General features: G+C 43.5%; 4 protein-coding genes, 1 long non-coding RNA gene and 1 pseudogene across 5 annotated transcripts; 1 reads left to right on the top strand and 5 right to left on the bottom strand.

Moving 5' to 3' along the window:
• Positions 1-6749: 6749 nt before the first annotated feature.
• Positions 6750-7851, bottom strand: LOC124654817 (uncharacterized protein At4g22758-like). The gene is made up of 2 exons (XM_047193798.1): positions 7252-7851; positions 6750-7152 (listed from the first exon to the last, which is right to left on the bottom strand). The coding sequence occupies exons 1-2, from the start codon at positions 7526-7528 to the stop codon at positions 6956-6958; spliced, it is 474 nt and encodes a 157-aa protein (XP_047049754.1). The 5' UTR covers positions 7529-7851; the 3' UTR covers positions 6750-6955.
• Positions 7852-25761: 17910 nt separating this feature from the next.
• Positions 25762-27146, top strand: LOC124651281 (annotated as a pseudogene).
• Positions 27147-31215: 4069 nt separating this feature from the next.
• On the bottom strand, positions 31216-33738 carry LOC124655579 (exocyst complex component SEC15A-like). Its single transcript, XM_047194449.1, has one exon. The coding sequence runs from the start codon at positions 33736-33738 to the stop codon at positions 31384-31386; it is 2355 nt and encodes a 784-aa protein (XP_047050405.1). The 3' UTR covers positions 31216-31383.
• Positions 33739-47399: 13661 nt separating this feature from the next.
• Positions 47400-48239, bottom strand: LOC124656469 (inactive protein FON2 SPARE1-like). Its single transcript, XM_047195206.1, has one exon. It carries the CDS (start codon positions 48237-48239, stop codon positions 47859-47861), a length of 381 nt encoding a protein of 126 aa, XP_047051162.1. The 3' UTR covers positions 47400-47858.
• A 1485-nt stretch (positions 48240-49724) lies between these two features.
• Positions 49725-53488, bottom strand: LOC124652509 (probable splicing factor YJU2B). The gene is made up of 7 exons (XM_047191520.1): positions 53328-53488; positions 53075-53137; positions 52879-52958; positions 52217-52325; positions 50672-50831; positions 50426-50589; positions 49725-50338 (listed from the first exon to the last, which is right to left on the bottom strand). Exons 1-7 carry the CDS (start codon positions 53328-53330, stop codon positions 49985-49987), a joined length of 933 nt encoding a protein of 310 aa, XP_047047476.1. The 5' UTR covers positions 53331-53488; the 3' UTR covers positions 49725-49984.
• Positions 53489-70045: 16557 nt separating this feature from the next.
• On the bottom strand, positions 70046-70851 carry LOC124651214. Its single transcript, XR_006987314.1, has 3 exons — positions 70798-70851; positions 70447-70496; positions 70046-70157 (listed from the first exon to the last, which is right to left on the bottom strand). It is a non-coding gene; the product is annotated as an uncharacterized LOC124651214 (long non-coding RNA).
• Positions 70852-72089: the final 1238 nt, after the last annotated feature.

The raw sequence follows: 72089 nt of genomic DNA, 5'->3' as shown, positions 1-72089 counted from the left end.
ATTGGTCAATATCTCTGTGCTATGAAAAAATAGAATGAAAATAACTTGGACATAATAAAATCGAGATAGTCCACATTCTATTCATCCAAGAACCAAACTATCCAGATGAAATCAACGATCCAGATCACATTGTTGCTTTCTCACTAAACCTGGTAGAATACACCACAACCAGTATTATAAGAACTTACATGTAACAACACTTGAAAAATTACTGAACATTACAGCAAAATTGTTTATTCAGGATGCTCATTCTAGAACTGCTTCTCCAGTATTGCATTATTTATCCAAGAAAGAAAATTGGTCACTATGTCATTAATAGATTTTGATCATATCTATGATAGGAGGAAGCCAACTACAAAATCTCCTCATAAACTTGGGGTTTTGTTTTATTGGCGGGTAGCTAAAATCCCAAGCTCATCTGTTGGGACAACCCTTCAAGCTAGGAATAGGATGCGAGTTTTGCATGAGGAACCCTAGAAGAAGAGGAAAACTCCCAGGAAAACTCCTTCTATGATTAGAGATAGGTGGCTGGATGGGTAGTTTTTCTCTGCACACGGAGTGTTCCCTCAGTACAGTAAATATAAACCTTTAGAAATTGCATCCCTCTTGTCCTCCTGCCAGCATCATCCCACCACCATGTTCTGCAATCTGTTAAGTTGTATTCTAAGTTAAAGTAGCATCGTGTAGTCTCTGTAAATAGTAGAACATAACAATTCTTCAAGGAGTTTATTTTTAACCATTCATTTATTTGTTAAACAATTCTTCAGACCATGACAGTTTAGGTCATTCATTAACGATAAGAAGATCCGCTACAACTTTCATGAAAAGTATTCAAACATTCATGTATGCACTTGTAGTCAGTGAATGTATCCTAGAATATTAAAATACTCCCTCCGTTTCTAGTATAGATATAAGGTGTATAGTTTTTTGAGAAAAAAATCCACAATATAAGGTATATTGCGTTGGATAACCTGTGTGGACATTTTTTTAGGGATTTGATTGTGTTTCTTAACTTTTGAAAACCCCTCTATTTTCTCATGTCAATTGTCTAGGATCAGTCCCATCAAAACCTTGTGTAATTTTTCCTCCACATGCGTTTCTTAATTTCCATGGAAAAAATATACACATTATATCTAGGAACGGAGGTTGCCCTTTAGATACATTTGTTAGAACCATAATGGACTTTCAGCAAGTATAAATGCTTGGTCCTAACAAATTCATAAATGATACCTTAGTGAATAAAGGAAGACAGGTATTTTTTAACAAAAAGGAAAAAAAGATCACATCAAATTAAAGATGATTTAATTTGAATCATCTCATTTATTTATTTATTAGGTAAATTTCAGATCTAGCACAATACCCAAATTACAATTATCGAATCACATAAGATTCCATAACAGGACTATGTCTGTATAATTTGGCGTATTGCAAACAAATGCACTTTCTTTTTACAATTGCATATTGATTGTCACCTAGTCTAAAATTATAACCCTCAATTGGAGAACTATTCAGAAGGTAAATAGAGATTATGAGCTTGCAGATCTTCATGCAGATACCAGTGCCACAATTATATTTGTGAAATAGAGAAATCTTATTTGAAATAAAGAGGTTCATGTAAAAGTATGTTAGTCACCTACCTGAACACGCCAGGTGCTGCATCTAATGGCATCTCTAAATTGCCTTCTGGTTTGCTCCAAACGATACCCTTATGATTTATCGTCATCCTCATTCCTTCTACTCTTTTCGATGTTATCTTTGAAACTCCAAAAAAAATCTCCAACACGGTTCTTGTTTCACTTCCTCATTATGAATTTAATTAAATAGAGATGCATTCCATATTGATGAAATGCATGCTCTTAGCAGTACTCAAACCACTGCAATTCATATGTCATTACCCCAAGATCTGAGGTATAACTTCATAGCTCTAACCTCAAATTAACATATATTTGAAGTACTTGCAGACCTGCCATTATCAAGGCATCAATACATGTAGATCATGGCCTATTTCCTACATCTGCATGGAAGATTAGCATATGAGAAACTGTATCCGCCATTGGCAAGGATGAATAAATACAAACATTCCTCTTTCGACTGATCTAGTTATTCTAGGACAACAAAACTGGTTTAGAATTTTTTTTCCCAGGAAAATAGATGCATTGGGAATGTATAAAACTGCAATGCAATATTTATTGTTGTGAACTATTTCTAGGGCCACAGTTCAGAAAAAGGCTATTAATTCAGCAAAAGTAGCTGAATAACTATGTATAAATGCTTGGTCCTAACACATCCAGAAAATAACTGTAAGCAATGCAGAGGTAAATAACACGACATAAGTCAAGTAATGAAACTCTGAAGGATGGGAATAAATTATCGAGAATTCAGATTCAGAGGAAAGCAAGAGGTAATTGCAAGGTTCATCTGGCTATGTGCTTTCTAGGTGTCATACCTCTAACTTGAGTCTTCAATAGACACATGGTACTGAAAAAATTTCGCCAATCTACTTTGGAAAATTTCTGCAAAAAGGAAAACACAAGCACCAATACAATCAGTTATTTTATTAACTAACTTGAATCCTTCCCTATACAAGTGAACACATCGGTTGTCCATTTAACAAAATATATATCTGAGTACGAAACAATCTTTTCTGTATTTCCCGTCAGATCAGAATGGCGTGTAGGGTTTGAAATAAATGCCGTAGAGTACACGCAATGCATTTCCGACCTCTCAAACTATAACTCTTCATATACAGATCTCTGAATCCGTGAATATCTGAAACAAATATCATGATATTTGACCTATGAAACTACACAGATGTTCGCGATTAAGTCCGGAATTGCCCCAGTTTGCTTATTGATTGCAGGTACCAAGCTCAGGCTGGAGTGCAGGCACTTTGGCACTATCAATATCGGACGTGCGGTCTAAGGCGTGACCAATGAGACCGGCACTTAGAAACTTGATCAGTCGTGTGCAGTACATCAGCGAGGGGGTCCTCATCCACGCCCGCCCTAAAAAAGTGCATGAGATCTAGGCGGCGGGAGGCATGTACCTCAAGGATACCAGGAGATCTTCCGGACATTTGCGGAGAAGGCCTGAGCGAGCCTCGCCTTGCCACCCTGCGCGTCTCCGGTGGACTGGGAAGACGCATCGGTGTCGCCGCCCATCCCATGTCCAGTGTGGGTCGAACCCTCCTCGCCAGTTTTGAATCCCGCTACCATCGGAGCAGGGGCGGATAGATTCTCTAAAATGGCTCATTTCATACCATGCCATAAGACCGATGATGCTTCACACATTGCTTCGTTGTTTTTCAGGGAAGTCGTTCGCCTACATGGGATACCGGCAAGCATTGTGTCGGATAGAGACGTCAAGTTTATGAGCTATCTATGGAAGTCGCTCATGGCCAAGTTGGGAGTCAAGATCTTGTTTTCATCATCCTCGCACCTGCAAACGGACGGACAAACGGAAGTGGTGAAACGAACCTTCTCCACTCTACTCCGAGCACTAGTGAAGAAAAAATTGAGTCATGGGAAGAGTGCCTCCCCCACGCGGAGTTTGCTTACAACCGAGCAAAGCACTCAACAACATCAAGGAGTCCATTCATGATCGTCTATGGTTTCAAACCTTCCACGACACTCGACATACTCCCACTACCTCTTCGTGAGAGAACTAACATGGACTTCGACAAGCGCGCCATCACCACGAAGAAACTACATGAAGACACAAGAGCCACCATATAAGAGCATCTACTTCGCCAAGCTACCCGCCTCAATGCCAAGAAGAAGGAAAGGATATTTGAAGAAGGGGACCTCGTTTGGGTACACCTCCGGAAGGAAAGATTCCCACATGAACGCAACTCCAAGCTAAAACCAAGAGGAGATGGTCCCTTCAAGGTACTCAAGCGCATCAACAACAACGCCTACGTCATCGATATACCAACATTCAAGTACTTGGTGAGCAACACATTCAACATCTCGGATCTCTCACCATATCATGAAGATGAGGATGAACTAGAGTCGAGGATGACTCTTTCCCAAGGGGGGGGGGGGGAGATGATGTAGCCCCGCCTAAGGACACTACACCAAGACCAAGTGATCCTCCAAGTGGACCTATGACGCGAGCACGCACCAAAGCACTTCAACAAGAGGTGAACTCGCTCCTCATCATGCTTGATCCTAACCTCCCCTTGAATGGCTTTCTACTTCATCAAAATGCTTTATGTGTCATTAGGTACATCACCGAGGAGGCCCACAAGGAAGCCAAGCCATCAAGGGAGGAGAAGAACGAGGAACCGGGAAGCTGGGGCAAACCGGCGCCAGGACCGGCAGCGCCGGCCCCCACACCGGAACCAAACCGGCTCGCCGGAACGAAACCGGAATAGCCGGAACGGCTTACAGTAGCTCGTTCCGGTAAACCGTAACCCGAGCCGGTGCTGGCGCCGGAACGCCCAAACCATTCCGGCGCACGGGCCAGGACCGTCGATTTTACCGCCGGAAATCATCGAATCTAAGTTATCCCCAACCATTTGCCTTGTAACTTTACCCTTCCACCCTTGGGTACTATATATACTCTTGGTACAGCCAGATCTCGGATTAGACAAGATTAGACTTGAGCTTTGTCTCCCTAGAACCCTAGTTCTTTGTATCAAGGTACTCTTGAGGATCTTTCTCTCTTCATGTATGACTCTAGTGCAAGCACTCTCTCATACAAGTTCTAGAGTGGATTCCTTCACCAATCTCTCACTCCTTGGTCTCTACCCCATGGGTCTCTCCAATGTTTGATTCTATTGGCTTCGTCTAACCTACCAAGGGAGTGAATTTGGTTTGTATTGGATTTGAGTGTGTTTGTGTTTTGGTTTTTGTGTTCTTCCTTCTCCACATCCCCTCCATTCACCAACATGATCAATTTCGTGAGATCGGACCAAACCCTAGGTCTTAGGCCTCATCAAGAGCAGCTGGTGAGGGTAGGCAACGACGCGGCGAACAAGTACCGGTGTCTTCTCGTCACGCTCCGTAGGGGAACTACGGCGGAGGGTAGGCGACGATGGGACAGGGCCATCGAACGCACCGCCGAGCGGTTCAAACTTGTAAAATATAATCAAATTAAAATAAAAACATTTATTTTTGTGATTTCTATTGATTTGGGGCCTCATTTAGGGGATACGGCTGTGGAGCAACATTCTCCAAGCACGGCATGAAGAAAAGACGTTGCTACACAGTGCCCTAGCACCGGTTAGTCTTAGGGAGTGCCCCACCTAAAAATAGAAATAAATTAGTCTAACATCCTTCACTTTCTAAAAGAAGAAAGTTCTAATCCCGTACGCTTTGTACGCTTTCTTCTGCCGCTGCACGTGACTCATTTCCCGGCTCCGTCCCAAGTTCATGGTAAGAAAAAAGTACATTGTAAAGTATATACATCATGTGATAACAAAATTCATGCCAAAAAATGCATCTGTCATCTACTTCTTTTCTGCCTCGATTTCAGAAAAGTTAGATCAGCGGATGTAGAAAAAGATAGAAAAAACATCAAGTCTGCCATCATTCGGGATGTAAAAAATCTCGGCTGAACCTTCCATTCTTACATCCAAAACTGAGATTAACCTACTATTTTAAGATTCTGGATGTCAAAAAGGAAGAAAAATTACATCAACCACTGCCATATTCGGGATGTAAAAAATCGAAAAAAGATAGATCGAACTTCAAAAAATTACAACCAGAGCTATGAGGACCATACTTTTAGTTACATCCATGGATGTTTCTGGATGTACAAATTGAGGCAGCCTGGGAGGAGCGGGAGTTAACGGGAAGAGGAGTGGTGCCCGGGACCATGGAGCGAGGCCCCAGCAGCTCGCGGTGGGGCGAGGCCCTTCCCGACGGTGCTAGGTGAGGAGGGGATCGTCGGCGAGCCTGACGGCAAGGCGAAGGCCCTTCCATTGCCGACAGCCGACGACGCAAGGTGAGGAGGGGATCGTCGGCGAGCCCGACGGCAAGGCGAAGGCCCTTCCATTGCCGACAGCCGACGACGCAAGGTGAGGAGGGGATCATCGGCGCGCCCGACGATGAGGCGACGGCCCTTCCCTTCCCGACGGGCGACGGCGTACGCGAAGGTGGTGGCCGGCGGCGGCGCGCTCGCGGAGGTGGCGACTGGCGGCGGCGTGCTCGTGCAGAGGGGCTGTGCCGGTAGTACTCTCGAGAAGGAAGAGGAGAACAAATCTCGTGGAGAAGATAAGGTTCCCTCGTGGTGGGCCCCAACCCACTGTCTCCCACCAACAGTCCCACACGCCAGGGAGATAAGCTGGGTTTTAATCTGATGACGTGTTGTTGGATTGAACGGAAGAAAAGGGGGCACCGGCTAAGACTAAACCGTGCCCCGGCACCTAATAGATATTGGGTTCCCAAATGGTCGATCTAGCGCCGTTTAGCCTCGCCGTGTAGCATGTGCCATGCATCAATCGATCTCTACTAGATACCATGGACCATGGGCGCCGCTCGTTTTAAAGTTTGGCAACCAATGCCGTACACGCTACATCGTCTTTGATTCGATCCCTGCTGTCCTCGAGGCAGGCAGGTAGCTGTATTCGATTAGGTGGATAGTTAAACGTACTGTCGTCATTCAATGTAGATTGTATTCTTCTGCTAGAATTCCTTTTATCTACTGTACATTCGTTTTCTTTTAGAAAACGGTTTGAAGACAAAATGAGAGAATGCACGAAGGAGCGAGAGCGATGTATGGTTCCAACGATAATCCAATTCAAATACAGAAGTTAATAAAACCTTAACTGAACCGAACAAAAACAACGAAGCAACAGACTTGACTCGAATGCAGAAAAGCCTAAAAGGCCGATTACAACGAAGAAGCTCGTTCGACGATGATGGAATACACAAGATTGTAACAGCTTGAGCTCAACGCGTTTTATTCGTTCCGGTGGCAGCCTGGCAGGACCAAGAAGCTAATCGATGGCTCAGACCTTGAAACTGAAGTTGAGGAGGATCTTGTTGAGCCCGAATTTCCAGCCGCCGCTGCCCTTCCTGCCGGGGCTCAAATTCGCCAGCGCCGATTCCGAGCCGGTGTCATCGGCGACGGCGTTGGACACGGTCTTCTGCCAGAGCATGAAGCTCCTGCATCCGTTGAAGCTAATCGTCTCGTCCGACTTCAGAGCTGCAAGGAACGGAGACAAGTTCAGCCACGGAATTGCAGTAAAGGATGTATTAGGATTTAGGATGATTTGAGGAAAAACAGGTTGGGGTTGGGCCGTACCGTCGGATCTGCCATTGGCGGTGTAGAGCAGGAAGTTGGCAGCGTCAGCGCCGAGCAGCGGCATGCGGCCCTCGCGAGCGTAGCAGCGGAGCGCGGCGCGGATGAGTCCGGTGACTGACTCGCCCTCATCGACCAGGAACCGGAGCGGGCCCGCGCTCCCGAGGACGGTGACCGTGACCAGCACGCGCGCCCGGCCGCCGATCCCCGGCGCCGCCTTGCCGCGGGGCTCGACCTTCCTCAGCTTCATCGGCAGCGTCGAGGGCATCGCAACAGCCATGACGATCAACCAATCAATGAATCAAATCAAACCAGACGAAATCTCCTTTTCTTTCTCTCACTTGTCTCGGCAAAGAAAAAAACTCAGGGTGGGAAGGAAAATCAGAAGGATTGATTGCCGGCGGCGTAGGATGCTCAGGGGTCGAGGCCGATGCAGCGGTGGTACCAGCCCTGCATGCAGGCGCCGAAGCAGCGGAAGGAGGAGGCGGAGGAGTCCCTCCCCGGCAGCGGCGGCGAGGAGAGGGAGGCGGAGATCGTGCGGGCTCCCACCATTCACGAGCGGCTGAGTCTTCCTCGCGCGGCGAGGCGAACGGCGGGGGATCTGACTGCGGGGGGAGGCAAGCGGTTCTTGGCTCCCGGCGGCCGAGAGGGAGGAAGGAGGGAGGAGAGGCTGGGTCCGTGGCTCGATCGACGCGTCAAGAGTCAGAATATATGGCAGGCTGAGGCGGCGGGCGCGTCGAGAGCGGGGTGATCTGGGCCGGTCGGCGGAGGCGGATGGACGGGTGGATGCTGCTCTAGGGCGTCCACGCGGTGGGGTGGTTCGGACGGTCGTAGGGTTTCGTTTTGGCTTCTCTTTTGTTTTCTAATTTTGGAGGGGCGTGCGCGTTTCAATTTGTGCTTTTTCCGGGTGGGATTTTGCTTGGGGGCTACGGAGAAACTGCCGGATTTCACAACGTGCTTGTCTCTCCGTCATTGGATTACTATTATTTAATTAATTTAATTAATGGCCCTATGCCAGAGGCGAGCAATAGCAGGGATTTATTGTACCAATCAATGGTTTTGAATGTGCCTGCCGCGTCTTCAAAGAGTTGGTGGTTTCTACAATTTGCAAAAAGGGACGTTGAGTGTACTCCCAATTTTACGCGTATTTTTTAGTGTATAGGAGTAATATAAATTATATAATATTAAAACAATATTATTAAAAGTTATAACACCTACGTATACCGGTTTATTATTGCTGGTTTTGGCTTCTCTTTTGTTTCTCTTTTTGAGATGGAAGCGGTCAAGCACGTGTGTTGTGTTTTTTCGGGTGGGATTTTGCTCGGGGCCTACATAGAAACCATTGGATTTTTCCAAACATGCATGTTTCTCCATCAATTGCTTTTGATGAGCGCATATGCCTCTCTAATGCTAATTTCTTAACGCGGTATCATATGCAAAATGCTAAAGTGGTAACATAATTAGGGTTGACGAGTACAACACTTGCAAGCGGTCGTAGACAAAATACATTTCAAACACAATCACATGTATACATGAGCTCAAGTTTAACTACAACACCGTCTCCAATGTGAAATAAGTCTACTTCCTCCGTCCATAAATAAGTGGATGTGTGGATTTTTCAAGAGATATTATCAAGTGGAGAGATAATTGCATTGGAAAGATACAAATCAACATCCCTCTCCTCTTTAATTCTTACACCTTCGATGAGCTAATTGTATGTAGAAAATAAAGATAACATGTGGTCAATCTTACTAGGTTTAATTTTCATGCAATGAGAGAGAAACAATTTTTGCTACTCCTTTAAAGTGCATAAAAACATAAAAGTACACTCTATTATGGACAAAGTTTAAAGATAAACGTATACTTATTTGAGAACGAATGAAGTAGGCCATAAGCTATCAGGTCAACCATAGAGGGAATTAAACATTGTGACAGTCTGTCATAAGGAACAAATGGTTGTGGTCAACGGCACCACTATGGCTCGGCCGTAAAGAATAAAATAGATTTTTTCACACTGCTCTCAATCCAAAGTGTGTGTGGCCCTGGCGTGAAGAGATGGAGCAGTAGGAGAAAGAACTGATTTATGGCCCGACTTAAGGCTTAATTTTGCATTGTGGGCTTTCAGTTCATTATAGCAATGACACCATGACCTGCATATGACCTCTACACACAATAAGTATGAGGGACACCCTAAGAGCATCTCCAACAGGCGCCCTATATCGGCCGCGCTGCAAAAAAACGGCTGGTATACCGCGCGCGGGTGGGAATCAGGCGCTCCAGCAGGCGCGGTAAACGGCGCGGTGCTGTAAAAAATTTAGAGCGCGTAGCGTTTTGCACAAATCGGAGCGGCATATCTGACGCGTCGGCTACAGCGCGCGGCATCGCTCGTCCAAGCGCGAAAAAACCCCGCGCTGAAACTTCCTCTTCCGCGTCGCCGCCCGAGCGCGCAATCCGCCGTCTTCGCGCGTCGCCGGCGAAATCCCGACGATGGACGACCCCTCCGGCAACCCACCGACCCCTCCCTACTCCGTCCCACCCTCCGCGGCCGCCGCCACTTCCGCCGCGCCGCCGCCAAACCCTAGCGGCGGCGCCGACGACGGCAATGCCACGGCTGCTGCGCGCGCGCTCTTCGTCCCGCCGCGCGGGGTGCTGCACGCAGGCGCAGCCGCCGCGCACATGGCAGCCGCGCAGGGCGCCGGTAACGCGCGGCCCGCGCCGAGGAGGGGGGAGGCGCCCTCGACCAAACGGCCGCACATCGGTGCCGCCTCCGTCGCGCCGCCGAAGAAAGCGAAGGCGTCCGCCACCCGCCGGCCGCATCCTCCTCCTCCTCCTCCTCCTCCTGCGAACCAGACGCCTCCTCCTCCTCCTCCGCCGACCCAGCCGGCGCCTCCGTCCGGCAACCGTGCGGGCGCACATATGGTGGATGATGAAATGCCCGAGAGGTACAAAACACTACTTTTCGTCGAATTGTAGTTTAGATGCATACCTAGCTGTATAGTAATGAATTTCATTGCAATGTAGAGTGGATGATGTGGCATTCATGGAGACAAGAATGTTGGATCCTCGTTCTTGCATGATGAAGCCGCCGATGGAGAGGAGGAATATGAGGATGTAGATGAGGAAGGAGAAGGGTTGATTGAACCTCGCCATCCCGGTCGGTCCGCCAACTACACCATAGCGGAGGACAAGTTGCTTTGCAAGACGTGGTTGACAATTGGAATGGATCCAACAACCGGTACCGATCAAACAAGAGAAACATATTGGATGAGGATGACGGAGTACTTCAACACAAACAACACAAGTGGGCACGAGCGAACCATGCACTCACTTCGGTCCCGTTGGTCCGGCATCAACACCGATTGCCAAAAATGGGCGGGCGTGCAAGCCAACATCGATGTTCTCAATCCAAGTGGCACAAATGAGAATGATAGGGTGATACGTCTCCGACGTATCGATAATTTCTTATGATCCATGCCATATTATTGATGATACCTACATGTTTTATGCACACTTTATGTCATATTCGTGCATTTTCTGGAACTAACCTATTAACAAGATGCCGAAATGCGATTCTGTCGTTTTGTGCTGTTTTTGGTTTCGAAATCCTAGTAACGAAATATTCTCGGAATTGGACGAAATCAACGCCCGGGGTCCTATTTTGCCACGAAGCTTCCGAAGACCGAAAGGGATACGAAGTGGGGCGACGAGGCGCCGCCACCATAGGGCCGCGCGGCCGGAGGGGGCTCGCGCCGCCCTATGGTGTGGGCCCCTCGTCGGCCCTCCGACTCGCCCTTCCGCCTACTTATAGCCTCCGTCGCGAAACCCCCGGTGCGAAAAACCACGATACGGAAAACCTTCCGGAGACGCCGCCGCCGCCAATCCCATCTCCGGGATTCGGAGGTCTCCTCCGGCACCCTGCCGGAGAGGGGATTCATCTCCCGGAGGACTCTACACCGCCATGGTCGCCTCCGGAGTGATGAGTGAGTAGTTCACCCCTGGACTATGGGTCCATAGCAGTAGCTAGATGGTTGTCTTCTCCTCATTGTGCTTCATTGTTGGATCTTGTGAGCTGCCTAACATGATCAAGATCATCTATCTGTAATACTCTATGTTGTGTTTGTCGGGATCCGATGGATAGAGAATACCATGTTATGTTAATTATCAAGTTATTACATATGTGTTCTTTATAATCTTGCATGCTCTCCGTTATTAGTAGAGGCTCTGGCCAAGTTGATGCTAGTAACTCCAAGAGGGAGTATTTATGCTCGATAGTGGGTTCATGCCTGCATTGACACCTGGACAGTGATGAGAAAGTTCTAAGGTTGTGTTGTGCTCGTTGCCACTAGGGATAAAACATTGATGCTATGTCCGAGGATGTAGTTATTGATTACATTACGCACCATACTTAATGCAATTGTCTCGTTGCTTTGCAACTTAATACTGGAGGGGTTCGGACGATAACTCTGAAGGTGGACTTTTAGGCATAGATGCAGTTGGATGGCGGTCTATGTACTTTGTCGTAATGCCCAATTAAATCTCACTATACTTATCATGACATGTATGTGCATTGTTATGCTCTCTCTATTTGTCAATTGCCCGACTGTAATTTGTTCACCCAACATGCTTTTATCTTATGGGAGAGACACCTCTAGTGAACTGTGGACCCCGGTCCATTCTTTTATACTCGAAATACAAATCTGCTTGCAATACTTGTTTTACTCGTTTTCTCCGCAAACAATCATCTTCCACACAATACGGTTAATCCTTTGTTACAGCAAGCCGGTGAGATTGACAACCTCCACTGTTTCGTTGGGGCAAAGTACTTTGGTTGTGTTGTGCAGGTTCCACGTTGGCGCCGGAATTCCTGGTGTTGCGCCGCACTACATCCCGCCGCCATCAACCTTCAACGTGCTTCTTGGCTCCTCCTGGTTCGATAAACCTTGGTTTCTTTCTGAGGGAAAACTTGCTGGTGTGGCATCATACCTTCCTCTTGGAGTTCCCTACGAACGTGTGAAATACACGCCATCAAGCATATTTTCTAGCGCCGTTGCCGGGGAGATCAAGACACGCTGCAAGGGGAGTCTCCACTTCTCAATCTCTTTACTTTGTTTTTGTCTTGCTTTATTTTATTTACTACTTTGTTTGCTGCATTATATCAAAACACAAAAAAATTAGTTGCTAGCTTTACTTCATTTACTGTCTTGTTTGCTATATCAAAAACACAAAAAAATTAGTTTACTTGCATTTACTTTATCTAGTTTGTTTTATTTACTACTGTTAAAATGGCCACCCCTGAAAATACTAAGTTGTGTGACTTCACTAGCACAAATAATAATGATTTCCTATGCACACCTATTGCTCCACCTGCTACTACAGCAGAATTCTTTGAAATTAAACCTGCTTTACTTAATCTTGTTATGCGAGAGCAATTTTCCAGTGTTAGTTACGATGATGCTCGCTGCCCATCTCAATAATTTTGTTGAATTGTGTGAAATGCAAAAGTATAAAGATGTAGATGGTGACATTATAAAATTAAAATTGTTTCCTTTCTCATTAAGAGGAAGAGCTAAAGGTTGGTTGCTATCTCTCGCCTAAGAATAGTATTGATTCCTGGACTAAATGCAAGGATGCTTTTATTGGTAGATATTATCCCCCTGCTAAAATTATATCTTTGAGGAGTAGCATAATGAATTTTAAACAATTGGATAATGAACATGTTGCTCAAGCTTGGGAAAGAATGAAATCTTTGGTTAAAAATTGCCCAACCCATGGATCGACTACTTGGATGATCATCCAAACCTTCTATGCGGGACTAAATTTTTCTTCGCGGAATTTATTGGATTCAGCTGCTGGAGGTACCTTTATGTCCATCACTCTTGGTGAAGCAACAAAGCTCCTTGATAATATGATGGTTAATTACTCTGAATGGCACACGAAAAGAGCTCCACAAGGTAAGAAGGTAAATTCAGTTGAAGAATCCTCTTCCTTGAATGATAAGATTGATGCTATTATGTCTATGCTTGTGAATGATAGGACTAATGTTGATCCTAATAATGTTCCATTAGCTTCATTGGTTGCCCAAGAAGAACATGTTGATGTAAACTTCATTAAAAATAGTAATTTCAACAACAATGCTTATCGGAACAATTCTAGTAATAACTATAGGCCATATCCTTATAATAATGGTAACGGTTATGCTAATTCTTATGGGAATTCTTACAACAATAATAGGAATACACCCCCTGGACTTGAAGCTATGCTTAAAGAATTTATTAGTACACAAACCGCCTTTAACAAATCTGTTGAGGAAAAGCTCAATAAAATTGATATTCTTGCTTCTAAGGTTGATAGTCTTGCTTCTGATGTTGATCTTTTGAAATCGAAAGTTATGCCTAATAGGGATATTGAAAATAAAATTGTTACTACAGCAAATGCCATCCAAGTTAGAATTAATGAGAATATAAGATTAATGGCTGAAGCTGCGTGCTAGGTGGGATAGAGAAGAAAATGAAAAACTAGCTAAAGAGAAAAATGTAGCTAAAGTTTGGACTATTACCACCACTAGCAATGCTAATGATTCACATGTTGCTGCACCTCCTACTATCAATGGTAAAATAATTGGTGTTGGTAATGTTTCTACTCCTAGTGCAAAGCGCGCAAAATTACTCGAAACTGCTAAAGCTATCTGAAACCGCTCGTGATAAAACTGCTGAAATTTTTTCCAACCTTGGGGATGATAATCCCATTGCTTTAGATTGTAATGATTTAGATTTTGATGATTGCCACATCTCTGAAGTTATAAAGTTCTTACAAAAACTTGCTAAAAGTCCCAATGCTAGCGCTGTAAACTTGGCTTTCACAAAACATATTACAAATGCTCTCATAAAAGCTAGAGAAGAGAAACTAAAACTTGAAACTTCTATTCCTAGAAAGCTAGAGGATGGTTGGGAGCCCATCATTAAAATGAGAGTCAAAGATTTTGATTGTAATGCTTTATGTGATCTTGGTGCGAGTATTTCTGTTATGCCTAAGAAAGTCTATGATATGCTTGACTTGCCACCATTGAAAAACTGTTATCTGGATGTTAATCTCGCTGATAATGCTAAAAAGAAACCTTTGGGGAGAGTTGATAATGTGCATATTATGGTTAACAATAACCTTGTCCCCGTTGATTTTGTTGTCTTGGATATTGAATGCAATGCATCTTGCCCCATTATATTGGGAAGACCTTTTCTTCGAACCGTTGGTGCTACTATTGATATGAAGGAAGGTAATATTAAATATCAATTTCCTCTCAAGAAAGGTATGGAACACTTCCCTAGAAAGAGAATGAAGTTACCTTATGATTCTATTATTAGAACAAATTATGATGTTGATGCTTCATCTTTTGATGTTACTTGAGTCACACTTTTCGCGCCTAGCTGAAAGGCGTTAAAGAAAAGCGCTTATGGGAGACAACCCATGTTTTTACTACAGTATTTTTGTTTTATATTTGAGTCTTGGAAGTTGTTTACTACTGTAGCAACCTCTCCTTATCTTAGTATTGAGTTTTGTTGTTCCAAGTAAAGTCTTTGATAGTAAAGTAAGTACTAGATTTGGATTACTGCGCAGTTCCAGATTTCTTTGCTATCACGAATCTGGGTCTACCTCCCTGTAGGTAGCTCAGAAAATTAAGCCAGATATGTACGCAACTTTCATTCAATTTGAGCATTTTCATTTGAGCAAGTCCGGTGGCCTAATAAAATCCATCTTTACGGACTGTTCTGTTTTGACAGATTCTGCCTTTTATTTTGCATTGCCTCTTTTGCTATGTTGGATGAATTTCTTTGATCCATTAATGTCCAGTAGCTTTATGCAATGTCCGAAGTGTTAAGAATGATTGTGTCACCTCTGAACATGTTAATTTTTATTGTGCACTAACCCTCTAATGAGTTGTTTCGAGTTTGGTGTGGAGGAAGTTTTCAAGGATCAAGAGAGGAGTATGATGCAATATGATCAAGGAGAGTGAAAGCTCTAAGCTTGGGGATGCCCCGGTGGTTCACCCCTGCATATTCTAAGAAGACTCAAGCGTCTAAGCTTGGGGATGCCCAAGGCATCCCCTTCTTCATCGACAACATTATCAGGTTCCTCCCCTGAAACTATATTTTTATTCCGTCACATCTTATGCACTTTGCTTGGAGCGTCGGTTTGTTTTTGTTTTTGTTTTGTTTGAATAAAATGGATCCTAGCATTCACTTTATGGGAGAGAGACACGCTCCGCTGTAGCATATGGACAAGTATGTCCTTAGGCTCTACTCATAGTATTCATGGCGAAGTTTCTTCTTCGTTAAATTGTTATATGGTTGGAATTGGAAAATACTACATGTAGTAACTCTAAAAATGTCTTGGATAATTTGATACTTGGCAATTGTTGTGCTCATGTTTAAGCTCTTGCATCATATACTTTGCACCCATTAATGAAGAAACACTTAGAGCTTGCTAATTTGGTTTGCATATTTAGTTTCTCTAGAGTCTAGATAATATCTAGTATTGAGTTCGAACAACAAGGAAGACGGTGTAGAGTCTTATAATGTTTACAATATTTCTTTTATGTGAGTTTTGCTGCACCGTTCATCCTTGTGTTTGTTTCAAATAACCTTGCTAGCCTAAACCTTGTATCGAGAGGGAATACTTCTCATGCATCCAAAATACTTGAGCCAACCACTATGCCATTTGTGTCCACCATACCTACCTACTACATTGTATTTATCCGCCATTCCAAAGTAAATTGCTTGAGTGCTACCTTTAAAATTCCATCATTCACCTTTGCAATATATAGCTCATGGGACAAATAGCTTAAAAACTACTGTGGTATTGAATATGTACTTATGCACTTTATCTCTTATTAAGTTGCTTGTTGTGCGATAACCATGCTTCTGGGGACGCCATCAACTATTCTTTGTTGAATATCATGTGAGTTGCTATGCATGTCCGTCTTGTCCAAGTAAGAGAGATCTACCACCTTAATGGTTGGAGCATGCATATTGTTAGAGAAGAACTTTGGGCCGCTAACTAAAGCCATGAATCATGGTGGAAGTTTCAGTTTTGGACATATATCTTCAATCTCATATGAGAATAATAATTGTTGTCACATGCTTACGCATTTAAGAGGAGTCCATTATCTGTTGTCCATGTTGTCCCGGTATGGATGTCTAAGTTGAGAATAATCAAAAGCGAGAAATCCAAAATGCGAGCTTTCTCCTTAGACCTTTGTACAGGCGGCATGGAGGTACCCCATTGTGACACTTGGTTAAAACATGTGTATTGCAAAGATCCGGTAGTCCAAGCTAATTAGGACAAGGTGCGGGCACTATTAGTATACTATGCATGAGACTTGCAACTTGTAAGATATAACTTTCATAACTCATATGCTTTATTACTACCGTTGACAAAATTGTTTCATGTTTTCAAAATAAAAGCTCTAGCACAAATATAGCAATCGATGCTTTCCTCTTTGAAGGACCATTCTTTTTACTTTTATGTTGAGTCAGTTCACCTATCTCTCTCCACCTCAAGAAGCAAACACTTGTGTGAACTGTGCATTGATTCCTACATACTTGCATATTGTACTTGTTATATTACTCTATGCTGACATTATCCATGAGATATACATGTTACAAGTTGAAAGCAACCGCTGAAACTTAATCTTCCTTTGTGTTGCTTCAATACCTTTACTTTGATTTATTGCTTTATGAGTTAACTCTTATGCAAGACTTATTGATGCTTGTCTTGAAGTACTATTCATGAAAAGTCTTTGCTTTATGATTCACTTGTTTACTCATGTCATTACCATTGTTTTGATCGCTGCATTCGTTACATATGTTTACAAATAGTATGATCAAGGTTATGATGGCATGTCACTTCAGAAATTATCTTTGTTATCGTTTTACTCGCTCGGGACGAGCAGTAACTAAGCTTGGGGATGCTTGATACGTCTCCGACGTATCGATAATTTCTTATGATCCATGCCATATTATTGATGATACCTACATGTTTTATGCACACTTTATGTCATATTCGTGCATTTTCTCGGAACTAACCTATTAACAAGATGCCGAAGTGCCAGCTTGTTGTTTTCTCGCTGTTTTTGGTTTCAGAAATCCTAGTAACGAAATATTCTCTGAATTGGACGAAATCAACGCCCGTGGTCCTATTTTGCCACGAAGCTTCCGGAAGACCGAAAGGGATACGAAGTGGGCGACGAGGCGCCGCCACCATAGGGCCGCGCGCCGGAGGGGGCCCGCGCCGCCCTATGGTGTGGGCCCCTCGTCGGCCCTCCGACTCTTCCCTTCCGCCTACTTATAGCCTCCGTCGCGAAACCCCCGATGCGAAAAACCACGATACCGAAAACCTTCCGCAGACGCCGCCGCCGCCAATCCCATCTCGGGGGATTCTGGAGGTCTCCTCCGGCACCCTGCCGGAGAGGGGATTCATCTCCCGGAGGACTCTACACCGCCATGGTCGCCTCCGGAGTGATGAGTGAGTAGTTCACCCCTGGACTATGGGTCCATAGCAGTAGCTAGATGGTTGTCTTCTCCTCATTGTGCTCATTGTTGGATCTTGTGAGCTGCCTAACATGATCAAGATCATCTATCTGTAATACTCTATGTTGTGTTTGTCGGGATCCGATGGATAGAGAATACCATGTTATGTTAATTATCAAGTTATTACATATGTGTTGTTTATGATCTTGCATGCTCTCCGTTATTAGTAGAGGCTCCGGCCAAGTTGATGCTAGTAACTCCAAGAGGGAGTATTTATGCTCGATAGTGGGTTCATGCCTCGCATTGACACTGGGACAAGTGACGGAAAGTTCTAAGGTTGTGTTGTGCTGTTGCCACTAGGGATAAAACATTGATGCTATGTCCGAGGATGTAGTTATTGATTACATTACGCACCATACTTAATGCAATTGTCCGTTGCTTTGCAACTTAATACTGGAGGGGGTTCGGACGATAACTCCGAAGGTGGACTTTTTAGGCATATATGCAGTTGGATGGCGGTCTATGTACTTTGTCGTAATGCCCAATTAAATCTCACTATACTTATCATGACATGTATGTGCATTGTTATGCTCTCTCTATTTGTCAACTGCCCGACCGTAATTTGTTCACCCAACATGCTTTTATCTTATGGGAGAGACACCTCTAGTGAACTATGGACCCCGGTCCATTCTTTTATACTCGAAATACAAATCGTCTGCAATACTTGTTTTATTGTTTTCTCCGCAAACAATCATCTTCCACACAATACGGTTAATCCTTTGTTACGAGCAAGCCGGTGAGATTGACAACCTCACTTGTTTCGTTGGGGCAAAGTACTTTGGTTGCGTTGTGCAGATTCCACGTTGGCGCCGGAATCCCTGGTGTTGCGCCGCACTACATCCCGCCGCCATCAACCTTCAACGTGCTTCTTGGCTCCTCCTGGTTCGATAAACCTTGGTTTCTTTCTGAGGGAAAACTTGCTGGTGTGGCATCATACCTTCCTCTTGGGGTTCCCAACGAACGTGTGAAATACACGCCATCATAGGGTAAGTCATTCTACTACTATGTTCACCATATGGCTCATATGAGAAGAATACGGTTCTACTTCATATAGCTCATCTATTTTCTTTTCCGCATATGTGTAGAACTCTATGGCTCAAGGATTGTTTAGGGATGTGGGAAAGAAGAACAAGAAAGGCAACAAGATTCTTGGCAAGCCATTCACCTTGCATCATTGCTATGAAGTGCTAGGGAATGAAGAGAAGTGGAAGACGCGCGGCAAGTTGGATGCGGCAACTACGGCCAATGCTACCGGTGATGCAACAATCATCGATGATGATGATTCAAGTGATGAAGGCAAGAAAAGAAGCTCCACTCCTCACTCCGTCAACAATGGGCGGAGGAATGTGCATGGTAGGAAGACCGCCAAAGATATGAAGGGAAAGAAGGCCGGCGATGATGACATTGCCATTGCTATGGAAAGGATTGCAAATGCAAGGTTGCAAGCAAATGAAGATAGGAAGATGCAACAAAACTTGGAGAAAGAGGCTATGGATGCTATTGAAGCTAGGAGAGCCTCTTTGGAGGAGAGGATTGCCGCCAACGAGGAGAGGAAGTTGGCTTTGGAGGAGAAGAGGCAAGCCACCGAGGAGCATGCACGCCTAGCGGAGGAGGAGAGGAAGCTTTTCTTGATGGATACTTCCCATATGGATGAGAGGCAAAAGGAGTAGATCAACCTTCTTCGCGATGAAGTGTTGGCCAAAAAGAGATTGTTGGTAGCCAACATGAACACTTGCACGACCGACATGTTTGGAGGAGGCATGCCGACGTTTGGAGGAGGCATGGGAGGCATGACCGGCATGGGAGGCATGGCCGGCATGGGAAGCATGCCCATGCCCACCATGGGAGGCATGGCTGGCATGGGAAGCATGCCCATGGCCGGCATGGGAGACATGGCCGGCATGGGAGGCTATGGAGGCATGGCCGGCATGGGAGGCTATGGAGGCATGGCCGGCATGGGAGGACCAAACTATGGAGGAGTGTTTGGAGGGACTATGGGAGGCTCGGTGAGTGGTGTGTATGGGAGTATGGGAGCACCACCGGGAGGCTTCGTGTCTTCCATGAATGCTACTATTCCTCCTTCAACCCAAGAAGATGAGGAAGAAGAAGAAGGTGTTGACTTGGAGAATGCGGAAGTGTGATATGCAATTGTGATATGCAAATTGTGTGTTCCACTTTGTCGATTTGAACCATATGTCGTGTGTCATTGTTGAACTACGTCATTTTGTGTGTCTCTTGAATTGTGTCCATTTAAATTACGGTACATCATTTGTTTCATGAATTATGTGTGATTATTTGATCTTTGTGAATGCAAAATAGTTTAGAAAACTGTTTTTCGCGCCCGCGCGCGCTGTATTTTGCCACGCCCGGCGGAGGACCATTTTTTCCGCCCGCGCACGCGCTGTATTTTAGCGCCTCCGGTGGGGAAAAAACCGGCCCAGCGCGTGCTAGCTGTTTACCGTGTGCAGAATCTGAGTTTTAGCGCGCCGCGATATAGCGCGCCTGTTGGAGATGCTCTAAGAAACGATGCATTGTGATAGTTATCTTTTAATATGCGTAGCTACCTATGAGAACGCATTAAAAGAAAATGCATTGCGAAATATCTTATTGTGCTAATTAACACCTTTATTGTGGAAAATCATATGCACCTAAGGCGGATGGGCGGCACCGCGCAACCTGTGGTGTTGTGCGTCAGCCTAGTTCGCGGTTTTCTTCTAGTCTTTCGTTCTTGTCGGTTTGTTTTAGTTTTTGTCGATTTCAATGGTTTTGTTTACTAGTTTGCTTTATTTTCTTAAGTTTTTTTTAATTATTTCGGTTTTCTCTATATTTTCTTTTCTTTCCTCTTTCTTTTCATTTTTATGTTTCTTTCAAAGTAAAAATTGCTCACTAATTAAATAATGTTTATCAAGTTTTAAAAAGTAACATATTAATGGTAACCATGCATTTAAAATTTGTTCATGGGTTACAATTTTTTAACATAATCAAAAATAGATGTTCATGATGATAAAAAATACATTCATGGATTAGAAAAAATGTTTACACATACTAAAAAAAAGTTGTTAATGTTATTTAAAAAATGTTCACAAGATTTCAAAATACTTACGATTTCAAAAAATATGTTCATAAATTTGAATGAAATATGTCCATTTTTATAAAAATATTCAAAGACTTATAAAAATATTTTCATGTATATTAAAAAATTAAAAGGTTAAAATTCATGGTATAAAGATATTCTTGTTATGTCTTCTCTAATAAAATAAAATATTTTCCTTTAATGAAAGTAAAAATGAAAAATAAAGAAGCTAAACATGAAGAAAAAACAGAAAAATAAAAGATAAAAATGAAAAGAACAAAGACGATCATGTTAACTATCCCCACCAGCCCCCCCCCCCCGGCTCCGTGCAGGCGGTGACACTTTCTTGCGCCACAGTGGGCGGCATATAGGGACACCCCTTTAACGCCCCTTTCCACGTCTTAAAAAAGGTACCAATACTTTTTACGATAGAACAAGTTGATTGTATATGTATGAATCGCGGTATATCTTGATAGTGTGTCAAGCAAATCTGGGTTTAGCAAAGAGTACTATGTTTGTACATCTAATTACGGATTGTGCTATCTAGGGCACATGACTCAGATTAGCATTTCATGGGCACATATTTAATATGGCAGTCGCATGCATTCATAGAGGTCGCCTCTCGCCCTTCAAAAGGGTGTCAGCTTTACCCCACCATAGCCACAATATACCCTAGCTCTCTTCCACCCACCGGCCCTTTCTACTTCGCGCAAAACATATGACGAGACCTCGGCCATGGGAAAGGGATGGCCATGGCGGAAGCCGAAGAACGACCACGATGTCAGGTCATCGGTACTGAAGAAGAAGACGCACGTCCGCTTCTCGTCATCCTTGATGTGGCTCGGGCATGTACCGACAATGCATGTTGTGTGCCCCTAGGTGGAATGATCTCCATCCCCGGTGGCTGCCACCTTAGCCACCATGCCGTTGGTTCCACGGCATGGCCAGGAGCAGCGACAAGAGATTGCCCGACATAGGGCCCTTCTGCCGCCAGACCTCCTCGTAGATCCCGCGTACGGGTTTAAGTCACCGATGTGGGACTTTTTCGCCCACCTCGAATGGGATCCGATGCGCCAAGCGGGTTTCCTCGGTAAGAATAAATACAACTACACCGCTCCTCTCACGCCGGTGAAGGAGGAGGAGAATGAGGAAGAAGAAGAGGATGAAGAGAAAGAAGAAGAGGATGAGGCGGAGGAGGCCATCGGTGCCGAGTAGGAGCTGGACGACACCGAGAACTACCTCGGCTACCTCGCGGGGAAAACCAAGGAGGAGGGCAAGGTGGACGAGCTCCCCCTCATGCCGGAAGGCGTGGATAGGAGGATGCGATGAGGCTGGCCATGAGGGCCTTGCAGGAGTTTGGCGCCTCGACCACAAGCGCTGACGCGCTATGACGCAGTAGTCATGCCGCCTGGCCACTTAGATTAGGAGGCCATGGAGGCCTCGCGCGTTCGTCCCCACCATCGTCGTGGGATCAATGGCCCATGCAAGCCACTGCCTATGATAAGCCTTAACCGGTACGGTGCCAAGGGAACCCAGGAGGCGGCGGAAAAAAGGCAAAAAACCCATCTAGGGTTTCGTCCTCCTCGCCGGCGATACCACCGGTCCGCTCCGCCTCCGGTGGCCTTCGGGCCTTAGAGGTGTGGTGGACCACGGTCCCTCGTCGGCGGGGAGTTTCTGTTCTTAATTTAGTTTGCTTTTCAGTCTCTTTTTTGGGATGGTGAGGCGGCGGCTACATCCTCGAAGTCGAATAAGGTCCTCCCCGCCCTATCCTCGCTCCGGTGGTGCATCTAGCGCCGTCGGAGGGCGCGTGGAGTTGTGTGCTCGTCGGATCCGCTCGGGATCCGGTCGGTTTTCATGTTTGTTGGTGTGGTTTCATGATAGTCTCTTCCGATCTACGGTTGTCATCATTGGCGATGGTTGCTCGCTCCGGTGCGCCGGTCCTTTGGGACCTTAGCACGATGACTTCCGTCTCGTCTACTACAACAAGCTCTACTACGACAAGCTTTGCCTGACTCCGGCGATGGAGGGGCGAGGACAGCGGCGCGCCTTCGACTCGTGCTAGTGTTTGTAGTCGTCGCTAGGTGGTCCGAATACCAATTTGTAATTTTCTTTACTTTTTGAGTTATTTGTACTACTGTTGATGATTATTAATAGATCGGTGGATTTCTCGCAAAAAAAAAGCCACTGCCTATGATCCACTACCTCCAACGGCATAATGGATGCCTTCCTGCGCCCTACGAGAAAGCAGCCACCAGTGGGCCTTCTCCTCCACCGCCGGTCCACCATCAACCCGTGCTGGCACCGGACTGGCCGTGGGCGATGCCTACGTTCGCCGACCTGACGCGGGACGGCAACAACGACCAATAGAATAATCCTGGGGCTCGGTCCGTTTTATTTCTCAATATTTATTATTTATCTTTTTAAATCAGCGTAAATGTGTGTTTATGTGAATGAATATTTTAAAAAGAATGCGTCGCATGACTGGAGATGCTATTATTATTTTAATTTCTACGGGACAAAAATAATAAAGAGAACAAAGGCATACCGTCGACGTATCCTTTTTGCACACTTTGTCTTCGAAGAATCGGCCATGTTAGACGTTCACGACGACTCGAGCGTGAACCTCGTCACGAATGGACAATCCCTAGTCCACGCCATCCCCGCTCCTGCCCTACCCCTACCGCGTCTCTGTCTCTCTACGTACGTGGTACCTACTACTCCGTCAGAAATAGACAGCTGAAGGGCCCTTTATTTTGACTTCCTGACCTGCGTTCGTCGACCCAAACGAAATTCACATTTCCGAAGCTAAGCGTTCCTATCTTGGAGAAGGAAAACAGACGTCCGAGGACCACATGCTCAACGCTCAACGATATAAAATTGAAAGGTAGGAGTATATTCCTGGTACAGGATCAAGTTATCAGCAAAATATAATGCCAAAATCAGGGAGTAGCCTAGCTGCCAGACCTCGTGATTTCTGGAGAAAACGCGCGCGTCTCCGGCGCCGATTGCCGGCGCGTCGAGATCAGATCTCTTTCCGCAATGTACGGAATGTACGGCTCGGGCAAACTCAAGTTTCCAACTTGCCACCGCGGTGCGCACATGTCACAGCTGAGCTGCCTGCATCTCGAATTCTCGATTTCTCGGTGTTCGGTGGCTCTCCTCGGGTCCTTGTCGGTGAGACGGCGTGGTTTTGCCTGTACTGGTGTGCCTGCCCGTCGTGGTCGACAGCCCGCGCGGCCATTATCAGCTCCCCATTTTCATTCCCGTTTCTGTGTCAAGTTAAGCTGTCCATTCGGCTACGCATAATATGCTTGCTATATTTTCCACAAATTGCATGTGAACACATGGACATTCGCAAGTTGCAAAACAGACGGCATACCAATATACCATATAGGACCGAGCGCGTGTTCTTGTGGCTGAACTCAATTAAGTCCATGTGATAGGACCATATATATATCTGATATCTGAGAAGAAACACAAGCAATCAACATACCGTATGTGGTCTACTACAATACAATGCCATACTTCTGTGGTTTACAGAGTACGAAGCAAACGTTACGGTAGCGATGAATGCTAGGTTTACTGACATGTTGCAAATGGCTTATGCATCATTGGTCAATACCCAGCAGACCCAGTTTCAGTGGCAGCAGCTTTCATACTTCTGGGCAACTTGGAGCAATGGGTGACCTGAAAAACACAAGCTTGCCCGCAGTGCAGAGGATTCATCAATAAACTTCCAACAGAGTATGTTATGGGATTATCCTAAGACAATATGTGAGTAAATTGCTAAATTGATTTTTCAATGGCACATATCTTCTATTCAATGTATAATAATAATAATAATAATAATAATAATAATAATAATAATAATGAAGAGACTCACCTCTGGCCGGTAACAACACAAATACTGGATTGACCTTCGAGAACAAAGGCCACTCTCAACAGGGTCCTAACAGATTCAGCTAGCTGCATTCCAGGTTGTGCTAGACCGCTAGCCGCAGCCTCAAAAGCGGTCGCAGAGATATATGACAATTTGTGATTGCTGAATTTGAGGAAACTGTTGTAACAACTGCTGCTGCTGTAGATGCTGAGTATGTTAGCCCTGGAGATGAAGAGAACTCTAACCTTGGAGCAGCTGCTGAATCAAATGATGTTGCAGGGTATCATCTTGCCTAATCCCAGGTGCTGATCAGAGACCTTGCCACAAATAAATCAGGTTGGAATATACACAAGTACACTGCCTAGATAACGGAAGAATGCCAGTAATTGCATTCTTAGATGTCATATATGTAGCACATGGCAAATGTGGTAAGCTATCACAAATTCACAATCGATTAAAAGACGATTTCAAATCTGTGTCAGTGTCACCAAATATTAGTATATGGCATAATTGCAGTAAAGCAGATAATCACTTTGAACACAAACCAACTCAGTTTCACTCAAGAGAAATAGGTTTCAAAAGCCATAAATGGTTTGGTTAGTGTGATTTGCCTCCAATATTAATGTTTATTTATCTGTGACTTCGTCATACGAGTTGCGCTACCCTCCTATACTAAAAATGCACTTCAGTCCTACATGTAAAGTGTAAAGAGTCTTCATGATGCAGCACTTGTCAGCCTTCACAATATGCAGATATCTCATATAGAGTGCAAAATAGTACATTACTGTCAAAGGAGAACAACTAACAACATCCAGTAGCATTTTATTTAGTCTTTAAAAACAGGATATAACTCCGCCTATGTTATCTCAACATAGCCGGTCCCAAGCCCGGGTAAAGGAGGAGGGTTGTGATAGGCGGGGCGAGCCAACGTAAAAAACCCAGCCACTCTTATGGAGATGAAACCCAAAGGAACCTCGATGGGGCGTAACCCTCTTAGCGACGCGCCACATCGGAACCCAGGTGTGGTGTCAAATGGGCAAGGGCCGGGCCGTCACCCCCTTGGTGGCGCGCCGTATCTTGATCTGGATACGGTGATAAGTAAGCAAGGGTCGGGTCGCCGCATCCTTAGTGGCGCGCTGCACCGACGCCCCGGTGTAGTGAAAAATGAGCAAGGGTCTCCGCATTTGACTCGACGAGTACGGAGGGCAAGGAAGTTAGCCGAGCCTAGGAGGATACACTTGGGTAGCTGGAATGTAGGGTCCCTGACGGGTAAGTTACGGGAGTTAGTTGATACGGCGGTGAGGAGGCGTGTTGATGTCCTATGTGTCCAAGAGACCAAATGGAAGGGACAGAAGGCGAAGGAGGTGGAGGATACCTGTTTCAAGTTGTGGTACACGGGGACAACTTCAAACAAAAATGGAGTAGGCATCTTGGTCAATAAGAGCCTCAGGGATGGAGTTGTGGACGTCAAGAGGCAAGGGGACCGGATGATCCTTGTCAAGCTGGTTGTTGGGGACTTAGTCCTCAATGTTATCAGCGCGTATGCCCCACAAGTAGGCCACAATGAGAGCACCAAGAGGGAGTTATGGGAAGACCTGGAGGACTTGGTTAGGAGGGTACCTATTGGTGAGAAGCTCTTCATAGGAGGAGACCTCAATGGCCATGTGGGTACATCTAACACAGGTTTTGAAAGGGTGCATGGGGGCTTTGGCTATGGCATAAGGAACCAAGAAGGAGAAGACGTCGCAGCTTCGCTCTAGCCTATGACATGGTCGTAGCTAACACCCTCCTTAGGAAGAGAGAATCCCATCTAGTGACGTTCAGTAGTGGTCTACACTCTAGCCAGATTGATTTTGTCCTCTCTAGAAGAGAAGACAGACGCGCTCGCATTGATTGTAAGGTGATACCTGGAGAGAGTGTTGTCCCTCAACATAAGCTGGTGGTTGCTGACTTTCGCTTTAGGATCCGTGTCCAGCGGGGTAAGCGCGCCAAAGTCGCTAGAACAAAGTGATGGAAGCTCAAGGGTGGGGCATCCCAGGGTTTCAGGGAGAGGGTTATTAAGGAGGGCCCTTGGAAGAAAGGAGGCGATGCAAACATGATGTGGACAAGTATGGCGACCAACTTGCGGAAGGTCGCTGTAGAGGAGTTTGGGGTGACTAAGGGAAGTAGAAGGGAAGCTAAGGATACATGGTGGTGGAACGATGAGGTCCATAAGGTTATTAGGGAGAAGAAGGACTGTTTCAGATGCCTATATCTGGACAGGAGTGCAGCTAACATGGAGAAGTACAAGGTGGCGAAGAAGGCCGCAAAGCGGGCGGTGAGTGAAGCAAGGGGTCGGGCGTATGAGGACCTCTACCAACGTTTAAACACGAAGGAAGGCGAAAGGGACATCTATAAGATGGCCAAGTTTAGGGAGAGGAAGACGAGGGATGTCAACGAAGTCAAATGCATCAAGGACGGAGAGGATCGGATTCTTGTGAAGGATGAGGCGATCAAGCGTAGATGGCGGGAGTACTTTGACAACCTTTACAATGGAGAGGTTGAGAGCTCTACCATTGAGCTAGACGACTCCTTTGATGATACTAGCATGTGTTTTGTGCGACGTATCCAGGAGTCTGAGGTTAAGGAGGCGTTAAGGAGGATGAAAGGAAGCAAGGCGATGGGTCCTGATGGTATCTCCATCGAGGCGTGGAGAGGCCTTGGAGACGTAGCGATAGTATGGCTAACTAAGCTTTTCAACCTCATTTTTCGGACAAACAAGATGCCCTAAGATTGGAGGCGGAGTAATTTAGTACCAATCTTCAAGAACAAGGGGGATGCTCAAAGTTGTACTAATTACCGTGGAATCAAGCTGATGAGCCATACTGTGAAGCTATGGGAGAGAGTCACTGAGCACCGCTTAAGAAGGTTGACAAGCGTGACCAAAAACCAATTTGGTTTCATGCACGGGAGGTCTACCATGGAAGCCATCTTCTTGGTACGACAGTCGATGGAGAGATACAGGGAGCAAAAGAAGGACCTTCATATGGTGTTCATTGATTTGGAGAAGGCCTATGATAAGATACCTCGGAATGTCATGTGGTGGGCCTTGGAGAAACACAAAGTCCCAATAAAGTACATTACCCTCATAAAGGATATGTATGATAATGTTGTGACAAGTGTTCGAACAAGTGATGGCGACACTGATGACTTTCCAATTAGAATAGGGCTACACCAAGGGTCAGCTTTGAGCCCTTATCTTTTTGATTTGGTGATGGATGAGGTCACAAGGGATATACAAGGAGATATCCCATGGTGTATGCTCTTTGTGGATGATGTGGTGCTAGTCGATGATAGCCGAATGGGGGTTAATAGAAAGTTAGAGTTGTGGAGGCGAACTCTAGAATCGAAAGGTTTTAGGCTTAGTAGAACTAAAACTGAATACATGAGGTACAGTTTCAGTTCTACTAGGCACGAGGAGGGAGAGGTTAGCCTTGATGGGCAGGTGGTACCGGAGAGAGACACTTTTCGATATTTGGGGTCCATGTTGCAGAAGGATGGCGATATCGATGAAGATGTGGGCCACCGAATCAAGGCTGGTTGGATGAAGTGGCGCCAAGCTTCTGGCGTACTCTGTGATAAGAGAGTGCCACAAAAGCTAAAAAGCAGGTTTTATAGGACAGCTATCCGACCTGCGATTTTGTATGGCGCGGAGAGTTGGCCAACGAAGAGACGACATATCCAACAGTTAAGTGTAGCAGAGATGCGCATGTTGAGATGGATATGTGCCACACAAGAAAGGATCGGGTACGGAATGACGATATACGGGAGAGAGTTGGGGTAGCACCGATTGAAGAGAAGCTGGTCCAACATCGTCTCAGATGGTTTGGACATATCCAACGGAAGCCTCCGGAAGCGCCAGTGCATAGCGGACGGATAAAGCGTGCTGAGAATGTTAAGAGGGGTCGTGGTAGACCAAGCTTGACATGGGAGGAGTCCATTAAGAGAGACCGTTAAGAGAGACCTCCATGGACAGGGGTGCGTGGAAGTTAGCTATCCACGTTCCGGAACCATGACTTGACTTCGAGATCTTATGGGTTTCAGTTCTAGCCTACCCCAACTTGTTTGGGACTGAAAGGCTTGGTTGTTGTTGTTGTTGTTGTTGTTGTCGTTGTTGTTGTTTAAAAACAGGATATCCTTGTATGGAGTGGTGCCACTGCCAACACCTAAAATGTGGTGTCTACTTGATCTGATTTGGTATAAAATCAATTCCATAATGTTGGAAATAGGCAGAGTAAAATGTGTCCTCAAGAGACCTTTCAGGTAATATGCCTCCCTTTTTCTACAAGATCCAACAAAGTGATAACGGCATCTGCATCCAGCAAAGATAAGTTCGGTATCCGTCGATGGATTAGGGAACATAATCCCGCAATAAGTCATGAGGTGCTACAATTGCAAAGAATAGCTTGCTTATAACATGCAAGGCAGTGTCACGGAGTAATTCTGTTGCTATTAAGCGCTTGTCAGGCAAACCTTTATAAAGTCTTCTAGATCATGAGCTCCCAATGGGTTAACTGAGAAGCACATTACGAAATAAATATATGAGGCTCGATGGACAAAGTTACTGCTTTCTGAATAAAAAACTAATTCATGGATCTTTTTGGACTAATTTCAAAATATGTTACAGATGAATGGGCTGAACGTGGAAGAGTGACAAACAAGCAATCTCCCTGTCTAAATCCGTAATACAAACTATTGGAGTCAATATTATGTTGAAGTAATGATGTGCACCCACTCATTTTGCTCCTAAATAAACTACATAATGCGATGAGAAAAAAACATGGAGAAAACCTTCACAATGAGGTAGCTCTGACAGCCAATCCTCTTTGATTGAGGCAACCAAAAGCAAACATAACCCATTGACAACTGTCTTGGAACTGAATCGTGGCTCGAACCATCAGTATAAATATGGCTGGATGCTTTGGCATTAAAGAATTTTGCATTGCAATTCTGTCTCCTCTCTAATGATAAACTATTAAACTGGACTATAAGTTTACCCTTACACTGGAATGTCAATCCATCACGTTTTCAGTACAGTGTCAATCCAACACCGCAACGTCCAGTAATACACGGCCCTCTCTTCTCCAGGAAGACATCAATAATCTAACGTAACAGGAAAAATTGATGATTTTCCAACATATTTTCTTAGCAATAACTCCAGCCACAAGACAAACATCTAACCTAGAGAAAAACTCCAGTAAGAAGTCATAATATCATTTCCAAAATCTTTGTATTCTGTATTGAACCCTCAAACTATGCTGACCCAGGCGAACATATTTTATTTTCACGTGAAAAAGAAATCAACATGAAATGTCACTTTTCCACTATGAACTAGCAAAACAACTAAACCATATACCAATTTTGGGGAAACAAGTTCAAGATTCGAGTGGGCAGTTCAAAAATAAGAATTCAGCAGTGGAAACCATGTATTGAAACAACTGGCTAGCAAGACAACATTCAACAAGTTTAATCAGTGAAGTGCCTTCTTAAAAGAGAAACCCCAAAAAAGCTGATTCTTACCTATTTTCATCTTGCTTCTCTGCTTGAAAGTGGCCAAAGTGATAACTGACAGCACCGGAGCAGACACCTAGTTATAGCTTACAAAATAAGAAAACAACAAAACGGTTCATATACTTTCCACAACCAGAAGTAGAAGACAATAGCTATTGGAATGCGAGTATGAATCTGAAGTCCAGGAAAGATTTCTAGTAAAGTACAACGAGGAACAAATAAATCATCACATTTGGCATGAAAGATCAAAATGGAGGAAACAAAATGAACCATAGCCAGGGAGAGATGATTGTTTTTTTTCCGATATGGGGAGAGATGATTGATAACCTGAAGATGGAGAAATCAAAAGAGGAGGTCACACCTAGATATGTAATCCTATTATCTCTTGCCTAGAATTCAATTTGAAGGCCAGGTAAATCGACTTACAGTTCCAGACTAAGCAAAAAAAAGTCCAGCACATAGAAACAACACCGTAAGAGAGTTACTTGAGCAAAGCAAACAGGATGGGTACTGTCATATAAACATCATGGAAAACAAGAGTGCAGTTCCTTCTAGACTTAATGTGTAGGACACATTATATTTCGTCAGAATTGATTCTCATAATGATATTAGCCGATTCGAAAATGTAACCCTATATTCTCTTACCTAAAAAACAATTTGAAGGCCAGGGAAATTGACTTACGGTTCGGAGTAAAGAACAAGAAACCAGCACATAGAAACAGCACTGCAAGAGAAGCACCTGGATCAAAGCATACAGGATGGGTACACACAAAACAAGAGTATATTTTGTCAGAATTGATTCTTATACTGATCTTAGCACAAGCAGTTACACATTCTGGTCTTAATAGATATTCATTCCCCTTAATTGATATTAGCATTATCGGAGGTCATAAAACTACATTAGCTCCATTTCCAAGAGCAGAACAAAGGTTGAAGGTTCTAAGAACAAGAAGAAAACAGAAGATGGAAGTGAAGAAAAACAGCTACCAACACTTATGATTGGTCTACTCAAGCGGTGCCAGCTTATTTTAGATTCAACATAGCTAATCTCAGCTAAAATCTTTCAACCTTCTCTTTAAGACATCCAATGACTTCTTTCGAGCATTCTGCACCATGTTTCTACTTGAAAGGCTCCCAAACAAACTGTCTGGAGCATCCCTGAACTTGTCACAGATGATGGTTACCTTCTTGTGGTCCAAGGAATCATAATTCTTCTCCCTGATTACAGCATTCATGAAGCTCTCAGGTTTGTTGCTGAGCAAAAGATTGGTCAGCTGCCTAATTTCGACTAAGCAATCTTTGAAACTTGTTCCATTTCTAAGATCCGACAACCCGGTGCTGCGAAATCTGTCTTCTGCAAACTCCTCTAACAATCTCAGATCAATGTCAATACCTGCAACAGCATTGACACTGAACCTTTTCACCCTGTCACTAAGAAGAACTGTTACTATAGAGTCTGAGATGTGGCTGAGTGCACCAGAAACAACCTTGAAGAGGGCCTCCCTCGGAAGAACTGGTTGTGCAGTCGATACTACCATGTCAAGGTAGATGAGGACTTCATTCATGTAGTCATTTGCATGTTCTGGAGCTTCCTCTGCTGTCCAATTGATGCTGGTCAACAGCAACATAAATTCATCGATCTTGGAATTGGTGGAGGTTATTAATCCATTGAACGCTGCATTTTGGGAGGCTTTGAGCACAGCTCTAGCAGTCAAACCAGAATGAGGCTTCTCAAGAAGCCTTTTAGGAAGACCACAAAGCTGGGCAGCATGCAAGAGGAATGTATCACATGACTGCTCAAGAATAGCAATATTTCCTGCAATCTGTACCAGCTGCGCAGTCTCCAAACTACCACTATGTATCAATTTCAGGAGACAATCATTAAGTACCTCAATTAAAAGCTTGTCTAGGTATCTTTTGACAACATCATAGGAGTTCACCATTACACCATATGACAAATAGCTTACCAAATCCTCAATAAAAGAACGGACAATACGGCAAGAACCTGGAACTGAAGAGGAAAATGGTGCAACGTATGGCAAAACTGGAACTACATGAATGGGTTCAAGTTGTAATGTTGCGACATTCGTGTTGTACTCATGTTCCTTCTCTATAACCATCCTTTCATACGATTCCTTTGCAAATACACCTTGTATCTGCTTCCGACAATCAGAAACAAGCAGCTCATGATATTTGTCCCTGTTTTTTTCAAGAACTTCAAGCAAAGATGTGGCTTGATATCCATACTTCTTCATGGTTGCGCCCAGAAGAGAGACGTAATCTTTTACAAGGAGGTGGTGGTTAGCAGCATCCATGCGAGTGAACTGTTCCTCTAAAATAGATGTGACCTTAGAAATAGATGCTTCCCACATTGTCTCAACCTGGCTCTCAGATAGAAGTCCGTCTGCAGTTCGAAGAACACGGTCTTCAACAATAAAAAATCCAGCTACTTGAGCAAGGAAGTGCTGATGGGACTCGAGGAAAGGTTGTGCTGTCGAAATTTTCATGTCCAAGTTAAGCTGCATGAGCCTGTTACTGCAGTAATATTCTCGAAACTTCTCCGCAAGGCCGAGGCAGGTGTGAATGTTGTATGCTCGATATACTGGTGTAAGATCAAACTCTAGTGTTGATTCCTCATCTATGTACTCCACATCCAACGCATAAGCATGCTCATCAAACCCGACACGGCTACATTCTTCTGCTTCCCTCTGCCGGGCACGCATTCTCTCATCTTTTTGACGATCCAAAGTGGCTTGGCGTATCGAGGCTTGTCCAATCACCATCGCAAACTTTCTGATGTACACGAGCCACTCATTAAACTCAGCAGAAACTTTCTTCTCGATATACAGCTTCATCATCGGTACTTTTTTCTCAATAACCTTTTTAAGAAGCTTCAGAGGAATATTTTGCAGGTAGTCCTTCTCAATCAGCTCCAAAGTCTTCAGCGCAGTGTGAAACTTGCCTTCAGCAATGTTCATGTTGCACACCTGACAGAGGCTAGTGACCCGCAGGCAGATCTTCAGTGTTGCCAGCGCTTCCCCAAGGTTCTTATTCGCGGCATAAGACTCGAGAAGCTCATCGAGCTTCAGCAGCAGGGCGCTAGCAACCTCCTGCAAGCGGAGATTCTCACCCGACAGCACACCCTTGAGCTCATCAGCATCAACCAACACCCCACGAAGCTCATCGACGGCGAGGATGAATTCCTCGTAGTGAAGCCTACAAAGCTCCTCAATCTCAACCTCCTTGCTTTTGGCGATACCACTGAGGTTGTGGAAGAGGGCGTCAGGCTTCCCGGACTCAAAAGCATGCCGCACGATGGGGCCCAAATCCTGGTTGTTCGAGACGAAGCCAGCGAGGGCAGCACCGATTCCGCCATCTCCGTTCTTCTTGGCCTGCGCAGGCATGGTTTAACTGCAAGACAAAATGGAAAGCAATCATTTAGCACTCGGACTCGTGAGAAGATTTAGACGCTACAAAAATGGAACAACGAGGAAGTAGAGAAAACTACTAAACTCTTATAGAATGCAAAAATTCCAAAGGATTCCTTTTCTTTTCTGAAAATAACGGCTATTTGTATGAGTTCAGGGCTCAGGCAGACACCAAAAGACATGGCAGATGCAGCTGCACCCAACAGGGAGCGGGGTCAGCTGCGTAAGATGTTGAAGAAGAGGAATCTGGTTGGGTTTCACCGCAAAGTGAAGGCCAGAGCGAAAAGGGAAAGCAATCTAGGGCATCCTTACCCAAGTTAAAGGAAGCGCGGCCGGATGTCGGTCCAGCTGAAGGAGAGGAGGACGCCTGAGGTCTGCCGGACGGTTCGAGGCGCGCTCCAGTGGGAGGAATAATGGAGGCGGCTTGGGGTTTAGGACGGAGGAAACAATGGGGAAAGTTCAACAATGGGACAGTGGAAGACAGCTACGAATCCTGACAAGAAGGTGGCAAGCTCCTTCATTTTGTATCGTCAATTAAAATTTGGTTGCTTCTGAACTGCTTAAATGTGGTTCTTGATATCAAGGACCAAAACAAACAAATTCCGCGGCAGCATATGAGAAACAGCAAAGACACAGCGAAGCACGCCGGGGGGCGGTCGGCGAGCAGCTCCAGGAGAGTGAGACGTTGGGATGGGGATGCGGGGAGGGATAGATGGGATGGGGCGAACGGGTGACGACGCGCCGCGGAGATGGATCAGGAAGATGCGTGCGCGGCGCCGGAGATTGAGAAGAGACGGGGGAGGACGGGATCACGGGAGGGCATTACCTGCGCCGCCGCCGTCGAGCGGAGCTTCGGCGCCTCGCGTCTCCTGTGCGCAGCGTCAGGCAAAGAGAACGAACGGACAGTCGAGGTGAATTGAACGGGGAGCTCTCCTATTCTCCGCCCTCAGCGAAAATTAGCGAGCAAACGTGTAGTGGGCCTGGCCCATTTAGGGTCGCAAGGCAGGTTGCTATTGGAAGCGCTGTCCGTTTGGGAAGCATTTTCTTTCTTTTTTCTTCTTTTTTTCAGGCGTTACCTCTTTTGTATTCTCGATTTCTTTTTTCCCCCTGTGAACTACTTTTGGTATCGTCTTTATATTTTTCCCATTTTTTCTATTTTTTCAAAAGCAAATTTTTTTGGATTTTTCATCAGTATTATTTATTCTTATTTTACCTTTTTTGTGTTTTGTTTTCATCTAATTTTCTTTCACTCTCTTGTTTGACTTTATTTACAGGAAATACATTAACGAAAATTTTCATTAAAAAATATTCATTTATGCCAAATATAAAAATTCATAAAACATAGTTGAATAAACATTTCTTTTGGTATATAAAAAAGAATAAACTATGCGAAACCTTTCTTTAAAAAACATGAGCTTTTTAAAAACTGTGAACATTATTCCAAAAACCGTGAAGATTTCTTTCAGAAATTGAATGTTTTAATATAAAGCACATGAATGAAAGAGAAATGAAAGAAAACATAAAGGAGAAGTTTAATGGAAAAAACTTGCATTGGAAAATAAAAATATTTACTTGTGTCATATATAAAAATATTTATGTGTCTAAAATAATGTTCACCTGCATAAGACAACATGGACATTTTTTTGGAATTGCATGAACATTATTTCGATAGATGAACAAATTTAGAAATCATGAACATTTCATCCAAAGCATGAATATTTTTAACATGAAAAATAAAGAGAAAGACAAAGGAAAGGAAACATAAAGGAAAAGATAAAAATTCAAAATGAAATAAAAAATAAGAAATGAGAAATAAGAAATCTATAAAAAGGGGAAAAAGGAAAGGAAATAGAAAGGAAAAACCAATAGAAAATTTGAAACCATAATAGAAAACCAAAGAAAATTCATGAAGAAATGAAAACCGCACAACGAACTCTAGTCACTAACGCAAAAGGATTTTTGAATTGGCTGATTGGTCACGTGAGTATATATGAGGCACTTTCGATATCGAGCACACATTCTGACGAGGGTGAACCTCTAGGGTTGTGCTGATCTTCACAAACTCGTGGGGGAACCAATGGGAAAGACGAACAATACGAGATACATGAGCGCGTTTGGTAGCCTGGTCTCGCCTTGGCTCGCATCGGGCCAACAATTTTCGATCCGTTTGGTTACCTTGCCTCGCCCGCGTTGTTGCAGGAACCGCTTCTCATAACACCCTAGGGCGAGCCCCTAGAGAAACGCCCGGTTCGGCCGTTTCTAGCAAGCCAGCCTCGTCTCCGCAAAAGTCGACAACGCTGCGTTCCCGCAGAGCCACCGTGGGAGATGGCACGAGCTGGCGCGGGACGACGAAATCTCGGTGGGATGAATTCGGTCACCGTGCTCCAAATTTCGCCACCGTATATAGGGGCGGCTCACTCACCGCCAAATCCAAATCCCCCATTTCCTCCCATTTCGAGCTCATCCACCTTTCCCGATCTAGCGACATGGCCGACTCTTCCTCACCCGCACGGTCGGCGAGGCTTGCGGCGGCGACGGTGGCTGTGGTGGCAGCTAATGGCCATGAATGGTCGTCTTCTTCCTCTGCGTCGATGACTTCGGTTGTGGTAAGCTGCTGCAAACCTTAGCCTTAGATCTAGATCTTTTGGGTACACAGAGGGGTCTGAACGAATCCATTGTAGGCTATTCCTTCACCGCCGGTCGAGGTTGTCGAGGTTGTCCAGGTTGCATCTGAATCCACCACGTGGATGGTTGTCGCCATTGCATGTGACTCTTCCATGGGGATAGTTGTGATGTCTGCATCTTCGCCAGGGTCTCCTGCTTCCCCGACCTCAGTGCTGTGTGTGACTCCTCTGACTGTAAGACCGCTCTTTCTTTTCTCATTGTTCATTGATGTGGTACTGCTTAAGGATGGGGATGTGGTAGTGGTACTTCATTGATGTGCTAGTGTTTAAGGATGTGGATGTGTGGTAGTCGTAGTTCATTGATGTGCTAGGGCTTAAGGATGTGGATGTGGTAGTGGTAGTTCATTGATGTGCTAGTGCTTAAGGATGTGGTAGAGGTAGTTCATTGATGTGCTACTATTTATCATGTAGGCGATCATACCATTGGGCTCCCCTGATCTTTCTGCTCCAACTATCAATGGTCATCGTTGTCTGTTTTCAAATAACTTCCATGGTTTGGAAACATGAGCTTTCAGAGTTTGTGATGAGGACATCCCATCTCTTGATACAACCGCTGTACCTACAGCGACACAAATACAAGGACCAATCACTCGAGCTCGTGCCAAACAACTGAACTATCAGGTACTTTCGTTTCTTGGAACTATTCCTCACATACACGAGAATATGATGCTGCCTAAATCAGATATGTTTGTTACTCTTAGGAATGATGGACCAAGCATGGATGAGGAGGACAAGCATTGGAGCATGATCACACATGGAGGAGATGGCAGCAAGCACTTGAGGATTGAAGATGATGCCACAAGTGGAGATTTCGGGACTTTGAAGCCACCATAAGAAGAGATGAAGACATGGACGAAATATAGAGTTCTCCACTTCATAATTTCGTCCATAGCATAATATGGTGCTGCGTCACCTTTAGTTTTGGGCCAGGCCCATGTCATTTTCGCAGGAATTAAGTCAGCCACTTTTTAGAGTCCGTATTGAAGGGGAAAGGCCTTCTAGGGTTTGGTTCGGCCACCACATGTATGGCTGGCCGAAACCCCACCTTTTCCTCCTTTAAATACCCCCATAGCCGTCACGTTTAGACTCGGATTTTGATTAGACTAAAAGTTAGCCATTGCTGCAACTCTCGTGTACTTCTTTTGAGGCCAACGCCCAGAACAAGACCGACTATTCGGAATCCCACCTTTTCAATAAAGCTTTCATCTATATCCGCAATATTCTGATTGCATTATTAGTTCTTACTTGTTCTCGATTTCGGGTAGAAATTAAGACCCTCGTCTGGTCGGGCTGATCGTGCATCCGCAAGATCGGTAACTCCCGGAGATTGTCCTAGCGATTGCATTGGCGCACGAGCTTTGCACGTGTAGTCGGATCGTCAAGCACGAACTCCACCAACAAATCGATCTATCCACGTCTCATCGAAAGATCGGCCACCTTTGCCCTATCAAGTGGTATCGGATTTCAGGTTGCTCGGTGAGATTTACTGTTTTCCTAGTGTAGATTGCATCTGCCATCATACCCATAAACCACGAAAAAGCCAAAAATACTGTTAGGGTTTTTAGATCATATCGTCCCATAAACCCCTGCCACGTCTTGCATTGTCTTTTCAGTTTTGCATAGTTGAATTTGTGTCTGCATCTTCGTGTCGAGTTGCTGGTCTTAGCGTCTAGTTCCTTAGAGTTTCGAGTTCTGGTCATATTAGTCACGCCGCCGCCGCCCACTCGCACCATCCGCAGATCACCGCCATCTACACCCACCATATACTTCCGCCACCGCCAGATACACCCTGCCATATACTTCCGCCATTGCCATATACACCCTGCCACATACATCCGTATCCACCATATACCCTGTGTCCTACCGCGACAAGGATTCGTGTTGTTTCTCTGCCGCGACAGAGCTCGTGCAGAATTAGGTTTTATTGTTTTTCCTACTCAGCTGTTACCTTCTAATATCATCTTGCGCTGCAGAAAAATTTCCGTGAGATAAGTTTCGGCCGCCAGTAAAGAATTGGAAGGAGAGAAAAAAAAAGTCTGGAAACGCTTCCGAAAAAATTTTCTGGCTACATTGGTTTTTCACTTTGGCGATCACTTTTCGCCACTGGCCGTTATAGCGACATTTTTTTGCCGCCTGCGCGCTTTCCGGAGCACCTCCGAAATTTCGACAAAAAAATTTTCTGAGGCTATACTGTTTTTAGACCTTGGGGATCAGTTTGAGACACTTGCCATCATAGTGATTTTTCACACCTCGCGTCGCCACCTCATCGCTGCTAGTTGCTTGTGTGCCGCGCCGTGACCTCGCTCGTGTTCTAGGCTCGCGTCTCTAGTACGGTCTAGCCTAGGACCAGGACACGATACCGTTGTTGAGCATACTTTCAATATTGCATTGCTGTTTTGACAATTGCTGTTTTGCTACTATATTAGCCTTCCTACAGCTCTACATATTGCCTCCACGTGCACTGTGTCGACACTTGGTAATCGCTTTGGCAATTTTGGAGACGCTGATCCTTGCTGGTTGTTACATCACCTTCCTCCTGTTTGGTAAGAACTTGTAAGAGCTTTGTATTTTGCTTGACGAATTGGGCGTGAACCACCATATTCCGTAGTTTGTAGGCATATACATTTGTGCTTTTTGTGTACTAACCATGTCAGAACCAGTTGATCCGACCGCTGTTGACCCGGCCAAGATGACGCCTGAGCAGTTGCATGCTCACTTCACCCACCTTTTGGGCGGGCATGCTCGCGACACCGATGCGCGCATTGATGACGTGGATGCCAAACTCACCGACGCGCTGGACAAACTGGATGGCCTCGAGGCAGCTTTCAACTCCAAGCTCGACGCCAAGTTCCAGGAGCTTTTGACTCGGTTGCCGCCGCCTCGCGCCAACGTGCAACGCCGCGCGCGCCGCGTTCCTCGTGCGGACGTTCCTGCAGGTACCGCTCCGCGCTGCAGCAGCCGCACATGACGCGCCTTCTGATGAAGGCTACGAAGATTATGAAGGGGACGCGGACGAACAGGTAGATGAGAACGTACTGGAGGACGAGGAAGTCCAACAACCTGCACCTGGTCGTCCACGGCAGCTGAACCGCCACGCTCGACCACCTCCAATGATGATGATCATGTTGCTAAACTGAAGCTGAATATTCCGCCATTTGAGGGTAGATATAATCCTGATGCATATCTTACATGGGAATTGGAAGTAGAACAACGCTTTGCATGTTTAAAATACCCTGATCACTTGCGTGTTAGTGCTTGCTACTTGTGAGTTCACGGATTTTGCATCTATTTGGTGGTCTGAATATTGTAGAACACATGCAGCAAATATTCCTGCTACTTGGACTGGGTTAAAACTTGCTATGCGTACTCGTTTTGTTCCTCCACATTATCAACGTGATTTGCTGAAAAAATTGTCTCGTTTAGAACAAGGAAAAAATTCTGTAGAAGACTATTATCAAGAATTGCAAGCTGGCATGATTCGCTGTGGTATTGTAGAGGATAATGAGGCTATGCTTGCACGTTTCTTTGGTGGTTTGAATAAAGAGATTCAGCATATTTTAGATTATAAGGAGTACAACACTATTACTCGCTTGTTTCATCTTGCTTGCAAAGCTGAACGTGAAGTGCAGGATCGCCAACCACCATGGAGAAGAGCTAATGTTTCGCAGGTCGTACATCGTCATGGTCTCCGCGACAATCAGCGCCACAATCTCGTGGTACTTGCACCAGCACCTACTACCTCCAAGTACACCGCGCCTGCATCACGAGCACATCCTGTCTCCACACCAACACCATCGGCTGGTCCTCCTCGGAGTTCATCTTCCATGGCCTCCACGGGGAAGACGCGCGACATTCAATGTCGCAAATGCTTGGGATTTGGTCACATAGAGAAAGAATGCAGAACCAAGCGTGTGATGTTGGTGCGTGAAGATGGCGAATATGATTCTGCAAGTGACTTTGATGAAGATACATTGGCCCTTATTGCTGCACGTGATGGTGCCAACTCGATTACGAGAGAGAGATGGAGGTAATGGAAGCCGACACTGCTGATCGAGTATAGGAGCTTAGTTGCAAAGCGTGTGTTGAGCGTGCAATTGAGCAAAGCTGAGCATGATCAACGCCACAATCTGTTCCAAACAAGAGGCGTTGTAAAAGAGCGAGCTATAAGGATCATCATTGATGGAGGGAGCTGCAATAATCTGGCTAGCGTTGATATGGTGGAGAAGCTTTCTCTTCCTACAAGACAGCGCACACATCCATACTACATACAATGGTTTGAGAGCTCTCGGAAGCTCAAGGTAACAAGAACTACACGTGTGCATTTTACCATTGGTACATATTCTGATTTTGTGGATTGTGATGTTGTACCTATGCAAGCTTGTTCTTTGTTACTTGGTAGACCTTGGCAATTTGATAGAGAATCAGTTCATAATGGTAAAACTAATCAATATTCTCTTATGCATGATGGAAAGAAAATTGGTCTCAAACCTATGACTCCTGAACAAATACTAAAAGATGATCTTGCTAGAGCTAGTAGAGTAAAAAACGAGGAGAAACTTAAGAGTGAGAATCAGATTGTTGCTTGCAGATTTTGTTCCACATAAGACTAATACTAAATCTGATTCGAACCATGCTACTGAAATTCGTTTGAAAAATCCTTGTTTGCTTGCTAGCAAATCTGATATTGCTGAACTTGATGTGGACACTACTCAATGCTATGCTATCATTTGCAAAGAAGTTCTGTTTTCATTTGAGGATATGCCTCCTTCTTTTCCACTGCGGTTGCTAACCTTTTGCGGGAATTCATTGATGTGTTCCCACAAGATGTTCCCCCTGGACTACCACCTATACGTGGCATAGAACACCAGATTGACTTGATTCCAGGAGCGTCGCTGCCCAACCGTGCACCATACCGTACCAATCCTGAAGAGACGAAAGAGATTCGGCGACAAATTCAGGTTCTCCAAGATAAAGGTTACATTCGTGAGTCTCTTAGCCCATGTGCTTGTTCCTATTATCTTGGTACCTAAGAAGGATGGTTCTTCACGCATGTGTACCGATTGTAGAACTATTAATAATATTACCATTCGATACCGTCATCCAATACCTCGTTTAGATGATATGCTTGATGAATTGAGTGGTTCAGTTATGTTCTCTAAAGTTGATTTGCGTAGTGGTTACCACCAGATTCGTATGAAATTAGGAGATGAATGGAAAACAGCGTTTAAAACTAAGTTCGGCTTATATGAGTGGTTAGTAATGCCCTTTGGTTTAACTAATGCACCTAGTACTTTCATGAGGCTGATGAACGAAGTTTTACGTGCTTTTATTGGACGTTTTGTGGTGGTATACTTTGATGATATTCTGATTTATAGCAAATCTTTGGAGGAACATTTGGATCATTTACGTGCTGTTTTCAATGCGTTACGTGATGCACGTTTGTATGGTAATCTTGAGAAGTGCACCTTTTGCACCAATTGAGTTGCGTTTCTTGGCTATGTTGTTACTGCGCAGGGAATTGAAGTTGATCCAGCCAAGATTGAGGCAATTGAGAGTTGGCCGCAGCCAAAGACGGTCACACAAGTGAGGAGTTTTCTTGGCCTCGCTGGCTTCTATAGGCGCTTTGTGAAAGATTTTGGATCCATTGCTGCGCCGCTGAATGAGCTTACAAAGAAGGATGTGCCCTTTGTGTGGGGCGATGCACAACAAGACGCCTTCATGATTCCGAAAGATAAGTTAACACATGCTCCATTACTCCAACTTCCTGATTTCAATAAGACTTTTGAGCTTGAATGTGATGCTAGTGGAATTGGTTTGGGAGGTGTGTTATTACAAGAGGAGCAAACCCGTTGCATATTTTAGTGAAAAATTGAGTGGGCCTAGTCTGAACTATTCTACTTATGATAAAGAATTATATGCGCTGGTTCGGACATTAGAAACTTGGCAACATTATTTATGGCCTAAAGAATTTGTTATACATTCGGATCATGAATCTTTGAAGCATATTCGTAGTCAAGCTAAGTTGAATCGTCGCCATGCAAAGTGGGTTGAGTTTATTGAGTCTTTTCCTTATGTTATCAAACACAAAAAGGGTAAAGATAATGTTATTGCTGATGCTTTGTCGCGCCGTTATACTATGCTATCTCAACTTGACTTCAAGATTTTTGGATTAGAAACAATAAAGGAACAATACTTGAATGATGCTGATTTTAAAGATGTGTTGCTGAATTGTAAAGATGGTAGAACATGGAACAAATTCGTCCTCAATGATGGATTTGTGTTCCGTGCTAACAAGCTATGCATCCCAGATGGTTCCGTTCGTCTTTTGTTGTTGCGGGAGGCGCATGGAGGAGGATTGATGGGACACTTTGGAGTGAAGAAGACGGAGGATGTACTTGCTGCACACTTCTTTTGGCCACGTATGCGTCGAGATGTTGAGAGATTTGTGGCACGCTGCACTACATGTCAAAAAGCTAAGTCTCGACTTAATCCACATGGTTTATATATGCCTCTTCCTGTTCCTAGTGTACCTTGGGAGGATATTTCTATGGATTTCATTTTGGGTTTGCCTCGTACACAGAAGGGGAGGGATAGTATCTTTGTTGTTGTGGATAGGTTTTCTAAGATGGCACATTTTATTCCATGTCACAAAACTGATGATGCTACACATGTTGCTGATTTGTTCTTTCGAGAAATTGTGCGTTTACATGGTGTGCCAAATACTATTGTTTCCGATCGTGATACTAAGTTTCTTAGCCACTTTTGGAGATGTTTATGGGCTAAGTTGGGGACTAAATTGCTGTTTAGTACTACATGTCATCCCCAAACCGATGGACAAACTGAAGTAGTAAATAGAACTTTGTCTACTATGTTGCGGGCTGTTTTGAAGAAGAACTTAAAATTGTGGGAAGAATGTTTACCTCATGTTGAATTTGCTTACAATCGCTCGTTGCATTCTACCACTAAGATGTGCCCAGTTGAGATTGTTTATGGTTTTGTACCACGTGCACCTATTGATTTGTTGCCTTTACCATCTTCTCGTGCAAAATAATTTGGATGCTACAAACCGTGCTGAATTGATACTAAAATTGCATGAGACTACTAAAGACAACATAGCACGCATGAATACTAAGTATAAAATTGCTGGGGATAGAGGAAGAAAACATGTTGTGTTTGATGTTGGTGATCTTGTTTGGTTGCATTTGCGCAAAGATCGTTTTCCTGAATTGCGTAAGTCGAAACTAATGCCACGCGCTGCTTGGTCCTTTTAAGGTGTTAGAGAAAATAAATGATAATGCATATAAACTTGAGCTTCCTGCAGAATTGGGTTCGGTTAGTCCTACATTTAACATTGCAGATTTGAAGCCTTACTTTGGTGAAGAAGAGGAGTTTTCGTCGAGGACGACTTCAATTCAAGAAGGGGGCATGATGAGGACATCCCATCTCTTGATACAACCGCTGTACCTACAGCGACACAAATACAAGGACCAATCACTCGAGCTCGTGCCAAACAAGCCGAACTATCGAGTACTTTCGTTTCTTGGAACTATTCCTCACATACACGAGAATATGATGCTGCCTAAATCAGATATGTTTGTTACTCTTAGGAATGATGGACCAAGCATGGATGAGGAGGACAAGCATTGGAGCATGATCACACATGGAGGAGATGGCAGCAAGCACTTGAGGATTGAAGATGATGCCACAAGTGGAGATTTCAGGACTTTGAAGCCACCATAAGAAGAGATGAAGACATGGACGAAATATAGAGTTCTCCACTTCATAATTTCGTCCATAGCATAATATGGTGCTGCGTCACCTTTAGTTTTGGGCCAGGCCCATGTCATTTTCAGCAGGAATTAAGTCAGCCACTTTTTAGAGTCCGTATTGAAGGGGAAAGGCCTTCTAGGGTTTGGTTCGGCCACCACATGTATGGCTGGCCGAAACCCCACCTTTTCCTCCTTTAAATACCCCCATAGCCGTCACGTTTAGACTCGGATTTTGATTAGACTAAAAGTTAGCCATTGCTGCAACTCTCGTGTACTTCTTTTGAGGCCAACGCCCGGAACAAGACCGACTATTCGGAATCCCACCTTTTCAATAAAGCTTTCATCTATATCCGCAATATTCTGATTGCATTATTAGTTCTTACTTGTTCTCGATTTCAGGTAGGAATTAAGACCCTCGCTGGTCAGGCTGATCGTGCATCCGCAAGATCAATAACTCCCGGAGATTGTCCTAGCGATTGCATTGGCGCACGAGCTTTGCACGTGTAGTCGGATCGTCAAGCACGAACTCCACCAACAAATCGATCTATCCACGTCTCATCGAAAGATCGGCCACCTTTGCCCTATCAGTTTGTGCTGAACCGGTTGGTTCAGCTCGTCCATAGTGGCGTCTGTTTTAACTTGGGATTCAAAGAGGAGCAGATGAAGAAGGTAGCTACTAATGTTCTTGCATTCGCTGGCATACATGTGACCACTTTTCAGATCTACAACCACATCAGAAACTGGAGGACCAAGTGGAGCGTCATACTCAAGATGAAATGCGATCACACTCTGGACTGGAACGAGATGGTTGCCGCTTCTATGCTGCCGATGAAGAGTTGGCGCATGAGTACATTCAGGTAGTAAGCCTCATGAGTTCCTTCATAGATCTAAAAGTATGTCAATGCCATCAGCACTAACAGTTGTTCCTTGTGGATTGCAGCGCTACCCGAGGCATCGTCAGTACGTCGGGACCCTGATTACAAATTATGCTCAGATGAAGACGATCTTCACGCCCCGATTTGTCTGCAGGGGGGAGCTGTTCCAACCTAACTTGCTGGTCAGGGCAATCGCCTTCATTGTCGACAACGAAGAAGAGTATGCGGAGTATCGTAAGCTGCAGCCATCAGAGAGGAGGAGCTATCTTAGGACCTAGCTACGCAAGCAGTTTCCTCTTAGTGCTTCTGCTTCCTTCGTCATAATCTGCTGATTTTGGGAGGTTCTCTTGTATCCCTCCATTAGCTAGGACTTGCTTGAACCTGATCCCCGGTCTGTAATGATGAATTTGTTCGAGGTGGTATATACTAACCCCTCGTGGGATGAACCTGTGATGCATCACGAAGTATAATTACTTCGCTCGTGATGCATCGCCTAGTAGGGTAAGTACTTGTTGTGTATTACCAGTAACTTTTGATAGCTGAATGTGGTGTTTCAGTTAGCAGTATTGTGTAACCTCACCACTCTAAGGGAAGGGGTTACCACATCACGCTCATATCTGCAACCAAACAGGGTGTGGGTTGCACAAGCAGGGCAGAAAGTCGTTCGTGCAGGCACCCAAACAATGGGGGCCGACTTCCCTCTCCGGTGCAGAAAAGACCTCCCAGGCTACAAAACGACACGCGTTTTATGGTGGCCCGTTCGCGACGCGTGGCGACTCCCTTCTCACTGCGCCAGTGGTGCACGAATTAGACCCAAGCTACCAAATGCGTCCATGGTGAGTCCATGGTGAATCCAATGCAATGGAACATTATGCACAAAACATGATACAATGTTGGTTGCTCTTGTCAGTGGCCACTGATCCAATAGAATCCTTAGAAAAGGTGATATTGGGTAAGAGGTTATCTTGGATCCCGGCCTAGAGCTTTCTTCTCCACATCCAAGCTCCTCTCTTGTTGGACTTGAGTCTTCTCCCACCATGGACTTCCTCCCTTGCTTTCATACTCGTTGACACGAACTTAGCATTTTCACAAGACATTACACCATGGATAATATGAGAGGTGGGGAGCGGAGAGAGAGTGAGGAAGGAGTTATGGCGAAGGACGCCGCACCACATGTGGTTCTCCCCATGAGCAACAAGATGGGGCCTTACTCGTTGAAAATGGCCGAATATCTTTCACGGCAGGCTACTTGGTCGGAGCTTTAAGTTTTCCTATGTTGGATAACGCATGTGGCGAGTCGAATTGATTTGTGTGGAACAATGGAAGCGAAGCGCCTAGCGCTTTCTTTGTCATCAACGCAATGGAAAATCCTACAATCTAGCTAGGAATCAGGCTTAACGGCTAGGATTTCCTAGCCTAGCTCCCGAGGTTAGCACCCCCATTGTACATACCCTTATACCCCCAAAGTATGTGAGATTATCCACACGTTTTACCAAGAACAAGGTCGCTGCAACAACAATTAATTACAGATCGCTTTTGGCACAGTGTCACATCATTCCCCCTGATCCTTACTTATTCCATGCCACCTTATTTGACATGATACTCCGTACCAGTATTACATAAGTAAACACAACTCATATCCCCTCTTTAATTACCACTTAGACAGGTAGGCTCATGTGCATGGTGCATGTGCCAAGTGCGTATGCTCGCTCGCTACATCATGTGCCACCAAGTCAAACCCGCTTATTCTGCAGTCTCCCATGCACTTAGTGCCAAAACTATCATGCGTATCAAGACCCAGGGAAAAGAGTAGTATACATGGTGATCCGTGCCATTGTACCCCATATTATCATATGCTGTGATGCCGTGCCGTCACAGCTACTCTTCCTAGCTCTTTTGCACGGATTCTTACAGCCAATCCATCGTCTAGCTAGCTCGATCTTGTGAACGTACAACGCACTTAACGGCCGGGCGCATGCATCAATTTCCCAACAGATCCATTGCAAAGTTAGAGCAATTCCAATAGTATAGCCAACTGTTGGCTATAACAAGATATCATATCATTTGTAGTCATCATATAGCTAACATGTATAATAGTTGGCTATAAGAATGTACTACTTTACTAATATATGGCCCACCTTTCACTCTCACAAGGTGCCTAGGAGCACGTGCAAGAGCTGGCTATTGCATAGTAGCCCACCTCCCTTCTCTCTCCTCTTCTCTCTCCTCCAACTCATCTAAAATATATTATTTAATGTCTTATAGTCAGCTGACTGGACTCTATTGTACTTGCTCTTAGCTACAGTGTGTTGCAATTATATACTGGTACTTGCAAAAATTGCAATGCCACCACCTGCATTTATTCATCTTATTATTCATGCCAAGATTTGATCATGTAACTCAAAGAACAAACAAAGAATGAACAAAGCAGCAGTAGAAAATAAGAAGAAACAAGAAACGGATAATCCTCCACAACACAATTTGTAGTATGTACTATATAGCTAGTAAAATTTTGGGTTTTTTTTCTCCCTCTCTCTGCATGTAGTTTTGCATCAGAATGGGCACATGATGAAACACTGCGGCGAACGATCACAGCGATTATGTGCTCTCTGCATCATCAATCGATCCACAATCAAAGAATACTACTACGTACTGGGCAGACTCAACCAACACAAGAAGACGGTGTGAGCGCGCCACTCACCAGCAAATCAATCAATCACCATGGAATTAGCGCGGCCGGGGCATGCATGAGGTCCGTCGATCGACCCTCAGTGATGCAAGGGATTTGGGCCCGTCGGCACTAGCCTCTTCTCCGCGCCGTACCGGGCATCGCCGCCGTTTGCAGCAGCGGATGGTGGAATTCCCTGCCAGTTCCATTTACCCTGGGGATGGTGTTGATGATGGTGGTGGTGGTGGTGCTGGTGATGATGATGATGATGCCGCTGCCGATCCTGCGGTCGAGCAGAGGTGGACGCCGAGGAGACGTCGAGGGTCTCCACGGCGAGGAGCATCTTCCTTGGCAGAGAGACGGAGGTCCGGTCGCCGAGCAAGCTTTCGCAGCCGGGGCAGCCGCGGGACGCGAAGGTGAGAGCGGCGAGCCACAGAAGGAGCACGACGAAGGCGGCGGTGGCAGCGCGAGGTCGTCTCATGGCCACCGTGCGGGCAGGCTGCCGGCGAGCGGAGTCATGGACGACGGGTGCAAGCGAGGAGGACACGGTAGCTAGCTAGCTTAACCAGATAGATATCTGGGTAGGAGAAGGGAGGGCTGTACCGCGCGCACTACGAGCGTACGTAGCTGCACAGCGGGAGCTAGCTGGGGAAGCTTGTGAGAATGGCTATGGGGAGGAGAGGACGGACGTTGAAGCGAAATGCAATGTGTGGGCGTGGAGTTAAGAGGGGCAGCTCGGGGGGAAGTTGCTTCCGCTGGACTCCTATCGCTGGGCTCGATTATTTTCATCGTCGTCGTCGACTGAGTTTGATGACGCTTGCGTAAACCCAGCTCTGGATCGCGCGCGGGGTCGAGCTGGCGTTAAACCGGGATGGACTCCAGCTCCGTCCGGCTTTCCCGGACGCGGAGAGGGACGGCCGGACGGGTAAATGGGCCGGTGCTGCTCTGACTTTGCATTCACGGAAGCGTGTCATTTCAGTTTTACTAGCTGGACACTGGCTGACTCGCTTAGAAGCCGGGCAAACCGGGCTCATCTTTACAATTGGCTCAATCGTGATATTTCGATTAACAATTGCAGTGGCGTTTTTCGAAAGATAAAGTTGCAGTGACGTTTCTCAAGTAGCTGTAAATAGCAGTACGTGGCGTCTATCCAATTGACACTTCTTTTAAGGCTTGGCATAATTCATGGATTGTTTGATTTTTGGACTAACTACGGTACGGATAAAACGGAATACTAATAGTAGCTTACAGGTTGTTCGACGGTACCTTTTGTGGGTGGGTCAATCGGTGAAGCATTAGCAGCAGGTACGAGAAGCGCGCTCTAAATGGAAAATGAAGGTACACTACACGGTGAGAAAACGTCCACATGTTAACTCACTCTCGAAGGAACTGTGTTGGCTTTCACCCAACGCCCGATTTTGACTTTGATACGCACAACTGGCAAACAGCGAAGTTGCGGTCTGTTGGAAGGTGATGTCGGTCTGTGAGCTGACCAGCTCCACAAGCAAATTAGTGAGGTGCCATGTTCAAGTCACACAGGCACCATCAGCACTGTCAAGACATTCACACTCACCGCAGCGCACCGATTTCGCTTTTCTTATTTGCTGTTGGAACGGTCAGAGGAGAGCTGATTTCTCTTAGACTGCTTTTGTCGTTGTGATTGATTTGCTTCGCGATTTGATTTTATTAATGCTGGTCAAAGAGTTAGCTAGGCTTAGGCTGACAACCTGACTACATACGCCGATTAGGCACCCACGATCTATACGAGGAAGGCTTGGGACACCCGACTCCACCGGTTCACAGCAAAGCACACACACGGAATGCCGTCTCCAGCAGTTGTTGCTGTAGACACGTCATGGTTTCATTCCCAAACCTAGCGCTGCAAGTTTAGCTCAAAGGTATTTATGTCATTCAATTCATTTATGATAATAAAGCGAGCGAAAAGCAGACAGTTCATAATCATCACTTACAAGCAACTCAGATTTTCATATTATGATGCAGAAAGCACATATGTTGCTGTCGCGAAAACACAGCACAACCATCTTTCACATACATACACAGCAAGCGTAAATTAATTCTACAGCACAAATGATGCCACAGCCTCATCCACTGACAGCAAGTCACATCAAGGATACACTGCAAGCGTTCGCAAAGAGCAATCGAAGTGCTACACAAGATGGTTTTACACGGAAGCTTCTTGATTGTGCAGGCACAACTTAAGAGTGGTTACTTGCGTCTCGCCATAATCGGGACAAAAGACCTTGCATTTTCAGAACCGGCGCTCTGCCACGAGGACGGCTTCACCCTGCCTGCCATCAGCAGGGACGCTGCACTGGCTTTTATATTCCGCCTCTTCAGTGCAAGGTCTAGTTTGCCTTTTGAAGCTGAGCTTGATGACTCCGGGAAGATGGAGGAAGCCTTGATTGCTGCTCTTTTGTCCTTTCTGCTCCTCTCAAATTTTGAGGCAAACTTCACAGAAGCTGCTGCGGCAGCATCTGCTGCAGATGGCGGCAAGAGCCGTACTCCAAGTCCCATCTTCCTTGCTGATTTTTTCTCTTCAGCAACTCTCTTCTTTTGGCTCTACATAAATAGGACAAGAGGTGGATAAGAATCTTGACAATTTAATAAATTGCTGAGGAAGTATTATATAGGAATTCATTGGATGACCCTAAGGCGGTCGCGGAGGGCTCTGTTCAGAGAATAGTCATCAGAATGCCGGCTATCGGAGAGCCGTTGAAGCCGAATTAAAACTGGTTCCTCTTCTTTCTTCTTCCGGATATCTTCTCCCTGATGTTCAAGCTTATACATAGGATCCGCAAGCTTGTCTTTTTCTGAAGGAAGTACAATTAAAACATCATGCATTTGGAAGCAATGAATCCATAAGCAGAAATAAATTTGTACAAGTGTTAGAACCTTCATCTGCAGGCAGCAGCAGCGTCTCTGCATCTTCAACATCAAAATCCTCAGTCTTGCGCTGAGCGCCACTGATTATGACATATTCAGTATTCTTCGGATCCGTATGTATGACTATTTCATGCTGGCAACATGCTGATTTCATGGTGAAGCTCCATATCTAATACAGGAAACAGTCACGAAACAATATCAGTATACATACAGGTAAACTTTTTAGCAGAATGTGATAAAACTTTGGAATAGAAAAAAATATCTGCAGATTCCCAGGGAGTAAATACAGAAAATGTTGACCGCTCTAGGTCATTAAAACGTATTAGAGATTTTTTAGCACAACATTATGCTGTTAGCAGAAGCAAGTACATGACGTTCTTGTCAAATAATATTAGTATGGCTAAGGAAGCAGCATACAAAGCTATTCAGCAATATGCAAGTACGAACTTTCATACTGTACCATATACTAGACAATAGAAACAGTTGCTTATCTCAAGCTATCCTGACTCTACAATCAAAACAAACATTTCTTCAAATAAATCTATGATCCCTTGAACATTTTATGATATCATGTAATCCTATTTTGTGAATGTACACAAAAAATGCAACAGGAAGTACAAGATACTAGGCTTTAGATCTCAAAATGAAAACCTAGCGTTCTTTAGTTTTTCAAACCAAGGGACAACAGATGGACTTCTTCAGAATGTTGACAAAGGTGCCCCAAGTGCGTGGGAACCAATAGAGCAGAAATATTTTGGCAAGGGCAGCCTAAACAACATAACTAATTATTGGAAACAATACATGAGATGACAGTACATTAAAAAGACTATTTGTGATGACAATGTACTTCTTTATTTCTATTGTTTTGGATGTAATAGTTATCTGAAAGCATCTTTTCAGGTGTAACAGCAAAATCATGAAATTAGTACATATTCCCCTAACCAACTAGATTCCACAGCACATCATAGCAGCCACAAACTGGCCCTTAGGGTAATCACCAATATCTCACAAAATCTGAAATCGGGTCGAGGCATGAAACTTAAAGGCTGTTTGGTTTGTGACCTCAACATACTGTCCATGCATAACGTTTCAATTCACACTAGCTTCAATGTTGCCTCCAATTTACAACAACATGAAATTTCTCCAGACTTTACCAAATCACCTTTTGATCTTTTTTTCTCTTCTGATTACCCGTTTGACATATGTGCACAAATGGTAATATGCGGGTACTAAAGACCAACTAATGTATCAGTTTTAAGGATGCACAGATGAGCCTGAGGCTTACAAGTAGCTAAACATGGGATTAAGCTTATTATATAGTATCGTGGTCAGAAGATACATAATATTTACAACTAAATTAAGCAAAGATGGTATTCCATGAAACCATGATTCGTATGCTCTGATAACATGGGAAGAGGCTTTCAGAAAGAACATAAAAAACATGGGATAGAGGCTATACTAGTTCATGTACCAGCAGCTTCTGTGGTGCACAGAAAAATAAAACTCTAATGAACAACAATGATGATTTAGTAGATGTTAAAATCCAACACAAACCTTGGTAGAGTAATAATTTCCAACTTGTTTCTTTTCAGCATTGAACCTTACTCCCTTCCCTATCATGGAACTGCATCCACCACACCAGACATTGAAAGGCATCTCGAATCTGCAGAGCAGAGCAAAATAATTGAGTCAAAGCTAGACCGATGCAACAATAGGCATAGATGGTCAACGATAACACTAGAATGCATCAAAGGAACAACCATTCTACTACACACTCATGTATCTGTGACCAGAGAAAACATATGCAGATAGATATCTGCCACACTTGACAGAAGAATGATTTCATACATGTATCAATTCACATGTAAGAGCAATCAAGTAAACCTCCAAATAAACCCTAACCAATGGGTAGTTCACAGTTCTCAACAACAGTTGGTTGACTAATTAGTTTATGACCATGAAACTAACAAAAACTGATTGCAAGACAACAGGTATTTTGAGATGTACTCAGGAAGACGTCAAGCCATATCTCAACACCCTTTCAACCTCGTCAACCCATAGAACTCACTAAACTTTCCTGCCCGACCAATCCCACCCTGACATTCACATTGTAATCTTCAGGCGTCATGCTATACCCATTTCTAGCTTCATGTCATCATGGCATGTAAGAAATATATGGAAAGTTGGATACAGGTAACATTTGACATGAACCAAACCTTATAATCAGGATGCCCTGGTCCAGCTTCCTTGCCCGCTCCCTGAGGGCATGTTGGCCATTGAACTTGTTGAGCCCACCCTGATTGATCAATCAAACAAACAGGAACAAGAATCACAGCACACAGCGACATCAGCAACCACGAAAACGTCAAAATAAGCTAAAGGAATGCACGATTCACCGACGGAGACGCCTACCTTCTTTGGGGTCCATTCGGGCGGGTAGTAGAAGTTATCAGCTCTTGCCGCAGCGAGCGTCGACTGCAGGAAGAAACAGTAACAAATTCGTCAGCTAATCGAATCGGCTGATAGGGCATAAAGGATCGTCATCCAGACCACTCCATCTGCCCCCAAATTTGAGAAACAGGAGAACAATCGTCGAATCTAGACACTGAGATTTGGGTCGGGGACAGGTCAAAATCGAGACAGGTGAATTAGGGGTAGATCGTACCATGTTGTCTCCTGCGTGGAGGAAGAGGAGAAGGAGGTTATCGGCGAGGCGACGAACGTCTGGTGGTCGCGGCGATGCCTAGTCTTCGGGAGAGCGGCGGCGACGACGAGGATGGGGAACGGCGGCGAGAGGAACGGAGATTTGTTCCCTTTTTTTTTGACACGGAGATGGAGAGGTTCAGGACGTCTCTTGACCCTTGTGCTGGTTTGCGTACGCCGCCTGAACCGACTCGGAAACCGGCTCGGGTCGGTATACTTTGCCTGAGCCCGACCAACTCATTTTTTGTTTGGGCTCCTAATAGGCCAAAATCCCACAGCCAACGAGTCCAGTTAAATTGTGCACCATGCTTGGTGAATCCCTTTTGCTCGTACCGGCTAGCACGCATCTTGGCGCCGAACAAAAATCAGCCCAACCCCCACCCTCCCTCGGGGCTTGCTTTACACCGACCTGGTCGGTGGCTCACGAGCTGCCGCACACCCCCTGGGTGTTGGTGGGCTTGGCCCATTTTCGGTAGTAGCCGTCTGGTTTGGTGTGGGTGCCGTACCTGTTCGAATGATTCGCATCGCTGGTGGAGTACCGGTTCGGATGTTTGCGTAACTTTTCTTCTCCATAGAAAACATGTTTCCGTACTGTTTCATTTCAGTATGTACAGGTAGTGAATAAAAAATAACAACAATAATTGTAGTATTTGTATTGACCAAAGTAAACAGTTCGAACTTGGTAAAAGAAGTCTAATTCAAAATTACAGCATAGATTAACCAAGGACATAATTTGTCAATATGTGATCATGGTGTACAAAAATTGTTTTGTATCACTACATCAGATCTACTGCTGCATTATGAAACTGTTTAACACTAGGAGAGCTAAATGTTGATTCTTTTTTCCATGTGAATGTTCTGTGTCTCGTCCCCATTGCTGAATCCCCTAAAAAAAATCAGTTCAATTAAATAAATAAATTTGAGAATGAACCCAGTAGTTATTTTTTGAAAAGGAAACTTACTTTTTTGGTACATCAACTGCCATCTTCAGTGGTAGTAGCTTAATTCAATGAAGAATGTACGGAGCCTATGAAAAATTAATTTATAAAATGGAGAGAAATGTAAGAGTGGATTAATTTTTCTATGGTAAATGCACAGAAGCAAACTTGAAAAAATGGTCTGTAGAAGATAAAACTTACATGTTTAGCAATGAAATTCCTTGCGATTGGTACCTGCTGCTCATTAAAAATTGTTTATCAAAATCTGCCAAGAAACTTTTTCGCGGATGGCTTGCATATCAACCTTTTATTAAACATATATGAAAAAACAATAATGTCAAACAAGAATAATATTTATAAAATAGTTTTTCAGGTGCATATAAGATTTTCTAAAGCTCAACAAACAAAGTTACTAAATTTTAAGGAGAAATGGCTAACATTTGAGAATGGTTTTACTTCAACTCCATTGTACCATCTCATGAATTGGATCACAAAAATGCCAGAGTCATATCTGGATAAATGAAAATGAGAAATGCCATATTAAGCACTGGAAAATGTACAAAGACACCAAAATGTTTTAAAGGATAGTAGTAAGCTGTGATTATCACGTGAAGTTGTGTTTAGGCACATGAACATACTTTACGTTGAAATCACGTATCTTGAACTTGAAACAACCAGGGTAATTTTTCAGGAATAGATGCTTGAATTGAATATTACAGATGAGAACTGTTCAACTGAGTAATCAGGATTGAGTACGTCAAAGGATATATCTATGAAGTTAGCCACAATAAAAACCCACTATATCCCTAATAGGCAAGGAATATGGACCTTACACAGGTATAGCACAAAAACATTATGCTAGTTTCTCCTGAAATACCTATAATGTACTTTATATGGAATTATAGAGTTGGTTAAAAAAATGGAGGATTGGTTTTTAGAAACTATACCAGTCCTGCATTCTGTGCCAACATATTCTAGGGAGAAAATCCTAGAATATAAGAAATAGCGATCAGTCATTTCTTACATAGAAAACAGTGAGTATTTGAATAGAAATATATCATGTCAAAGTTATATATTACAAACTGTGATATCTTTAGAAAATGATGAATGGATTCTTGACATGAATGGCTTCTTCCATGAACATTTAAAAAATCATGAACGATTTCTTGTCATGAACGGTTTCCTTCCATGAAAATTTTAAAACGAATGACCGGATTCTTGTCATTAACGGGTTCCTTCCATGAACATTTAAAAAAAAAGAATGAACGGATTCTTGGCATGAAGGTTTTCTTCCATGAACTTTTAAAAGAGCATGAGCAGATTCTTGGCATGAACGATTTCCTTCCTTGAACATTTTAAAAAGCATGAACGAATTCTTGGCATGCACGGTTTCTTTCCTTCGACATTTATAAGAAAGCATCAACAGAATCTTGTCATGAACGGCCTCCTTCCTTGGAAATTTTAAAAAGCATGGATGGATTCTTGTCATGATTGATTCCCTTCCTTGAACAACTAAAAAAACATGAACGAATTCTTGGCAAGAACGGTTTCTTCAATGAACAACTAAAAAAGCATGAACGGATACTTGGCACGAACAGTTTCCTTCCATGAACAAATTAAAAAGGATGAATGGATTCTTGTCATGAACGGTTTCATTCCATGAACATTTTTAAAAGAATGAACAGATTCTTGATATGAACGGTTTCCTTGCATGAAAATTTTAAAAAGGATGAACGGATTCTTGGCATGAACAGTTTTCTTCCATGAAATTTTAGAAAAGGATGAACGGTATTCTTGTCATGAACGATTTCCTTCCATGAACATTTTAGAAAGCATGAATGGATTCTTGACATGAATGTCTTCCTTCCATGACATTTTAAAAAGCATGAACGAATTCTTGTAATGAATGATTTCCATCCATGAACATTAGAAAAGCATGAACGGATTCTTGGCATGAATGGTTTCCTTCCTTGGAGAATTTAAAAAGCATGAAAGGATTCTTGGCATTAATGGTTTCCTTTCTTGGCATTAATGGTTTCCTTTCTTGGACATTTAGAAAAGCATGAACCGATTCTTGGCATAACCGGTTTCATTCCTTGGAATTAAAAAAGCATGAACGAATTCTTGGCATGAGCGGTTTCATTCCTTGGAATTAAAAAAGCATGACGGCTTCTTCCATGAACATTTGAAAAATCATGAGCGGATTCTTGACATGAACCGTTTCCTTCCATGAACATTTAAAAAATCATGAACGAATTCTTGACACTAACGGTTCCCTTCCATGAACATTTTTAAAAAGGATGAACGGATTCCTGTCATGAATGGTTTTCTTTCATGAACTTCTTAAAAAGGATGAACGGATTCTTGTCATGAACGGTTTCATTCCTTGAACATTTTTAAAAAGCATGAAGGGTTTCTTTCCTTGGACATTTATAAAACATCATCAACAGAATCTTGGCATGAACGACTTCCTTCCTTGGACATTTTAAAAAGCATGAACAGATTCTTGTCATGAATGGTTCCCTTACTTGAACAATTAAAAAAGCATGAATTTTTTTTGGCACGAACAATTTTCTTCCATGAACATTAAAAAAGCATGAACGAATATGGCCCGAACGGTTTCCTTCCATGTACATTTTAAGAAGGATGAACGGATTCTTGTCATGAACGATTTCATTCCATGAACATTTTAAAAAGAATGAACGGATTCTTGGCATGAACGGTTTCCTTGCATGGACATTTTAAAAAGTATGAACGAATTCTTGGCATGAACGGTTTCCTTGCATGAAAATTTTAAAAAGGATGAACGGATTCTTGGCGTTTTCTTCCATGAACTTTTAGAAAAGGATGAACGTATTTTCGTCATGAACGATTTCCTTCCATGAACATTTTAGAAAGCACGAATGGATTCTTGACATGAATGTATTCCTTCATTGACATTTTGAAAAGCATGAACGAATTCTTGGCATGAACGGTTTCATTCCTTGAACATTTTTAAAAGCATGAACGATTTCTTTTCTTGGACATTTATAAAACAGCATCAACGGAATCTTGGCATGAACGACTTCCTTCCTTGGACATTTTAAAAAGCATGAACGGATTTTTGTCATGAACGGTTCCCTTACTTGAACAATTAAAAAAAAGCAATGAATGAATTTTGGCACTAACGGTTTTCTTCCATGAATAATTAAAAAAGCATGAACGAATATGGAACGAACGGTTTCCTTCCATGAACATTTTAAGAAGGATGAATGGATTCTTTTCATGAATGATTTCATTCCATGAACATTTTAAAAATAATGAACGGATTCTTGGCATGAACGGTTTCCTTGCATGAACATTTTAAAAAGGATGAATGGATTCTTGGCATGAACGGTTTCCTTGCATGAACATTTTAAAAAGGATGAACGGATTCTTGTCATTAACAGGTTCCTTCTTTGAACATTGAAAAAATCATGAACGGATTCTTGGCATGAACGGTTTCTATCCTTGGACATTTATAAACAGTTTCTATCCTTGGACATTTATAAAAGCATGAACGGATTCTTGTCACGAACGGTATCCTTCCATGCACATTTTAAAAAGAATGAACGGATTCTTAGCATGAACGGTTTACTTCCATGAACATTTAAAAAATCATGAACGTCATGAACGATTTCCTTCCATGAACATTTAAGAAACCATGAACGGATTGTTGGGACGAACGGCTTCCTTTCTTGAACATTTTAAAAACATGAACAGATTCCATGATTATTTTTAAAAAAATACATGTAGTTATGATAAAAGACCTCTCTGTATGTTTATTTAAAAAACATCATCCAAAAAAAATTCAATATAAAAAATAAAATACTAACAATTATTTTGGCATTTCAAACATGTATAAAGTGCGATGGAGCAAGCATTATGAAAAAAGAAGAAAAGGAAGTAATCTTGAAATTACATGTCATTTTAAAAAACAATATCCATACTTGGCCAAATCAGGGAGATTTTACTTACTGGTTTGGTTTCTTGAATTTGTTGATCCTGAGATGCTTATTATTGAAGGCTTCAATGAAATGATCTATAACCAACTCTGGCATGTTCCTCTCATGTGTTGTTGCTTTTGCAGCACGCTTTTATTGTTCCTCTTTTCAAAACTATTCTGATCAGATATAGTTCCACGCATTACAATCACATCATTGTTCACCACCTACGACAAAAAAAAATAACAATGTACATCCGAATTAAATGTCAGAGAACCAGTGGAAAGTAACAGCTTGTAGAACATGACAATAATTTTGTAAAGTTCTAAAAATTACCTGCATATGTTCCTGCTGTATTGGTCACAGGAGACCCATCATAAGACATACCAATTGGTATTCCATCACCAATGTATTTCATGGTATTCTCTGTGTGTAATGATAATAAAATCAGGTGAATATATATCCTCATTTATGGGGAAAAATGCAAGCATAACTGAAAAAAGACACAAAAAATTACTTGACACCAACCTTGAATGGATACTATATTACTTCTTTCCTTACTGAAGTTGATAATCTTTTCTTTGTGGTGAAAAACTTTTTCTTCACCATATGAAGTGTGGCCAATGAGCCACTGTAGGAGATTCATAGGGACCATAAGGTGACCAGGGAGCTTCAATAGATTATTCAAATCATGCTTGGATATTGAAAGACCTCTGGATGTATCTGAGTGTCGAAAACCTAGATTGTATACTCGGTTTCCATTGCGGAACAATGTCCATGACATTGACTACGTAAAAGAACACAAAAGGAAATACATGAGACATTACAATTATGATCGGTTCCAGTTCCAGGCATTACAATAATAGAATTGTTTGCATTTCCTATGGCAAAAATAGGTAAAACAACATATAAAGTATTAAAGAACCTGAACATTTAATATATGTAGAACTATACCAGTTAGAAAACATTTTGTACAGCAATTGAAAAAAGAACAAACCTATTATTTTTTATAAAAAGGAAACATTAGATATTTAGAAAAATTACCTGCAAATGGTCCTCCTGAATTCATCTCAGGACTCTGGTTGTAAGACATGGAAATTTCTATTCCATCACGGCATCACCCATTTCATTACTTGGATTACCTCGGTGAAATGATCATTATCATGTTCATATAGCCTCCTCCCTTATAGAAATTATGGAAAAAGCTTAAAAAAAACTATTTAGGAACCTTGACTGGATACAAACCGACAGACAAAGGGACCAAAGACTATTCTCCACCAAGTATCTAGCACTATGTAATATAAGCCCTTGCGAGCTCTCAGATAAAAAAAGGAAATATGTCAAGAATTCTCTCAGACAGAAAGTAAAGAGCATCTTGACAAGTAATGTAACATGGAATGAACAATGTACCCTGATAACCCACAAGTATAGGGGATCGCGGCAGTCTTCGAGGGAAGTAAAACCCAAATTTATTGATTCGACACAAGGGGAGGTAAAGAATACTTATAAGCCTTAATAACTGAGTTGTCAATTCAGCTGCACCTGGAAAAACACTAGTAACAGGGGTGATGTGAAAGTAGCAGTAATATGAGAGTAGTAGTAACAGTAACACAGCAGTAGTAATAGCAATATGAGAGCAGTAGCACCAGAAAATAGTTGATACTACTTCCAATGACATGTAGAACGCGTATATGATGATGAAAGATGGACCGGGGTTCCCAGCTATCTACACTAGTGGCAACTCTCCAATAACAAGTGTTGGGTGAACAAATTACGATCGGGCAATTGATAGGATTGAAATAGCATTAAGACAGAATATCAAGATCATTAATCATGTAGGCATGTTTTCCAATTATAGTCGTACGTGCTCGCAATGAGAAACTTGCACAACATCTTTTGTCCTACCAGTCGGTGGCGGCCGGGCCTCAAGGGAATCTACTTGGATATTAAGGTACTCCTTTTAATAGAGCACCGGAGCAAAGCATTAACACTCCGTGAAAACATGTGATCCTCACATCACCGCCATCCCCTCCGGTTGTCCCGATTTCGTCACTTCGGGGCCTTTGGTTCCGGACAGTGACATGTGCATACAACTTGTAGATACAATCTAAGCAATAAGTATAGAGCTTAAATCTAAGATCATGCCACTCGGGCCCTAGTGACAAGCATTAAGCATAACAAGATTGCAGCAACAATAACTTCATAAACTTTGTAGATAGACAGATCATAACGTAACAATCCATCGGATCCCGACAAACACAACACCGATTATATCGGATGAATCTCAATCATGTAAGGCAGCTCATGAGATCATTGTATTGAAGTACATGGGGAGAGAATACCAACTAGCTACAGCTAGAACCCGTAGTCCATGGGGGAACTACTCACGGAGCATGATGGAGGCGATGGCGTTGATGGAGATGGCTTCCGGGGCACTTCCCCGTCCCGGCAGGTGCCGGAACGAGACTTCGTCCCCGAATTGGAGTTTCGCGATGGTGGCGGCGCCCCGGAGTCTTTCTCGGAGTTTCGTCAATTGGTACTGCGTTTTTAGGTCGAAAGGGCTTAAATAGGCGAAGAGGCGGCGCGGGAGGGGCGACAGGGTGGCCCCACACCAGGCCGGCGCGGCCGGGTGTAGGCCGCGCGGCCCACTCGTGTGGTGGCCCCCGGCTCTCCTCCGACTCTCCTTCGGTGTTCCGGATGCTTCCGGGAAAATAGGATGTTTGGCGTTGATTTCGTCCAATTCCGAGAATATTGCCCGAACAACCTTTCCGGAACCAAAAACAGCGGAAAACGAGAACCGGCACCGTGGCATCTTGTTAATAGGTTAGTTCCGGAAAATGCATAAAAACATTATAAAGTGCAAGCAAAACATGTAAGTATTGTCATAAAACAAGCATGGAACATCGGAAATTATAGGTACGTTGGAGACGTATCGGCATCCCCAAGCTTAGTTCCTACTCGTCCTTGAGTAGGTAAACGATAAAAAGAATAATTTCGTAGTGACATGCTACTTACATAACCTTGATCATACTATTACAAAGCACATGAGATGAATGAAGTGACTCAAGGCAATAATCTATAGTTGCTAACAAATAGATAACATATAGCAAAACTTTTCATGAAGAGTACTTTCAAGACAAGCATCAAAAGTCTTGCACAAGAGTTAACTCATAAAGCAATAGATTCAAAGTAAAGGCATCGAAACAACACAAAGGAAGATATAAGTTTCAGCAGTTACCTTCAACTTTCAACATGCACATCTCATGGATAATTGTCAACATAAAGTAATATGATGAATGCAAATAAGCAAGTATGTAAGAATCAATGCACAGTTGACACAAGTGTTTGCTTCTAAGATGGAAGGAAGTAGCCCTTCGCAGAGGGAAGCAGGGATTAAATCATGTGCTAGAGCTTTTTAAGTTTTGAAATCACTAGATGACCGGTTGCGCTATCGCGCAAATGGCATAATCAAGTCAGAATTTAAACTATAAGTTTAGCTTATTTTAAGATTAAGAATTGGCCTGAAATTTAACTTCTTTTGTATCTTGCAGACACATCATTACATCAAGGTGTTGTAGTGAGATATGACAATTTGGTACGATTTCACACTATTTTTTCAGTTTTTATGTTTTTGTATAAGCTCCTCCACCAAATTATGGTTAGTGTACCGAAAGAGGTAGTATTATAAAAGAAGCATAAAAAGATAATTGCTAATTCCAAGAAGAATGTATCTCAAGACAAAAGAGTTAATACCACTATTTTTACGGTTAGAAGTGTCAATTTTGAAAACATATCGGATACGGAGGGGTAGTCCGGTCGGATATCAACTAAATCTCAACATGCGCCTTGTATTTTGGTGAAAAGGGAAAAAATAATACGCCTTGTCCAAAGAAACGGAGGGAGTATTGGGTTATGTGTGCGCTTCCACTTTTACGTTCGAGTCGTGCTTGGTGTACTAATATTATTGTTAGGAATAACACGGTGAAAGACACGTTGGTGGTTCTTTTGTATCTTGTTCCACTAATGAAAAATTTGAAACAAAAAGTTGCAAACCTTATGAAAAATATTTATGCTTGTAGCATATAACCAAACAAAATTACATACAATGGAAGTAGTTTTCAAAAGAAAATTAAGCGTAGTCTCTCAATTATCAAATAAGTGATATATTAATGATATAAACAATAAGTAGGATTCAAGGCATCACATTCCCTTTGAAAAATGTAAGATCAATTCCCAAATTGCTCATTTGGGAAGTATCCATGCGGGTAAGTGCCTATTTGTATTCGTGCGGGTGAGTGACGGAATTAGGACGGGTGTGCCACTTGCGCATATACCGGGGTTGGTCCTGAAATGATTGGGACAATCGGCTCGGTGGGGCCTTGTGGCGTGCTTGAGGCGATGGCTCCCCTGGCGGTGCGGTGTCCTCGGTAAGAGTAGGGCGACCTTGCCGAGCAACCTTCATTTCGACATGTCCCGAGGTACATCAGCTCCCTCCCGTCTCTTCTTAGATTTTCCTATGGAATTCATGATTTATGCAGAGATATTTTCTTCAGATAAGAGGTAATGAAATTAGTGGTGGTTATTAATCTTGGAGGCACAAACTATAACCAACAAAGTAAATTGGAAAATGTCCCTAACGCTACTTGGGATATCGGTCCAATTTTCATACCGGCTCCATATAAGAAATGCATTGAGATCAAACGACATAACTAAGCGTCCCCTTGAAAAGATAATGTAATCTCCTCACGGAATGATGCAAAATTCTTCATCTTGCATGAGCAGACTCCTTCCGCTTGACGGACGATCAACCAGATTCGGAGGACCAACATAGATAATAGAACACTCAAGAGAAGAAGCAACTTCATAACTCCCATGCTCTTGAAGCACATGCTTCGAGCAAGTTTAAATGGTTCAGCCTTTCTTGCATATTTTTTTCGAGCAAGTTTAAATGGCTCAACCTTTCTTGCATATTTTTCGGCTAGTCTCGTACACATATGTAATATCAGCATGAAGCACCGAATGCTTACCACAAAGCACCAAATGCTTACCACACTCGTGGATTGAGGATGGAGACATGCTCCACTCTTTGAAGCATGTGATATGGTAAAGGGCCAAGCAACATCTTCACTGTTTCGCAAATGTTAATAAGCCAACCTTCTGAAAAATTATACTTTGCTACAAACAAGAATACATGAAAAGCTCATTTGCTTCATTTGCCATAACTGAGTCAAACAATCATGAACTTCGCACGACGCTCTTAATACATTTCACGAAGATCAATTACTGAATGATTTGAAGATATGAAACCTCGTGTTGTTCCTCGCCTCCTCCTCCGACGAGAGAACTCGCCGACCACACCACCTCCGGATCGGGCCCGATCGCTGCCATCATCCTTGAGGATGAGCCCAAGGTAAGCCGAGCACGGTCTTCGCGCAAGGCAACCCCTTCATCTCCTGCTCAACCTTGACCCCTCCCGAAGTTACTCTTCTCCCACGGCGCTTGCCTCCACTGGACCAAGCACATCGCCACCGTACCTGGCCATGGAGCCGCGAGGCGGCGAGCAGTGGTAGAGCTTGAAGCAGCAGTATATTGGTGCTTGATTCTTCAGATGACATCGGCTCGGCGCATTCAGTGTCGCCTCCCTTTGAGGCAGGCCGCCAATCTCTTGGAAACATGAGCCAAAGCAAGCTCACCAAGGTACATAGCTATGGTCACCTGCACCCCCGGCACGCCTGCATTTAGTTATTTATAGAAGAAGCTCCTACTTAATACATCAAATCAACTCAAATTACATATTCACTTTGAGCACTTAACAAATTCACGTTATTTTTAGATTTCCTCTTTGCGAGTTACAAAGATCCATAGTATCATAAACTTTGAGAAATAGCAAAACTAAGGTAGATACTACATGGTGAAGGAAAAAAGATGTTCCAAATTAGCTCACAGTGCTACCAATCGGTGATTTCTCACACAATCTGTAACCTAATTTCACGATCTCCTACAATGCACAAGAGCCAGTAATCTACATGACATTAATTATGGAAAGCAAACACACAAAATGATTTATCAATTACCTAGAAAGCAGGAACCATTAAAATCTACATTAATTTGTTTGCTGGTTTTACCGAATACGCTTGTAGGAAATATACATCTTCCTCGTAAGTCGTAACTTATCGGGACTGGAGTCATTATTTTTTGTCTCTGGCTGCGCCACTTTGAGATATTTTTTTAAAAATGAACATGTCGTCATGTTTTTAAAAGTACATGCATATTTTTCAAGCTGATAGGTCAACCAAACAAAAAGATTCTATATTTTAAGAAACACAACAATGGACATTCAATAGGTGTAACCGCTTTAGCATTAGTAATATTTGGTCAATATCCCTAATTATGGGAACTAAACCTGTAGATATCAGAAGACAATGATGTACTTGGATCTCAGTTTTGACAAAAAACAATATCATCTCTAATTAGTAATTGGCAAAATATTAAGTATGAGGATTTGAGAAGAAAATGACCATAACAAAATGGATTCAAGAGTGAACAAAGCATGTAAATTGTCATGTTCCAAATCTTGCAGGCAACTGCAGTTGGGAAGTAGTGTTTTTCGGCCATGGAACAAGCAGTGATGCATAATTTTGTTTGCAGCTCCCTGTAGATCGGCAAGGCAAATTGCGGTGTTTTAAAAGAACCGCTACTTTTATGGTTTAGCAAACAGATCCCAAAACCCAAGATCACAAAATTGTGGCTATCCCGGTTAGCATACATATTTGTTTGCCTCACCACAGAGCAACTAAGCAGGGACATGGTGCACCCCTCACAGCAAAAGGAAACTCATACAGAACTTGCAAACTAAAATCATTGGATTGTATATCATAAAATCTGAACAATCAGTATATGACATCTAATAAATGTAAAGTTGTTTCTTGAGATAAAGTCAAACCTCTTGCCTTCGTTGGAGCTCTATCTTCTGAAAAGAAAAATGAAGAGGAAGGAGCCTGGAGGCAAATATAGACTAAAGCTGGCCCACATGCAATTTACTTTTCTAATAATCTCTAAATCTTGATGGTGAAGGTAGGTCCTTGAGATTGTTCTTATTTACCATGGAAATCAAATTTATAAAGGACGATGGAGACGAGAAGACAAGACAAAAGAATATTTACACCGATATGTAATCGAGAAGTCGTCGCATGTGAAAAGGTTAGCCATAAGATGTTGAAATAACATATCTGCCTAAATCATAGACTAATGCATATTTGTATTCCTGAAAAAAGAGGACTAATATTTTCCGACCAAGATAAGCATAACCAAACTATCCGAACTTTTGAAGGAAAAATCCAAAGATCGGAAACAATTACGAATTTTTAGTCACTAAAGTAAAGATACAATAATGAGTTCACCATCTTCGCAATTTATTGGAAATAGGTAACGAGCACATAAGTGACTTAAAATATTTATCTTTGGAGCGGAATTAGGTATAATACATTTTAGGTCCCAACAATTACTGCTAATAATGTATTGGTTTGCAAATCCTGGTCAATTTTATCACGAACAAAGTTTTTAACTTGTTGTTGCAAAAGAAACAATTAAAATAGCTTCCTGCCAAAACAGAAGCAACCGAAACGTATAAACAAACATCTGAACTTTTGAAGATAGAGCATAGTTTTGAAATAATAGCTTTCGAGCATCAAGAGTGTGAGTCGATATGGCAAAGCAAAGCAATACTGAGGAAATCTGAGAACTAAAATACTGAGTAGAAATGAAGGCAAAAAAGTATGCTGCCACGTAATAAGCTGGTCTCATCGCAGTCTAAGAAAACATGTCACGAATTTCCAGGCTGACCATTAGCATATTAAAAAGAATGTGCCAGGCCCCGACATCAAAGACGCGGCTTCTAACAAGAGAATACTAACCATCAACCGGATAAAGAAAAGTGATACAACCTGCCTTATGCATTGATTCAAGCATGTGAGTACGGGCTTCGTCATAATTGACTTTTCACTTTTCTCTTCCATTTTTTCCTGTTTAACACAACCGAGAGGCATATCATATGAAACATGTTACTATACTTGGTTGCCTTTTCAAGATAGTGCGAGCATAAGAGCAGAAATTATAGTAATATACAATTGCCCTTGGCGATTGTAAGAGGATATTTTATACAACACGGTTAATTTAAATATCTTCGAATGAACAAGAGAGGAAGTCATAAACACGAGATGAATGCAACCAAATGAAAGGGGGAGGATTCAAGTTGTAACTATTTTATTACACAGCTCAAACACCAAATGTATCCTTATTGGCACTAAATTATAGTACTTGGGGCCACAAGTCCATAAGACACAACAAAAACAAGTTGTGTACATAATAAGAAACCTTTTCTTGGGATTTCCCCGGTCATTAATCACTTGTGTATAGATTATAATCAAGGATTCAACCTTTCCTTTCGAATAATCGACGCAAATACATTGTGCTTTACGAAGTACACAACTACTATGGAAATGATACGAGAGATGTAGACTTAAAACCTTACGAAAAGTGTACACCAAGTATACCATGGATGCTTCAGATGTTCAATAATTATTTCAGCAAAAAGCAAAGCCTCGCGGTCAAATAGTTATCGCAAAAAAAGGGTCTCACCTCATGGCAACCGAACATGCAGGTGATCCATATATGATGCTGCTGCAAATGCACCATATTTATTCTAAAAGTGGCAAACCTGCGAGTGCAACAAAAATAATCAAAATGTTAGCAAACACTGCCATTCAAAGCATCAATAGCCTATATGATGGCAACCTCATCCATATTGGCTGAGGACCCGTTGCGCCCGAGCGCAAGGGCAAATGCGAGACAGATATTGCAGCCATCATTGGCCTTGATCTAAATAGGTGGTATTACCCCTCTTTAGTTTTATTCTTTATTTTAACCCACAACAAGAAATACTTCAATTATCTCCATGATTATGAAGTGTCAATAAACATCTATCACCTGACTTCAAATTAGTAACTTTTGCAATGCTACTATAATACAAATAGATCACCGTTAATATATGAAAGATATGGTTCTTAAATGCCCAAATTACATTACCGAACTTCATACAACAGAAGATACAATTTGGATATTTTGATTTTAAGACGTTAAATAGAAGCATATTGTCTCGTTGTGCTACATACACGCATTCTACCTGGAGTCTTTGATTTGAAGTTCTTATGTACAATCTAATTAACCTAAGGAGAAGCATACAAAAGAAAACGCGTGGCACCTCAATCGCTTGGTGGATATTGCTAATTGCATATTATAAGGTTGTATGGCCGGAAGCTAGTGGTGGAACATTCTGAAGAATAAGCTAAGTTCCTTTACAAGATGAAAAGCAGCACCATGGTCGTCATTTGGGCTGCACAAAGGCTTTCTCGGTTGATCTACGGCTTGCAAACGGCGAATTATGAATACTGGACGAACCGGGGAGTAAGCAAGGCGCAGGGAACCTACAAGCACTGAAATTTGATCAGTCCCATCATGGAGGCTCTCAACGGGAAAACAATATTGCTTTCATAAAAAGGAAACTATCTAATCCATTTCCCACTAGGATAAAAGAGAAGGCACATGTGCAATATATTCTTCGCAGTGACAAAGTAAATAAGCATCACATAAAAATAGTATTTTGCACATGCTCAAACCTCCATCTCCATGCTTTCTTAATGAAATTAGTAATGATGATGGGAAACATAATAAGGTAGAGCATGTGCAGGCCTTCATGGGAGAAGAAAAATCAAGCGAGATGAGTTCATGAAGAGTTTAGGAATATATTCAATAACAGAATTTTGCTACCATTTTCTCGCACTTGAAGTAAATTTACCAATGCAAGAATAAAATGTATCCAGCTATCTTAAAGCATACAGCTGTGAAAAAGGCCAAACAGAATTCAAGATCAAAGATCTCCATTATTATATTGAAGACTAATTTCAGTAATCTGAGAAATGAATAAAATAATATATTTTTTTATCAGATTTCAGTAGTCCTTTGAGAAAAGAATATACGAAAAAATGATCAAGGAAGAAACTATAATGTACACACAAGAAACAAAAAGGTACCACAAGCTGAATTTCAGGAACATTGCATGAAATGATAGCTTTGCAGTTCGGCAAAATGACATCACAGAGATATTCGTCTCTCATAACCAACATGTAGACATCATTTTGTTCGTCTATTATTAACTAACTATCTGTTCTCAACAGTAAGAAGAAACATGAGAATGAGAACACTTTGCATCTGTTCTTATCAGCAATGAAACGGAACCAAATAATAATAAAACTAAGCATGTATTCTTAGCAGTAAAATAAACACATCACGCATGTATTGATTCCTGTCAGGATCTGAAATACTTTGGACATCTCAGAAATTTGGGAAGAAACATAAGGGTATCAAATTAAACACTTACACCTGATAACAAAAGCACCACTGGCTAGAATATGCACCAGGTTTAACATGCCATTAAATGAAAAGGTAGCTGGGTACCTGAATTGCCGAGCTATACACAGATCTTTTTTTTTTCGAAAGAGCTATACACGGATATTGACCAGATTGGATCACCCAACCACACTCACGGTCACATTCTGCTCCCAGGGAAAACCAGAATAAAACACACCTACACTCTAAGTGATACCTTGCCTTCACCCATGCTCACATCTATCTCAGCAATGCTACTCATTTTGAGAGAGTTGTAAAGCTACTCCTATGCATTGCACAAGCCATCGTCAGTTTTATATACTGATAGTGAAATCTGGGATCGAGCACACCTATTGTTTATCAGACCATATATTCAGTGCAAATGTGCAAATATAAAAAAAGTTTTCTTAAAGCAAAACGACATTGCTCACACTTTATCTCTCTCATCATCTTTGAGACAGAGAATCTCAGTTACACACTATATGCAAAGTGAACCGATGAGCAAAAGCTGGCTGGACATGCTGATCAACAATCTTTTTTTTTGTAGCACACCCACCTAATCTAGCTTCTTTTGTAAGGACTGCAAACTAATTTTAATAGAAGTACTGAAGCATAAAAGAGAACTACTACTGAAGGTCTAAATTTAACATGTGTAACTAAATGGAACTGCAGAAAAATTGAAAGAAGAAACAGTCAAAGTATACCTTCAATCGAGCTTTTGGTCGAGCTTCCATACCCCCTCATCTACAGCTAGCAAACCAATACGTATCTAAAGGCAAGGAGAGCGAAAGAAACACTGAAATAGAGCACACCAAAAATGGTACAGCAAGAGTGGCATGCCTTGAACCAATCACCATGGATCTACTTGGGAGAGGAACCAACACATGAGATGTGAATAGCAGAACATGGAAGAGATTAAAAGCATACCTCAAGAACAAGCAATGGTCCCTATCTGAGGCTGCAATAGAGCACCATCTTGAGAACTTCCATAAACGTGGCCACCACAACCCTAGGTTTGGCCTCATGTGGGAAAAAGCGGTGTCATGTCCATCTTCGGATATCCGCCTTCAACCTCCGTGTCCCTCAGGCGGATGGTCCGAGGTCACCTCTTTCTTCCTGGTCTCGAGGCTCATCGTATTCTTCCTTTACATATGAAGTTTCGTTAATAAGAAAAAAATTAGCACGCATGAAGTATGTTGCACATTCACCGGGAACATTCACCGGGAAAGAGAGACACAACTGGGCAAAAGTAAATACTTGATCCTAACTAAGTTAACCAGAAGGTGAAGCATAATTAACCTGGCAATATAGTCTAGCACGGAATGAAACCTGCCCAGGAAGCAACTCATCAAGAGCATACTACTTCGTCGCCTCCAAAAGAGACCTAGAACATGGTGGTAATGCAAGCTTTGTGGATAATGTGCTTGGCTGCAAGCTTTGCATTTAAACCTGATAAAAAAATCAGGAGAGTGGTGAATTAGAACCACACAAATTCCAAATAAAAAGGTATAGAAATACTATTAATAAATTTGAAAACAAATGGTCGCATGGCCCCTGCTCTCCCATCGCCTCACACTTCTGCAATAAAACTTAATCCCATGAACAGCTGATGCTCACAAGCATCACCGAACCATCCCTCCCACTCTAATAGTAATACATCGGAAAATACTGAAGCTATTGCATGGCAAGAGCAATACAAATGCAAGATGAAGTTTCTGCAAAATAAAAGAGCACAAACCTGGATAGGTCAGGCTGAATCAGCTCATCATAGGTAACAACCATCTTGATCTTTACAAGGAAAAATATGAAACATTCAAATCACATATCATTTTGGCGTACATATAATACCACAAATTAAGCATCTACACCAAATCTAAGCAAGGAACAGCGTGATATTGGGGTTATTTTCAACAAGCTACCTTGACCTTGCACTCAGATTATCAAGTATTCCTTCAAATAAAATCCTCAAGGGCACACACACACTTTCACCAAATTATGTAGCATCTTAAATAGGAATTCAAAAAGTCCTTATTTGATAATTTAGTCGCAAGTATTGTGAGGTTAAGCACAAATTTGATGCAATACGAACCTATGTAGAGCTTCAGAACCATGATATTGTCCAGCAAGGACCTTCGTCAAAATCTGCACCACAATCAAATTAAATCCAAAAACCAATCACCACACCCACAAGTACACGTCTCTACGGTAAGGAAATCGGAGGCATGGCTCACCTCAACCAACCGAAGAAGATCTTTAGCCCCGGACCGTTGGGGACGACCTTCTCGCCACGGCGTGCCGCACCAGCACCGGGAACTCCAGCGGCTCGCCACCGCGTCCGGCCGTCCGGAGAGCCTCCGCCAGCGCCGGGTTCGGCCGTCCGGCGAGCCCATGCCGCCGCGTCCGCTCGTCTGGTGAGCCTCCACCGCCGCGCTGCCGCGTCCGTCCGTCCGGCGAGCCGCCACCGCCACGTCCAGCCGTCCAGCCGTCCAGCCGCCGCCTTCCTTTTTTCCTGCGTGCGCGCTCCTGCAGCACCTCCTGTGCCACCCTCCGCGCAGCACCACGCGCATGCGCCGTCAAAGCTCACATGGGGAAGTGATGTGCTCCGGCGAGCGGCGCCATGGCCGGCGTGCTCGTCGCTGCTCCTCCACCACCGTTCCAGCGCCTCCCCTCGCTGCTCCTCCACCTCCGGCTGGTCCGTCTCCGGTCGCGCCTGTCGCCGGAGCGGAGGTCGAGGGGAGGGGCGCGACGGCGACGGCGACGGCGAGGTGCCGCCCTCCTCTGGCGGTGGCGATGCGGCGGCTGGTGGTGTCGAGGGGCGGGAGAGAGCAGGGGCGCCACCTCCGGCTGGTCCGTCTCCGGCCGCGCCTGTCGCCGGAGCGGAGGTCGAGGGAGGGCGCGACGGCGATGGCGAGGTGCCGCCCTCCTTTGGCGGTGGCGACGCGGCGGCTGGTGGAGTCGAGGGGCGGGAGAGAGCAGGGGCGCCACCTCCGGCTGGTCCGTCTCCGGCCGCGCCTGTCGCCGGAGCGGAGGTCGAGGGGAGGGGCGCGACGGCGACGGCGACGGCGACGGCGAGGTGCCGCCCTCCTCTGGCGGTGGTGACGCGGCGGCTGGTGGAGTCGAGGGGCGGGAGAGAGCAGGGTCTGTCGCTCCGAGGGTAAACGAGAGGAGGACGAGAGGCGGCGCCGCGGCGGGGATGAGGACTGGAGCGAGCTGATTGGGGAGTGGTTCGATCTAGGTTTTCATCCTGGTAAAAGGGGGGCCAAGGAAAGCAATGATGGCTGCACCTCAGATGGGGACAAGCGAAGTCTAAGCTTGGGGGGAGTTGATACGTCCAAATTGCATCACTATTTTATATCATAATTTGCTGTTATTCATTGATAT

This window comes from Lolium rigidum, chromosome 5 (assembly GCF_022539505.1).
Source record: "Lolium rigidum isolate FL_2022 chromosome 5, APGP_CSIRO_Lrig_0.1, whole genome shotgun sequence".
NCBI lineage: Eukaryota > Viridiplantae > Streptophyta > Magnoliopsida > Poales > Poaceae > Lolium > Lolium rigidum.
The sequence above is the reverse complement of the archived record's forward strand: the minus strand, read 5'-3'. Positions and strand labels throughout refer to the sequence as shown.

Excerpts from the sequence above, each read along its gene's own strand:
- LOC124654817 (XM_047193798.1), bottom strand. The coding sequence starts at position 7,528 with ATGGCTGTTGCGATGCCCTCGACGCTGCCGATGAAGCTGAGGAAGGTC. Across the intron at positions 7,153-7,251 it reads CGCCAATGGCAGATCCGACG|CTCTGAAGTCGGACGAGACG; the intron begins GTACGGCCCAAC and ends CGTTCCTTGCAG.
- LOC124655579 (XM_047194449.1), bottom strand. The coding sequence starts at position 33,738 with ATGCCTGCGCAGGCCAAGAAGAACGGAGATGGCGGAATCGGTGCTGCC.
- LOC124656469 (XM_047195206.1), bottom strand. The coding sequence starts at position 48,239 with ATGAGACGACCTCGCGCTGCCACCGCCGCCTTCGTCGTGCTCCTTCTG.
- LOC124652509 (XM_047191520.1), bottom strand. Across the intron at positions 52,959-53,074 it reads CCGAATGGACCCCAAAGAAG|GGTGGGCTCAACAAGTTCAA; the intron begins GTAGGCGTCTCC and ends TTGATCAATCAG. Across the intron at positions 50,339-50,425 it reads CCCTCCGCGACCGCCTTAGG|AGCCAAAAGAAGAGAGTTGC; the intron begins GTCATCCAATGA and ends CTATTTATGTAG.